This window comes from Chenopodium album, chromosome 22 (genome assembly GCF_948465745.1).
Source record: "Chenopodium album chromosome 22, dcCheAlbu1.1, whole genome shotgun sequence".
Taxonomy (NCBI): Eukaryota; Viridiplantae; Streptophyta; class Magnoliopsida; order Caryophyllales; family Amaranthaceae; genus Chenopodium; species Chenopodium album.
In genome coordinates, this window is record NC_137855.1 from 14,066,747 (window position 1) to 14,127,694 (window position 60,948).

The 60,948-nt window shown below is 39.6% G+C and overlaps 3 protein-coding genes across 4 annotated transcripts; all 3 read left to right on the plus strand.

Annotated features, from left to right (window-relative positions):
- Positions 1-34,052: 34,052 nt before the first annotated feature.
- On the plus strand, positions 34,053-38,345 carry LOC145605480 (uncharacterized). 2 transcript variants are annotated; one of them, XM_081661539.1, is made up of 7 exons: positions 34,053-34,397; positions 35,166-35,293; positions 36,153-36,292; positions 36,442-36,480; positions 37,314-37,375; positions 37,608-37,752; positions 37,842-38,345. In XM_081661539.1, exons 1-4 carry the CDS (start codon positions 34,363-34,365, stop codon positions 36,445-36,447), a joined length of 309 nt encoding a protein of 102 aa, XP_081517665.1. In that variant the 5' UTR covers positions 34,053-34,362; the 3' UTR covers positions 36,448-36,480; positions 37,314-37,375; positions 37,608-37,752; positions 37,842-38,345. The 2 variants fall into 2 exon arrangements, with proteins under 2 accessions (XP_081517665.1, XP_081517666.1); XM_081661540.1 differs by lacking the exon at positions 37,314-37,375.
- A 2,309-nt stretch (positions 38,346-40,654) lies between these two features.
- Positions 40,655-42,072, plus strand: LOC145603524 (glutamate receptor 2.4-like). Its single transcript, XM_081659444.1, has 2 exons — positions 40,655-41,056; positions 41,703-42,072. The coding sequence occupies exons 1-2, from the start codon at positions 40,898-40,900 to the stop codon at positions 42,006-42,008; spliced, it is 465 nt and encodes a 154-aa protein (XP_081515570.1). The 5' UTR covers positions 40,655-40,897; the 3' UTR covers positions 42,009-42,072.
- A 1,506-nt stretch (positions 42,073-43,578) lies between these two features.
- On the plus strand, positions 43,579-46,461 carry LOC145603994 (putative LRR receptor-like serine/threonine-protein kinase At2g28960). The gene is made up of 8 exons (XM_081659954.1): positions 43,579-44,209; positions 44,343-44,435; positions 44,824-44,885; positions 45,003-45,077; positions 45,178-45,307; positions 45,418-45,474; positions 45,730-45,880; positions 46,047-46,461. Exons 1-8 carry the CDS (start codon positions 43,579-43,581, stop codon positions 46,459-46,461), a joined length of 1,614 nt encoding a protein of 537 aa, XP_081516080.1.
- Positions 46,462-60,948: the final 14,487 nt, after the last annotated feature.

Sequence of the window (60,948 nt, forward strand, 5' to 3'; positions counted from 1 at the left end):
CTGGACGTCTTGGTACTCTAGGTTGGGTTTGCTTCCCATATGCCCTGGACGTCCATATACTTTTGGCTCAAGGCTCTTTTTGCTACGTGGACGTCCATATATTTTGCCCTGGACGTTCTCGTAGTCTGGAGTGAGCTTGGCTTTTTGCTTATCTGGACGTCCATACTTTGTACTGGACGCTCTCGTACTCTGAGAGGCTTAACCTCTGAATTCATGTGGTCGTCCACTTGTTTCAAGCTGGACGTCCTCATACCCTGGGAGGAGTTGATCTCCTAACTGCCCAGAACGGCCACATCAATGAGACTGGACGTTCTGATACTCTGGGAGGATTTGATCTCCTAATTGTCCAGAATGGCCACATCAATGAGACTGGACGTTCTGATACTCTGGGAGGAGCTTATCTCCTAACCACCCAGAACGGCCACAACAATGAGACTGGACGTTCTGATACTCTGGGAGGAGCTTATCTCCTAACCACCCAGAACGGCCACCTATCTTCTTTGGGGTAATCTGGGCTTCCATGATTTCAGACGTACTTCCTGGCTTCCTAATCATGCTTCGTACGTCTGAATTCCTGTTTTAGACTAAACGTCTGAGAACTGGGCGGACGTTTTTTCCTCTTAGATTTTCTCAAGTTTTGGAGACTAAGTGTTGAAGGTGTAAAATTCTTGAATTTTCCACTTATTTCAATTCACTTTAACGTGCCGTTAATTGTCCGTCCGATCTTTTCACAAGTTAACAGAACCCTAACGTCGTTCTGTCCCTTTCTTCGAGTAATTTCTTCAAGAAATTACCGTTTGAATGTTTAGGCGGGAAAGACGGTTTTACCATTTTGCCCTCATGAATTCACTCTATAAATATGGGAGGTGAATTCTCATTTTCACACTTTACCCAATTGTGAATTCTAGAGAGAAGTCAGAGCGTTCTAGTGAGAGAAAGTTATTTTTTCCTTAATCTTCAAGAGCGCCGCCGTGAGTTTGAGTTTTCCGGGCATTTTTGAGTTTTCCGGTCAATCTTCAAGAACTTCACCACCACCTTCAGAGCTTTCAGAACGTACAGAGGTAGGCCGTCTACATTTTCTCTTTTACTTTTACTTGTTTTCTTTTTCTTTTACTTCAATTCTGGATCCATACTCGGCTTCGTCCGACTCTTCTCATGAGGCCGGTCGTTCGCCTGGGACTGAGGAATCTAGAGTGGACGGAGAAGAGTTGTCTCCTCCTTGGAGTGAGTCTATGTCTGATGCGTACATACTCACCCCCACTTATTCTTCTCTGTCCCAACAGGCAATGGCAAGAACCATGCGTACGCGTGAGCTTCACGCGGCCAGGAACCCAGACGGAAGTCTGGTTCATCCTAGGGTCCCTTATGACCCTAGTGACCCAAGTACAATGGTGGAGACTGACTCCACCACCCAAACAACGACCGCCTCCACTGGCTCTCATCACTTGGCCGTGGAGGTCACTTCTTCCTTCGAGGAACGCCTGCGAGCTGAAGGCGCCTCGTCCGCACCTACTCCGGAACTTAGGTTCCCTCAATTTGCCAGTTCAGTCATGGATGGGGCCGAACTGGTAGCCTGCAAAGACAACCCTTCTAATCCTGGGGCGGACGCTTCTGGTTCGTCCGTCCCCTCTTCTTCTCAACCTCGGCCTCAACTGGGTGGGGCGGACAGACCCTTAACAGGAATCTCAATCCGCGAACCGTCCGCCCTTCCTATTCGCTATTCCCCTCCTTCGGGAAATGAGGTGGACGCTGCCAAGGATAAAGGCAAGCGTCCAATGTTCGTGGAGGACGTTCCTTCTTCAATGGGCGTTCCAAGCTCAAGGGGCCGAAGCTCGGCCGAGGCAGCAGATTTGGACAGAGTGCTGTCTTCGGAGTTTGGGAGTGCCCCTTCTCACCAAGTGGAAGAAGAAGAAGTTGAGAAAGAGGCCGTGGGTGAGACGGCCGAAGGCGAGGCGGCGGCCGAAGAAACTGTCTCCAACATAGATAACTTCAGGGACCCGTACGCCTGTACAGTTGGGGAGACAGCCCTGAAGTTTTTAAAGAAGGATTTTGAGAAGTATAAGGAGTCCCTCCATTTGGGGGAGGGATTCGAAATTCAAGTCCCCAGGAAGGCCATTGCTGTGGCTACCTGGGATGAGGAGAAGCCGCGCAAACGAGCGTTTTGCGTCTACAGGGCCGCCTTGGATGTGGGGCTCCGCTTCCCTCTTCACCCATTCGTCCGGACTGTCCTGGACGAGTACGACATCGGCCTCTTCCAACTAACGCCAAACAGTTGGTTAAACATTTTTGGGTACTTAGTGACGTACATCGCTAAGAAATTTACGCCAGACTTTGCGGTGTTTTGTGAGATGCACTCACTCACCCGGCTGGAAAAGGAGGTGGATGGTTGGCTCATCTTAAGTGCAACCAGGGATTACATGGTCGTGGTCGACCGTGTCAGTAAGTGGAGGGACTGGAAGCACCGCTTCTACCGTGTCAAAACTCAGGACGCGGAGTTCAACCTCCGCATGAACAGGTGCCGTCCAGAGCCTATTCAACTCGGACGTGGAGACCACAAGCCTGACAAGCCGCCCATCCACCCAAGCCACGAACACCAGCTCGAGTACTTCAAGTTAATCGAGTCAGGCGGGGCAACAAAACTGAACGGGTCCCTAGCCATTGGGTTCCTCTTGCCAATTGGCTTAGAGACCCTATCTTCATGTCTGCGTACGGCCTGTACCAGAACATGCCCCAAGGTGGACACTTAGATATATAAACTTTTTGTACGCACATAGAGTTTTTTAGAAAAATATTCTAACACTTTTGCTTTTTGTTTTTGCAGAGGAGGCGTACGCTATGCTTGACTCGGCCCAAAAAGCAGAGGTTGAGATGTCCGAGGTGGACTTGGCCAGATACAAGGCTCGTTTCAAGATGTACGAGCAACTCAAAGAGGTAAACACTTAGTTTATTTTTTGAATTTCTCATTCCTTAATGTGTCCGTTCTGCTATATTGGGAGGAACCTACTTCCTGAGTTTGCACGGACGCTTTATGTCCGTTCACGCACGCTGGAAGGGAGCTCCTTTACCAAATCGCACGGACGCCATCAAATTTTTCTAACTTGGTATTTTTGCAGACCTCCTCCTCCACCCCGAAGGCCAGGCGGAAGCAGCCGGCCACGTCCACTCCTGATGCGAACGCATCCAAGAGGAGAAAGACGGTTGCTTCCAAGTCGTCTTCTCAAGCAGCGGCAACGGCAAAGTCGCAGACTGCTACAACGCAGTCTAAAGGAGAACAACCCCGGCTGACACAAAGCGGGGCCTCCAAGCCCATGGAACCTGTTACTGATCAGGTCCATGAAGAGTCCGTCCCTTCGGACGGTGGGGATAAGTTAACCCCAGAAAAAATGACCGGTCGCTGGATCGGGACGATGCTGGTCAACCCGCCGTCCAGCGATACTGATGAGGGTCGTCCGGATGAGGGGGAGGCTCCTTTGCCGCCTCCTCCCACCAATCTTTCTCCTCCATGCTTCTCCACTGGTTAGCCTTCTTCTTTCTTACTTTTTTACATCTTTATTTGCTTGTGAATTTTAGCTAACTCTTCTTACACGGTCGTCCGCAGATATCTCAGAGGAGTTGCAAATGCGGCTGCCCGGCCAGTCACTGACTGGCGCGGACAGGAAGGCCATGCGCGAGGTCATGGTTCGCGCGGTTCCCCAAGCGCAGCGTGATAAGCTGCGGGGAATCAATAAGGGCTTCCTCGGCCCTATGCTCAACTGTACTGCTGAGGTACGTCTCCTTTTCTCTATACCTTTTCTTTCCAACACTTAGCAAATTCTTCTATATTTGACTAAGTTTCCTTCTTCTGTCCGCAGCTGTTCCTCCGCCTGAACGCCTTCCTTGAGTGGAAGGATAAAGAGAACGAGCGGCTGAAGCAGGCTTGGATCGAAATCAGGAAGGCCGAGGATGCTGTAACTGGGACGGCCGCCGTCCAAAGGGTACACTTTGAGACCCAAATAACCGCGCTGTCCGACAAAGCGGCGCGGCAAACAGAGGACCTGGTCAAACTGGGCAAGGCACTCGAACAGGAGTCCTTGGCCAGGGAGGCCATGAGGGTTGAAAGGGACGAGGCCGTCCTGGAAAAGGAGAAGTGGAAGCTGGGCTTCGAGACGTCCGAAGCCTTGAAAAGTGAGCTGAAGTTGGCCCAAGCCAACCTTAAGTCTGCTCTAGATGAAGCGGACGCGCTGAAGGTCGAGGTGGAGACCTTAAAGAAGTCCATTGCGGACTATGAGGAGCAACTTAAAACTCCTCGGCCGATCAGCGTTGAAGAAGTCATCCGCATCGAGCAAAATGCTGAAGACAGGCTTAAGGCATACTTCTTTGATGCCTTCAACTTGATGGTGGACGAAGGTGAAGCCGCCTATTACGAGGAACGCTTCAAGAAGTGGCTTCAGTACGTCTGCCTTAAAGAAGAGGCAAGGAAGGCCGGCATGCCTCCTCCAGAACTAGTAGTTACTTCCCCCGAGTCCGGAGAGGACGGGGATGAGGAGGAGGAGGAGGCGGACAAAAAGGATGCCCCGGCCAAGGACGCCAAGACAGCGGAGGAGCCTGCCACAGATAATACGGCTAAGTAGAGCTCAGGTCCTCCAGCAGCCGTCTGCTCAGCTTTCCTTTTCTTTTCAGCTTACTGTGTACTTAGCTTATTTTGTACTTCTCTTTTTTTTGTTCTTCTTCTGAGGCCGCGTGTTCGAGCGGTTTTGTAAACAGTTCGGCCGCCTTTGTGTGGTCTTATTAATGAAAATTTTGTCCGCCTTTTGAGCGGCTTTTACTTCTGTTTCATACTTAGCAGTTTTTTGCAAATTTTCTGCTTTTTGCAAGTTTTCCGTACGTCTCAATATCATGCCTTTTCGTACGCTCCTAGGGGTATGCCCCTTTATTCGGTGTTCGCCTAGTCCATTCTCTAAGTGGTTTGATTAACTTGGTAGTTTTTATGCCTTAAAAGGGTATGACGACTAGCAAGTTAATCAAATCATAGTAATGATTACCCTTGGACTAGGTGAAGCACCGAATCAATTTAATTGGTCGTTTGGCTATCATTGTACGAGTAGTCCGTTGAATCTATCGCTCGGACGTACCCTAGAAATCCTAAGTATTATCTCAACTCAGAGATTCCTTGATTAGCCGGGCTAAATGCCTAGGTATGCCCTTGCCCTATTTGTAAAGGACACTTGTTTTCTACACAAGTTCGGAATACCTTGCCTCAATCGTCCGCCTAGAATTGGGCGGACGCATTGATCTCTGAATTAAATCAGTTTTTTTTTTTTTTCTTTTTTTTTTTTTTTTTTTTTTGTGTGTGTGGCCGAGTTGCTATATTGGGAGCAACCTTGCTTCCTTTTTAACTCGGCCATTCAAAAAGAATGATAAGCCGTGTTACTATACTGGAAGCAACTCAGTAAATCATTTCATTCGGCCTTTAATCATAAAAACAACAAATAATTCAACAATGCCTGACTTTTCATTAATTTTTGTCAAAAGTACATTGTTGTGGTCGTACGGCTTTAATTACAAGGCTCGGTCAGTAGACCTAGCTGTATAAACAGCTTTTTGGCTAAGTACTTAAAGAAACAAAACTCAAACATGATACTTCTTCAAGTTATCAGTGTTCCATGTCCGTGGGATCTGACGGCCATCAATTGCCTCAAGGCGATATGTGTCGTCTCGGACTTCTTCCCTGATTCTGTACGGTCCCTCCCAGTTTGGAGTCAACTTGCCGTCCTCATTGGCACGGCCAACAGCTTCCATTTTTCTCAACACTAGATCCCCCATTTTGAGCGGCCGCTTAGACACTCGGCGGTTATATGCCCTTGTCATCCTTAAGCGATAAATTTCATGCCTAAGCGCCGCATTGCCCCTAGCTTCTGGAAGGAAATCTAGGGCGGTCTTCATGGCCTCCCAATTGGCCGATTCATCATAAAGCATTACCCGCAAAGTGGGCTCGTACATTTCAATTGGGAGTACAGCCTCAGCTCCATAGACCAAAAAGAATGGAGTCTCCCCTGTAGAACTCTTTGCTGTTGTCCGTATGGACCATAGCACATTGACCAGCTCGTCTGCCCATAGGCCGCCTGCCTTTTCAAGCTTGCGCTTGATCCCATTTGAAATCAACTTGTTATAGGCCTCAACTTGACCATTGGCTTGTGGTCGGCCGACTGAGGCAAAGCAATGGGTAATGCCTTGGTCTCCCAACCATTCTTTGAGTTGACGCGTCTCAAACTGGGGTCCATTGTCGAACACCATTGACTGAGGCACCCCATACCGAGTGATTATGCTTTTCCAAATGAAGGCTGACACATCCGTCCATTTAATGCCCCGGACGGCCTCAGCTTCAACCCATTTAGTGAAGTAGTCTACTGCCACTAGTACATATCGTCTCTGGCCGGATGCAGGAGTATACGGCCCCAAAATGTCCATGCCCCATTTGGCAAAGGGAAGCGGACTACTGATGGCTGATAGACTATTTGCTGGACGATGAATAAGGGTTGAAAATCTCTGGCACTTGTCACACTTTTTCACCATTTTCATGGCGTCCGAATTCAAGCTCGGCCAGTAATATCCAAAATGTGTCGCCTTTTCAGCTAAGGCTCGTCCTCCAATATGCGAACCACAATGCCCCTGATGAAGGTCATCCAACACATCATGCCCTCTTTCAGGAGTTATACATTTAAGGTAAGGCTTCACAAAGGCTCTTTTGAATAGCTCCCCATCCTTCATCTCAAACCAGGCCGCCTTCCTCTTTAATAGCCAACTCTCTTTTGGATCGTCCGGAAGTATTCCATCCCTTAAGTAGGAAATAATTCCATCCATCCAGGTTGAACTTCTATCTATTATCTGAACGGGCTCGGCATCAATGCTCCTTTTTTCTTTTACTTCCCAAAACACTGATCTTGGAGTATCACATGACGCCGAGGAAGCCAATTTGGAGAGGGCGTCCGCTTGATGATTCTCTGAACGGGGAACTTGCTTGAGAGAAAAAAGCTCTAGGCCTTCGGCCTCATTTTTAACTAGCTGCATGTATTTCATCATGGCCGGCTCCCTGGCCTCAAAGCCACCATTGACTTGGTGGACTATTAGCCGGGAGTCCGAGCATACTTCAATTTTGGTTGCCCTGGCCGCTTTGCACATCCTTAGGCCGGCCAACAATGCTTCGTACTCAGCTTCATTGTTTGACGCTTGGAACTGAAACCTCAACGCGTACTCATACTTGTCTCCCTCAGGAGATTCACATATAATACCAGCGCCACACCCAGTCGCTGTTGCACTACCATCCACAAACACTTTCCAGACTTGGTCCCCGGCCGGCTGAAGATCAGGCCGTGTCATTTCAGCCAAAAAATCCGCAAAGGCTTGCCCCTTGATTGCCTTCCTTGGTTCAAACACAAGATCAAAACCTCTGAGCTCTAAGGCCCACTTGAGCATGCGGCCACTTGCCTCTAAAGTTGAGAACGGCTTCTTCAAGGGTTGGTCTGTGTAGACCACAATTGAATGTGCTAAAAAGTATGGCCTCAACTTCTTCGATGCCATGTACAAGGCCAGGCCAAATTTTTCAATTGGGGGGTACTTCAGCTCAGCATTGTGAAGTACATGACTGATAAAATACACCGGGACCTGATGGCCGTCCCTTTCAGCAAGAAGGACGGCACTTAGAGAGTGTTCGGAGATGGCAAGATAGATATATAACTTCTCATTCTTGAGCGGACTGACGAGGCAAGGCAATGTATGCAAGTGATTTTTCAACTGTACGAATGCTTCCTCGGCCTCCTTTGTCCACTCGAACATGGCTTTCTTTTTAATGGTTTGAAAAAAATAACGGCACTTATCCCCTGATCTTGACAAAAATCTTCCAAGGGCTGCTAAACAGCCGGTCAGTCTTTGCACTTCCTTGATTGTTCTTGGAGACTTCATGTAAAGGACGGCTTGAATTTTTTCAGGGTTGGCCTCGATTCCACGTTGATCAATCAAAAATCCGAGAAACTTGCCGGACTCAACACCAAATACACACTTCTTTGGATTTAACATCATCTTATGCTGCCTGAGTTCGGCGAACGTTTCTCGTAGATCCTTGAGATGGTCGGCCGGCTCTTTTGACTTGACAATCATGTCATCAATATATGCCTCCATGTTCCGGCCGAGCTGGTCTCTAAAGACTGTATTAACAAGCCTCTGAAATGTAGCAGGAGCATTCTTGAGGCCGAATGGCATAACCTTGTAACAGTACAACCCCTGCTCGGTCACAAACGCTGTTTTCTCTTGATCTTCTTCCCACAAAGGAATTTGATGGAATCCGGAGTATGCGTCCATGAAGCTCATAAGGGCGTGTCCGGCCGTAGAGTCAACCAAACGGTCAATCTTAGGCAAGGGGAAGCTATCTTTAGGACACGCCTTGTTCAAGTCCGTGTAATCCACGCACATCCTCCAAGTCCCATTCGGCTTTTTCACAAGAACTACATTGGCCACCCAATCTGGGTAAAAGCATTGCCGAATGAAACCGGCGTCCAACAACTTTTTTACCTCTGCTGCGGCCGCCTGATTCCTCTCTTCTCCGTGATTTCTCTTCTTCTGGCGGACAGGCTTATCAAAGGATTCACGGCCAACTTGTGCACGGCCAGGTCAGGACTTATTCCTAGCATTTCACCAACTTCAAATGCAAACACATCTTTGAATTCTCTTAACAGCTGGACTAACTCATCCCCAAGCAATTCCAAGGCTATAGTGCCGACACTAACTGTCCGTTCTGGGTGGTTGGAGTCAAGCACTATATCCTGGTGGCTGCCGGCCGGCTGGGGCCTCAACTCATCTGGCCGGCCGACAGTCATTAGTTGCTAGGCTTCCTCTGCCCTGGTCGCCTTACGCTTCTGGCCGACCTGGTAGGCTGGGAGTGAGGTTCCTTCTTCCTTAATCTCGGACAACTTTGGGCCGCGTGCTGTTGGCTTCATGGCCAGCTGGTTACATTCCTTGGCCATTTTTTGACTTCCTTGAATTGTTCCAATTTTTCCGTCCGACCTTTCAAACTTCAGCAACATCAAATGGGGCACTATGACCGCCTTGGCTGCATTGAGAGTAGGGCGGCCAAGGATTACATTGTACCCAGTCAACTCTTTTACCACAAGGAAACGGACGACCATGTCTCTTCCTTCCCCCTTCTGCCCGAAACGGATGGGAAGGTCAATCCGCCCGACTTGATGAATGATATTCCCCCCAAATCCTACTAAGGGATGAGTTATATCTTGGAGAGCATCTTCTGGGAAGCTTAAATTCCTCAAGGCAGAGAGACTTATGATATCGGCCGAACTGCCCGTATCAATCAATATCCGTCCCACCTTCAAATTTGCTATTTTCATTACAAAGACCATGGGATCATTGTGCAAAGCTCTGACCTCTCCACGGTCAGCCTCACTTATGATCACTTCAGGAAATGGCTCGGCCTTAACAACGTCCGTTTGCATCACATTTGACAGGTTTCGAGCGTCCTGCTTGATTCCTTTCATGGTAGGGCCGCCTGAAGCAAAGCCTCCTGATATGACGGCCACAAAACCTGAATCAGTGCTATTCCCATCATCTTCCTTGTCATTCTTCTTTTCACTTTGTTGCTTTTTCTCGGACGTGTTGTCTGTCCGCTTGAAAGTGAATTTGGACTTGGTCACATAGGGTTTCAGCAGACCCTTGTCGGCCAACTTATCCAACAGTCTCTTCAAGTTGATACACTCGTTCGTGTCATGACCCACATCCTTGTGGTAATGACAATACTTGTTTTTGTTTCTGTACTGGGCCGAGCCTCTCAAAGGCTGAGGCTTCTCAAACTCAAACTTGTCTTTTATCTCCATCAAAATGGAGTAACCATCCTTGTTGAACTCATACTGAGGCTCGTATGTCTTGCTTTTCTTTGACTTGGGTTGCTTGTCATCAGCTACCCAGATTTCTTTTCTTTTGTTCCCTTCTTTCTTTCGACCGGCCGAGTCTTGCTGAGAAGATTGTTTCTTCTCAGCCCCCTTGGCCGGCTGTTCTGATTTGGTGAGCGAACAAAAATCTGCGGCCTCAATATAGGCTTCGGCTTCCCGCAATACACCTGCGTATGACCGAATCTTTTTTCTTACCAAATCAAACTTAAAACCATTATGCCTTAATCCCCGGAGAAATTCTGAGTAAGCCATTTCGTCCGGAAGATTATGAATTTGGGCTTTTTCTTGGTTAAACCTTTGGACGTACGAGCGTAGTCCTTCATTCTTTCCTTGGACAATTGTAGCCAAGTTGAGACTTGTCTTTCTTGGTGGGATGTTGTTTGAGAAGTTTCCCACAAACAACAAACTGAGGGTGGTAAAGCAATTGATGCATCCGGCTGGGAGGCTGTTAAACCAGTCCTGGGCCACCCCTTTGAGAGTGGCCGGGAAGCATCTACACCATGTAGCATCATCTACACTTTGCAAGTACATCAAGTTCCTGTACGAGGTAACATGCTCTTCTGGGTTGCCCGTACCATCATAGGCACCCACTAGTACACTCTTCACTTTTGCTGGTTGAGGGGATGCTAGTATATCTTGCGAAAACGGAGGCGGCTTATCTCCCAAATTCAACAAACGCATTTGCCAATCAATAGGCTGAGGCTGAGCGGACGTTCCAGCCAGGTAAGGAGTCTGGCCGAACATCTGACCATACGGCCCATATTGCCTAAAAACTTGGGGAGTTGGTTTTATCAACCCATTGAGTACTTGAGGGGGCTGATATGGCAATGGCTGAATTGGACGGGGAGTAATAGTATGACTCTTGCTGGAAGCAGCCGTGTTGGTGTATTGGGAGAAAGATTGGTTGGAGACTTCCTCCGGCATGGTTGGGGTAGAGGCCGTGTCAGAGTATGCGGCCCTCTCCCTTTGCCTGTGCCGAATGTAATCCCTTGCGTCTTTGAAACGCTGTGACGGCTCAGTCTCAACTCTTTTTGGCTGTCTGCCCCTCCCCCCAGCCGACTGTGTTTTCGCCAGCAGGCTAGAGAAGTTGGTCCGTGGGACTCGGGGAGACCTTCCATGCGGACGGCGGAATGGGGTGTTACCAGCATCAGTTACGTTGGTCTTGTTGTTGGCTTTCTTGGAAGTGCCTCCTCTCCCCTTTTGCTGGGTAGCCGCCAACTCCTTGCGGAGCTTAGTCAGCTCGGCCATTAGGGTAGCTGGGGTGACAGGAAGTTGTTCGGCCTCTTCAAATGAGGCAGTCAAAGGATTGCTTGAGTGTATGGTAGTACGTATGTCCTCTACATATCCATCCTCGCCTGGACGAGGTCCAGAATTAGGTGTCTGACCATCTATTGCCATAACGGACGAGTATCCCCACAGACGGCGCCAAATGTTTCGGGGTTTTTTGTGATTCCCTCGGATACTGGTCACGCTCTGCTGACAAAGACTCGGACACCTGCAAAATAACGAATATTCCGGTGTTCGGAATATTCGCCTCCGACGCTCAAGTTAGTGAACGGAAACGGAAAAGGCTAGAGAGAGAAAGTAGAGAGAAGTTGGAGCTCTTTAATGCTCTATATTTATGTTATGTCACAATCCACCACTCCCATCATAAATGATTGGGGTATTTATAGGGGTGGGAACATGTACCCCTCTAGGGTTTATGCCCTAGAATTTCGTGACATGATTGGCTGCGCAATCAGAGGTCGCCACGTGTCGTGGGGGGCGCCGTTTTACGGCTTTCAAGGTTTTCTCGGGATTTGGGCCTGAGGTCATCAGGGCCCTTTTCTCATTCTGATTGCAGCATTGGGGCATTTAGAGATGGCTGACAGGTGTCACCATGACAAGTGGACACGTGTCTCATTCTCATAGGGCCACGTGTCGCCTGTTTATTGGGCCACGTGTCACCATGAGATCGGGCCACGTACCTGGGGTATTTTTACCCTAAACAACCATCATAACCGGGTGGAAACCCGTAATGCCCCCTTAGGGGAGGATCAAGTACCTCCGTAGATGAACTATCACTACCAACCTCGGGGACGTAGTAATAGCTAGGGTCACCCCTATAATCACTACCCCCAGGTTGTGTGCAGTCATAAGGGGGATAGGAGCGAAGCTCCCCAATCAAGCTACGCGGGCCTTGCCAAAAAGGGTAGGTGGGCTGGCCATTGGACCAACCCGGAACCGGCCCTTATTGAACGGGACGGTTGGGATAGTTGAGGTAAGGGAGAAAGTCTCCCCTCTCAACTTGATGTTGATAGTTTCTTTCCGCTACAAAACTTTGATATTCATTGTGTCTAAAATTCTTTGGTTGGTTAAATTTAATTGGTTGAAAGCATTTTCGACATCAAAGAGGGAAGAGGAGGAGGAGGAACCATCTACCCTAGATCGCGGAATGGAGGATGTACTCATACGACGAGGTATAGGTACATCCTCGTCATTGTCGGCCATAGCTCGTGGGGGTGGATCACGTGGCACTTGTCACGTGTCCCCCACGGAGTTAGTGTTTGCCGCATTTGGGAGCGTGCAATAATGCCTCCCATTGACCTTCCAACTAAAGCGACGAACCCGGCCCGGAATTTCAACAAGGAACTTCATATCATAAAGTCCCTTGATATCAAGCAAGTTAGAACCATGGACCGGGGTCATTTGGTCTAGAAAAGCACCAAACCCCAATTTCCTCGCTATAAGTGAAATCATCCCCCCACATCTAATCTCACCACTCATCACTCCATTTACCCTCATTTCCATGCATCTCTTAATGAACATGTATCCCATGTTCACGTTCCCTTCCACATTTCCTTCAAATCTTGTAGGTATGAAGAGGCATTTGATCTCCTCTTTTGTTAGTTTCCCTAAGTCTTGCTTAGAGAAACAAGCATAGCTCATGAGTCTCATGAATATACGAAGGATGGGGTGGATAATGTGGCTAGCATGGCTAGACCGGGTCGTGAATTGGGATAACCCGCAATGGTGTTCCACCAAACTTGCTCCTCATAGCTTGAGAAGTAAGTACCATTGGGGTCGAAGATTTGGTTGAAGGTGGGCCATTCGAAAATTTCGTTCAATCTTGTTAAAGTTAGGACCGTCTCGACATTGAACATCCTAAACTTTATCTCACACTCTAATGGCTCACCCTCTAGGTTTATGTGTTTCAAAGTGACCGATGAGAGAAATTCGAGAGTTAGGGAAGCATAAGTTTCTTCCCTATTCTTTAAGAAGTTTAGCCAACCAAAATTGTCGGCTACTCTCCTTATTCCTTCATCGACCCCTAATAGCACCATTGATTCTTGATGATAGAAATGGGTTGGGATAATTTTTCGTTTGGAAAGGTCATTGAATGCTTTCTTACATCGGTCATGGACTTATAGTGTTGGTGGGGGGTTAGGATTTTCTTGTTGTGAAGGAGTTGGGGATGGTTGAGGTTCACTTGTCTTTCTCTTCTTACTTCCTCCAAATAATTTCTTCATTTTTAATTAAGGGAAGGATTATTCAAGAAAGTCACTCAACAACAAACAACAACACCACACACACCCTTAACTTCGAACCCCCTTAAAAATCCAAGTACTTGTTTCACAAGATATATAACAACACAACCAAACAATATATCTCAACACACAATTTCTCAAATACAATCAATTTCTCACAACTCAAATTCACAAATTCACCAAATATATGAAATTTTCAACCACCTACTCCAAATATCATTCATAATTTTTCACAAACAATTCTCATTAAGCAACAATATTTGTTAAAATTTCAACTAATCATGCAACTAACTACACAATTTATATGAAATTAACAAAATTAAGAAATTTGAAGAAGAACCCTAAGGTTCAAGAGGGAAAGTGAAGTAGAGAAGAAGATTATACCAACTAGAGTATGAAAATACTCTAAATTCTTCCAAGACTACTCAAATTTTGCTCCTCCTCCTTCAAGCTTTCACCATTTGCCCCTTGTTCTTCAACGGAGAATTTGTGGGCTTTTGAATTTTTGCTCAATTATATGAAGATTTGTGATTTTTAGAGAGAGGATTGGATGGAGATTATGAATTTGTGAATTTTGAGTGAAAAATTTGGAGGATTGATCCTGATATGGTAGAGGGATAAATCGGTCGTTGGACAATCACCCTAAGCCAAACAATATTTCTACCTAAACCAACCTAAGACAAGTCTAGGGTAAGTAGAGGATCGTATCCACAGGGAATGGGTATGAGTACACCGAGATTATGAAACGGTTGTAATCTAGTTCGGTCACAAATTGGGGGTTTTGATTAATTAACTACAATGAGGACAAACACTAGGGGGAAATGGGAATCGACACCAACCAAACCAATGGATCAAAACAATAGGCAAGCATGAACACAAATTGGGTGATAGAAAGGGAACTCAACATTGCCTTCTTTCGAAGCCACAACACTAAGCATTCCTAAACCAAACTCAACTAACAAGATAGGCCAACCAAGTCTTAACGATGGGAAGTAGACTACTAACTCAGGTTTGTCTTTCGATCGGTCCAAGATAGCATTAAGGCACAAGTAATTGGGATTTCTCACCTAATTATCGCAACTAAGACTACTACATCATCCAAACAAGGAACCGTAATCAAGATAGAAATTCGGTTTAATCATACAAGAAAAGGTTCACAACCAAACTTCATCTTTCAATGCAAGCCTAGAAGTGAAGACATGAGCAATAAGTGGCCATCCAATTACACATGAAATTAACCAATTCTTTAACAATCAATTATCAACCCAAAATGAACATGCAAGCACAAACACCAATCAACCCATGGCTTGGTTGGGTCTTCATCCAACCCCTAGCTAATTAACTACTCACTAAACATGGTGTTCAACATCCTAACAACAATATCTAAATTCAACATTAATCTAACAAGTTGAGAAAAATAATAAGAACAAAATAGATTGAACATGCAACAACAAATAATCAAGATTAAGAGAGAAATTAGCACTTCAAAGTAAATAAAAACAGATATTAAGGGAGGTAGAGGAAAGAGATTACTTAAGATGCTTCAAAGTTGAGAAATACTTGAAATCAAGAGAATAATCTTCAATTAAAGTAGTAAAAATGATTGAGTTTGAGAAGATCTAAGCTAATTAATGAGAGTTCTAAGAAACTAAGGGCCTAAGAAGACTAAAAAAGGAAGAAGTTCGTAAAATAGAGACCAAGGGTCGCTTTTATACTCCCCAAAGTTACATAGAAAAATCCGTCAATAAAACCGAGTCTACACGTACGAGCGCCCGCTCCTACATATAGGAGCGCCCGCTCCTAGGCCTGGAGCACCCGCTCCGGCTAATCTCGCGCGCCTGCTTCTAGCTGCAGCAAAAGAGGCAGAATGTTGGAGCTCAGGGAGGAGTGTAACACCCCCAAGTCTCCCTCTACGGAAATACTAGTATAATACGTATAATTATACCGTAGAGATAGACTTAGGCGTATTACCGCCGCGTGATTACACAAGGCTACTCAAACTTACTAACCAAAACCAATACTTTGCAGCGGAAACTTTAATACTCTTTTATTAATAAAATCATAAATGGTAACCATTGTCATGAGTACTCATAATTAAAGACAAAGACCAACATTCCTAATCTAGATGAAGACATTCCCGGGACTCCATATGCTCACATATTGACTTCACCTGAAATTAGTTAACACTGCTTACCATTAAGGTAAACAGGGCGAACCAAAACAAAGAAGAAATACGGATTAGCAAAATATGCTAAGTACGATAAGTGCAAGATAATTAAACTCAATTTATTTGCAAACATGCTTTTAAAACCAATTCCAATAATTCAATAATTTCAATTCACAATTCCAAAACCAATTCCAATAATTCAATATTTCAATAATCAATTCAATAAAACCAATTCCTCTTTTTAAATCCAATTCCTCGCCCAAGTGTGTACACCCCCCAAGCTAGTCTCCTTATATTGCAAGGTTATTCTTGAGGAAAGACTCGGTCATGCAAAGTCCAAAGTCTTATCAAACCAAATCCGCATAGTGGAATTACTAACATGCTTATAAAGCTTTAATAATAATTATTCAATAATTCAATAAATCCTTTTTAATCCAATAATTCCAAAACTCATGATTTGAAACCAATACCAATAATTCAATATAATTAAAACTCCTTTCTATTTAATTCCACATGCTTTCAAAATCAAACCTTTTAAACATGAGTAATAATTTTAATTATTCAAAACATGATATAAAAATCAATCCTTCAATTTATTTATCAAAACCAATTATTTAAACATGCTTTTATTTTATAAACCATAATTCAATTCAATTCAATTTAAATTCAATCATCATAAAAATCACTCAAACATGCTTATTCAATCCAATCAATTTCAAAGGTATCTAGCCACCTAAACGTACCTTTGATCCTTGCTAGCAATCACACAAATAGACTTCAAGAACCTTGATTGAACACACCCTACAAATAAATATAACCTTAATTATTATAAGGTTAACAAATAATCACAACAATTAAATTAAAAACCCCCAACTATATGTACATGAACCTTTTAAATTATTTTCTCATAAACATCATTAAAAATCTTATTTTATTTAATTAAAACTAGTCATAATAATTTTTATAAATCTCCCATAATAATAATAATTAAATAAGAGAAGAAAAGAAGAAAAGGTAGAAAACCAAGGAAAAGAGAAGAATTGGATTTGCGTTGGAAAGAATAGGCAGAACTTGTAGAGGTTGTATCTCCTTTGATATAACTCCGAATTGGGTGATTCTTGAGCCTAACCTCAAGAATTTTTTGAGAGGAACAATTTTTTGTGAAATAGCAAAACCCCAAAACTGACCATAAGTGTCCGAAAATTGGCTCCAAAGATGTACGGGCTGATTTTCCTTAGAAAAGAGGAGAAGAAGAGTAAGAGAAGAAGAGTAAGAGAAGAAGAGTAAGAGAAGAAGAGAATTGGTGTGAAAAATGTGAGAGGTATGAAGGGGTATTTATAGGCTAGCTCATGCAAGAATTATGGCAAGAGAATGTGGGAAGAATTATGGCAAAAAGAATTAAGGAATTACTTGGAGAAGAGAATGAAAGAAATATGGAAAGTTTTGATATTAAGGTGATTGTACATAATAAAAATATGGGAGGTGTGTTGTCATAAAAAATAATATGGTAAGGGAGATTACTTGGGGAATAATCAAGGGAGATATAAGGTAGGAAAATAAGATGATCAAATATTAAGGAGATGAAAAAATAGAATTAAGGAAAATAAGAGATTTTAAGGAGATAATTAAAAATACAAATTACCAAAATAATTCCCCCAAAAATCACCCAAGAGGGCCGAAAATATTGAGCTTCCATAGCTCAAATTTTCGGACCTCCTTAGTGTATTTTAGGAAGTTATTTTGCTAGTTTTTAGGAATTAAAAATAATTGTGTAAATAATATTTATTGTATAAAATAATTAATTAATAAAATACCAATTATTCACCAATTAAATTAACCTAGAAAATCAGATTTTCCATGCTAGGAAAATCCGAAATTCTTGGCCAATTAATTAGGAATTTTTTCGGCCCTTTATAATAAATAATAAAATATAATTTTATTTAATTAAAATATCCGAAATATATGTAAATAATCCGGTTTTTAAAATAAAATAAATGGATAATAAATCTTATCCAAAATCTAAAAATAATAATTAGGTTTCAAAATATTTTTGACGCCAAAATTCAAATATCATTTTGGCTCCGAAATTCAAATAGTAAGTTAATTTACTAAAATACCCTTTTTATGAAATGATAATTAATTTAATTAATTAGGAAAATACGTATGAAAATACGGGGTATTACAAGGAGCGCCCGCTCTTCCATAGGTGCGCGCCTGCTCCTTGTAATGTAAAGGAGAGGCAGATTATGGTGCTGGGATTAGGAGCGCCCTCTCCTCGAGGGTTGCACGCCCGCTCCTGCCTGGTGCATGCTTCCTCAAGAGAGTCTTCATGTTCTTGCTATATGAATCAATTCTCATTGCATCTACAAACACGAACACACACATAAAAAGGAACGGGAATACCAAAGGCTACAATCTTGCACAAAAAGGAGTTAGAGAAGCGGTTAAAGAGGGGAAAATGACTACAAAATCGTGTTAAAAATACCATGATAACTGGACAAATAAAACACTTATCAATTATATAATAAATCTAGCAATTGTAATGATGGGAAGGAGAACGGTAGGTCGTTGGGCTACCACCCCACCCAATCAAAAAAAATTTGTAACTTAACTAACCCCTATTTAGCGTAGTGGTAAGTCAAGGTCGAACCCAAGGGAATGGATATCAAATGCACGATGCCTAAATCAAGCTATTTCGGAGTCAAGAAGGGGTTGAGGTAGAACTTAGGCTAAACTAGGTAATGCAAAACTTATATGAAATCAATTTAAGACACTAGGGCAATGGATCCACATGCAATCATAATGGAAACGGTAATTTGGGAGGTTAAACCGACTAAGTCAAGCGATATGAAGGAAAATCATCATGTATCCAAAAGAGCATACTAAGATGGTTCACCTAGAGGTCTAACTAGCGTCAACTACGCTAAACACTACCTAGGGAACGTCACAAAGCACCTCAATCGTGAAATTGCAAGTTTACTAATCAATGGTCCGTATCATAGCAAGCTTACAATGCAATCTAGTGTGAATAACAAGGGTGATCAAGCCTAATCAAGCACACACATGCACAAAATCAATCAACCAATTTAATCACATCATCAACTCAATCAATGTCCCCCAAATTAACCTCAATTCATCATCAATACATGCTTCACCACTACCTTAGCAAATAAACTACTCACAATCCATAAAGAACAACAAAATCAAAGCTAAACTAATCATCATTCCTAAATTCATCAATTGAAATCAAATTGAAACCAACAAAATCAATCAACTATCAATTAATCAAATCAAACAACAATACTAATGAAATCAAACTTTGAATTGCATTAAAGAGTAAAGAATCCTTACAAACTTGATAGAAATCAAATCAAATGAAGCAATCTTCAATCATCAATCATCAAACCCACACTTTCTCTCTCTAAAAATGCTAAGAACTAATGTTTTCTCTCTCTAAAATCTAATCTAATCTAATCTAAATCTCTATAAAGATCCAAACTTCTCTCTATAAAAGGAATGAAATAACTAACAATCCCAAGAGGAAATTGGGAAAGACGTCCAAAAATAGACCCACGTTGGTGCGGGCGCTCGAAGGAGTGTACCCAGGAATGTGCGCCCGCACACACCTGATGTGCGGCCGCACACGACAGATGTGCGGCCGCACACTCCTCAAGTGCGCCCGCACATAGCTGCAGCTTCCTCCTTTCTTCTTTGCCCTTGCTCACGAGGTGCACGCATCCTAGATGATGATGATGGAGGACAAGGTAGGCAGCAACTTCCTTGAATTTCTTGAAGAAAATGAGCCATGAGGAAGGCATAAACAAGACTTTGAAGCATGCTCCTTGAACCTCTCATTGACTTGAAACTTCTTGCACAAGCTTTAGGCATGAAAATCAATGGAAAACTATAGAAAGGAAGCCCGGGAATCCTTGGACAATCAATCACAACCTACAATCAAAGGATAAAAAGCAAGTAAAAGGGAAAAATAGCAAGTAAACAAGAAAAAGCACGAAATAGAGAAACTAACTACAAAAAGCACGAAATGAAGAAAACAAGAATAAAACTAAGGGAAACTAAAGAAAAGAAAGATAAAAAGAAATAAAAATCATCCAAAAAGGAACCAAATGAGTGCCAAAAATGTCACTCATCATGTAATTATTCATGGGAATCTATACTATATATTAAAAGGCGATCCTTTTAAAGGAAAGGTGCCATGTGGCACTTTTCAAAGTATATGTGCCATGTCACAATGCCACGCGCCACGTAAGCTTGCCACTTCATTTAACAAAATAAATTATGCTTTGAGCAAGATTCGAACCCATAACCTCCAATACATAAAGTAATGCATTTACCATCTCACCCAACTTTTACTAATGTTTCAAATTTCACATAATATTATATATTCCCCTTTCATTTATTAAGTAAATTAGAGGTAATATAATTCATTTATTTTTAACAAATTAGAATATAAATACATATGAGGTAAAAACAATGAAATCCGAGGCAACGCCCGAATCACACACTAACTATACAAACAGTTAAATATAATTATCAAACGAAAGAAGAAAATTAAAGAAGTACACAAACTAGCAACCCAGGGCATCACCCGGGACACGCACTAGTTGGTGATTAATTTGTGAACTTGTTGGTCTATATACTTTGACTCATCTCTGTTGGAATATTTGCTTCAAATTGTTAGTGGTTAATTAACTCCTAATGTTAGTGGAGTCATAATAATAGTGGGTTAGTTTAGTGGGTTAATGTTAGCATGATAAATGATCATAGGATCATGTTCCCTAATTATAGCTTAGTTATTTTGCACTATATATATGTTGTTATGTAGTATGTTTTTCAATGGATTGAATACAACTTTTATTATTCTCTCCCTTCTTTCATCTCTATTTATTATTTCAACAATCTCACCTATTGTCATGCCAAGTTGTGAGTCTATTATGTAGCCTAGTCCCAATTGCTAGCCACGTATAACTAATTATGAAGCAAACCATTTTAGTTGAATGCATGAAACATACTCCCTTTAATTTTGTCATACCCCTTGAAACTAGGTAAGTAATGAACTGAAATGTTGCTGCCATTCGTATGATTTGTTTTCTAGTGGAACCTTTTATAATTATGGATGTTAGGAAGAGAATCTTTCTTGTATGATTAATAGTGTGATAATAACTAGTTAAATTTTAGTATTGGAGATTATTATGCGTGCGTAATAGTTGATTGGACTACATTGATATGATCTTGTTAGTGATTTTATGTCAGATGGCCGAAGGAATTGAATTAATTTAGCTCTTCATGTTAAATATTAGTGGATATATTTCTCATGTACTGTGAAGTATTGATGTAGGATGATTAGCTAAACTAAACGCATGATTCTGTGATTTTATAAACTTGTATGTTGTTGAGTGATATATACTGATCAAATATGTAATCATCTTGTTTACATCGTTAGCATGTTAAGATATGTGTATGGGTTGACTTGGTGTGGTTGCGTTTTAGATTAGTATCATCACTTATAAATGGTTGTTACTGTTTTGGTTGATGAGTATGAGTGTAAGGCCGTTTTGGGCTTCTCTATTACTTTTGGATGATTCTTGAATGAAGTATTTTATTATTAATATTCTTAAATAATTGAGTGTAAGAAGCCATTGGGCTGCGGGATTCAATGATTAGAACATGCCAACTACTTGGGCTACGGGATTCAAGCAGCATCACCTAGGTTAATTGTTGTCGTCCGAAACTACCCGGGCTGCGGTATTCGAGTAGGAAAATCGGGAGTTTGGCCATTCTTAGACACAGACGGCTGTGGGATCGTCTGGAGGTTTGATAATAGGTAGGGAAATAGGTCGCGAACTATCTCCTCCTAATCAAACAATATTTATAAACACTTTATTACCCTAATACAAGTATAGGGGCAAGCAAAGGATCGAACCACAAGGACTAAGTGTCAATGATTTAAGTCGATTAAACAACTAGGCCGGATATGAAGTTTGGAAAGAAGATAAAGTAACACAAATAAGACAAATAAAATCAAGCGATAAAAGCACTAGGGGTAGGGGAATCGAGGCATATTGGTGAGTTCAAACAACCAAAAGTGCATTAATTATCAAGAGCTTAATAGGGAGAAATTAACATATTTAACTCACTTTCGCACAATCAAACATGCTAATTAACACGACTAAATTAATTCACTCCCGCGCAACTAAATTAGCCTAAACATGGATGAATTTATACCCTCAATTAACCTACTCCCGCACAATTAATTAAGAGCATGATATACATCAAAGGGACAATTAGCTAGATTGACCCTAAGCAATAAAGTCATCATCCATATCCACAAATTAAGCATCAATAACAATCTAAACACAATTAATCAATTAAAAACATCAATATCCCATTCATCCCCTTTCCCTAGATTAAAAACCTAGCCTAATAACATATCAAAATAAAACATGAAATTCCAAAAGAAACTAGCAAAAAAGAAATTAAACTAAGCATTAAGGACAAATAAACAAGAACTAAACAAAGATTAACAACTAATTAACAAGCTAAAAACAAAGATTAAACTAATAAAAGCAAAAGCAATAAATGAAGCAATAAATAAAAAGAGAGAGAGTAAGAAATGCTCAATGTTGGATGAATCTTTCTTCAATTAATTATATCACAAACAATCTTTCAAAAGTTTCAATCTTTTTTTGATTTTCTTCACTTTCTCTCTCTAAAAACTAAGAACCCTAAAACTACTCCTAAAACTAAGAGAGAGAAGATAAAAGAGAAAATCCTAATCTAATTTAGGGTGAATAAAAAATGGTTTTTGTATTAACCCCAAAAGAGAGTATATATACTACAAGCTAATTAAAAGAAATAAAAATAAAAATAAAAATAAAATAAGAAAGTAATAAATAAAGAAAGAAAAGGAAAGTAAAATAAAAGAAAAACAAAAACAAAAGCCTAGAAAATCCCCTCCTCAAACCGACTCATTAATCCTTTTGGCTGCTCACATTCACCAAATCACCATCATCAACCTCGCATCATCACAATCAAACGGCTCAAACTTCACTCTAGCAGGCCTCAAATCACAGCCATTGATTGAAGATTGCTTAAGTACTCACGAGCAGGTCACGTGATTTTTAATGGAAATGAGGAGCGACCGCGTATCCCAATCTGAGCGACCGCTCTGAGCTATCTGCCTCAATCATATAAATTGGACAAATTGAGAGAGCGCCTGCTTTGAAGAACAGAGAGCCCGCTCCAAAATTAATTGAATTGGGCTGAAATTATGGTTATTGTGGGCTTCTCTGTCTAATTGAAGTGGGCTGGTCTCTTTTGCAATTGGTGCTGCCGTGAGGAGCTTCTGTTGGTGGAGAGTGGTGGCGAGCTGCTGGTTGCGGTGATAGGGGCGGCGCTGCTAAAGGTGTTGGCGGCTGCAGTTGATGTTTGGAGATGGAGCAGGGGAGGTTAGAGATGCGTGAGAAGGTGGTCGAATTTGGGAGTGCGAATTCGGGGTTGTGAGATGCGGTGGTTGTGGAGAATTGGGCTGCTGCTAGTGGCGAGTTGTTTGCGATGTTGGGTGGCTCGGTGCAGTAGGACTGTTGTGAGGTGGAGATGACGGTGGTGGCAGCAGGCTGTGTGGGGGTTTTTGGTTGCAGGTTGGTGGTGTTTGCGTGGGTTTTAGCTGGGGGCAGAGGAGGTTGTGATGTTGGTGTGGAGAAGGAGGAGCAGGGGAGATGTGTTGTGGGTTTGGTGTGTGGTGGAGGTTAAGGAAAGGTGTGGTGTAGGATAATGGCAGCAAAGAGGTTAGGGGCAGCAGCTTGTAAGAATTTTGCTGAACTTGATTGACTCGGGTCCCGAACTTCCAATGCAAACCATTTGACTTTGAAATCCGTGCTTCAACCCGAACACATACCTACACACCAACAAAACCGAGGAGAGAAGTAGGGACAAAAACTAAAATAATAAAATAACACGAAGTAAAATAAAATAAAATAAAATACAAAACTAAAATAAAATAAATAAGAAAACAAGAGAAAAGAGAAATTATTAACAAAAACTATGAAAATAAATTAAAAACACTAAAAATTACCAAAATACTCAAATTAAAAGACAAAAGAAGAGAATAAGAAAATAATAGAAATAAAGGATAAAATGAGCTAAATTATTGGAAAATAAGCCGGAAAACGACTCTTAAAACACCCCTAAAAGTGACATAAAAGTCACTTATCAAGGTTCACCCTAACAAACCTTAGGAAGTGGGCTGCGGGATCCACTAGCGTTCATTTCTACCTCAATTTATTTTATTTGAATAATCACTTTAAATTTTATTTCTATGATTTGAGCTATTTTAAATTATGAGGTGAAAGAGTGGAGTCTTAAATATTTATTCATGTTATTTCTCTTAGAAGGTTAAACTTGATCTGTTGTGAATTGCCATGTTTCTTGGTTGCATTCTAATGACGTAGTCTTTCATGTATACTATGTGATTTTATGTTTTTGGGAGGACTGTTAGTTACTCCCCACTGATTGTGGAATTTTTGTTGTTGTTACAGATGCTGAGTGACTGTAGAATTATCATCACCATCTTGGCTGGGTCAGTAAGGATTGGCTTTAGGACCTATCCCCTTATGTTGGCTATCATAGACTCCTATGAGGATAGTGTTAGACAGACCTTCTATGTTATAGTGTATCTCAAAACTACTTTTGTTACTTTGGTTTGGTTTGATGGAGGTGGTTTACTACTAAGACTTTTGATGTATTTCGGATGATGTTTTGAGTATAATAAGCCTTTATAGGCCATGTTTGAACCTAGTATTGTCTACTTTGTTATGAAACACTCAACTTAGGTCTTTCCTTTGTAAAGCTCTTTTCGTTTCTTCAGTGACATTTCCGTCCGGATGTTATTTCCGCTAGCATCTCTTCATTGATAAGGACGGGGTGTTACAGTCGTGGCCGTAAATCTCAAAAGTGATGGTTTTTATAATTCCGTTTGACCGATGTGGGGGGTCGTCGGGTCGTGTAATTGGAGCGATTGGCGAATGCGATGCTAGTGGTTGTGCAGTTGGCATGAATTTTGGTTTGGTGGTATGGGTGGTTGTCTATTTTGGTGATGGTGGTGGAGTATTGGAGTAGCTATAGGAGAGAGAGAGAGGGGTTGGTTGGCTAAAGGTAGAAGAAGAAGTGAGTTTACTGGTTAGATTCTAGAAGAGAGAGAAAAAGACTAAAAGATCTCAAACAAAGAAGTTTTAACAGCAGTTAGTGTAAAATATTGGAAAAAGCCATATAACTCCCTACTGTTCATGAGTAAAAAGTCAAAAATACCCCTAGATAAACATAAAACGTTTATCTAGGTTATAAACTTGTATTTTCTCAAAATAATCAGTTTCGTAAAAATAATTTCAGTTCTTTAAAAATAATTTAAATTTAGCAAAAATAATTTCAATTCAATAAAAAAGGTGAAGAGAACAAAGCCTAACAAAAACTTATTTTTACTGATTTTAACTTATTTTGTTGAACTTAGCTTGTTTGGCTGAATTGAAATTATTATGAAATTAAACTATTTTTACTATATATTGAAACGTGAATTTGGATGTATTATTGATTCAATGTATTTTTAGAAAAGAAAACCGTTCAACTTCCTAAACGATATGGAGTAAATGCTCTTGACTTGCTACTCTTATAAATACCAAGAGTTATATCGTTTGGGTTATCATATATCAACTCTCTTTTAAAAAAAAACTCTCGCTTTCTCTCTCATCTACTCATACAAAATCTATCTTTAATCTTCAAATACATTCCAATGTAAAAATGGCAGAAGAAGAGATTCTCCACCAAGCCACTTCCAAGGCATGAATTTAGAAGACTTTGAAGAATTTGGCCTCCACGTAATCAACGAGGATTTGATCATTTAAATCCCAAAATCATCATTGGAGGATCCTACAGTTGTTCCACTAGGTATAAATTTTTAATGGAAAAAAAATAATCTTTTATAGTGTTTTGAACTCATGATCAACAATAATTAAGTTGAAAGTCTAATCATTTTAGCTAACTTTTAGTTATACTTTTATATTTAATTATATATACTTTTTTCCATTAGTCTATTGTTTAATAATATATATGATTGTATTGTGTGCCGCATCATCCATCAAGTATTATAAACATGTTTTAATGACAACAAAAATGTTTTGTCACAAGGTTTGAACACAAGACCAATAAGACATAGATTAATGTTCTCACCATCTCTACTATCTTTTGATTATGTTTCATATTAAATTATAATATAATAAATACTTTGTTTAAAACATCAAATTTTTTTAGGGCTTTAAAACATCAATTTCAGAGCACTTATAACTTTCATAGTTATTATTGCTCACTTTTCTAAAATTATATAGTTTATTTTTTTCAAAAAAAAAAATATAGTTTATATTTTATAGCTCAAATAATTTTTAATTTATTGATATTCACAGTTAAACCCGGTGCATCGCCCGGGCCACACACTAGTTTAAATACTACCTCTGGTTCGCACTACTCGCAACAAAGGGGTATTATTTGTGAGACATAAAATATTCCTTTGTTGCGAGTAATGCGAACCGGAGATAGTATTATAATATGATAATTATAATAATGACACGGAGTATCGCTTGGGCCACACACTATCACATGGAATAAAACACTTGTAGGAAGAGTGACACATGGCATATAATTAAGTCGCGCCCAAGTTTAAGCCAAAAAAACATTTGGCTATACCTGCTATTTTGGGCCAAATATAGCGGGCTTTTTCGGAACATTTTCAAACTACGCCAAAAAAATAATTAAAAATTTAATTGTAAATTGCAAAAAAAACCAAGAATATAAAAAAAAAATTAAAAAAAAATTGGGTCAGGCTAGCCCGAGCTCAGACTTAACCAAAAATCCTTCCTAAACGGCCAGCAGCTAATAGCTGGACTCGAGACCAGCCAACTCTGGCTGGTCCCTCGTTGAGAAATGAACATTTACTATAATAAAAATGGACATTTTCTAATTGAACATATTTTACAATTTTGTATTTCTCCATAATTAAATGTTCATTTTCATGAAATATGATGTTCATTCTTATAAAATAAATGTTTATTTTCATGCAGTATGATGTTCATTTTAACAAAATAAATGTTCATTTCTTTTATAATTAATACAAATTTTTGTGTTTGTTTATTTGTATAAAATGTTCATTTTATAGTAAAAGATGTTTTTTTTTGGCAATTAATAAAGATTTCATTAAAAACCAAGAAACTTGTTGTTAAAAGCAAGACATTAAAGCATAGACTCTATACAAAGAAACTATAACAACCACTTTTTTTATCTCGATCTCCATCACACCTACAAGGCTACAAGCAACATTGAACATAATACGCTTAACAATGACATCCTGCTCTTCAGTCCTCTGCCGAAAGATTCTAGCATTCCTCTAACTCCATACACGGTAAACTGTTTCAGCAAAGCATATAGAGTAGACAACAGCTTGAGTAGTAGTTTTCCTGCTCATATATATTAATAGCAAGAAGAAGATCCTCCTTAAAGACAAAAACTACTTCTCTGAACCCTGATGTAGTGCAGGACCTTCTGTCAAATATAAGTAGCATAGTCACAACTAAAGAACAGGTGGTCAACAGATTCTGGTATACCAGATTGACAAAGAGCACAATGAATGAAGCATTGAACAACCCAACTACTAATCTTATGTAATACCCCGTATTTTTTTAAACATATTTTCTAATTAATTAATTAATTAGTATTTTCTTAAAAGGATATTTTAGTAATTTATTTTACTACTTGAATTTTTAGAGCCAAAATGATATTTGAATTTTTGCGCCACAAGTATTTTAAAACTCAATTATTATTTTGGATTTTGGATAAGTTTATTATCCATTTATTTTATTTAAACACCGGATTATTTATATATATTTCGGATATTTTAATTAAACAAAATTATATTTTATTATTTATTTAAAAGGGCCGAAAATTCCTAAATTATTTACTATGATTTTCGGATTTTCTATGTATAGAAAATCTGATTTTCTTAGTTATTTTATTTAGTGAATAATTGGTATTTTCTTAATTAATTACTTTATACAATAAATATAATTTACACAATTATTTTTAATTCCTTATATCTAGCAAAAACATTCCCTAAATACTACAAAGGAAATCCGAAAATTTGGAGCATGGAAGCTCAAAATATTCGGCCACCTTGGTTGGATTTTGGGTAAATTATTTTGGTAATTTGTATTTTTAATTATCTCCTTAAAATCTCTTATTTTCCTTAATTTTATTTTTCCATCTCCTACATATTTGATTATCTTATTTTTGTACCTTATATCTTCCTCGATTATTCTCCAAGTAATCTCTTTTGCCATATTATATTTCATGACAACACACCTTCCTTAAATTAATTATTCTTAGTCACCTTAATATTAAACTTTCCATAATTCTTTAACTCTCTTCTCCAAGTAATTTCCTTAATTCTTTTTACCATAATTCTTTCTACATTCTACTACCATAATTCTTTTATTCATGAGCCTATAAATACCCCCTTCATACCTCTCATATTCTTCACACCAAAACCCAATTCTCTTATTCTTCTTTTCCCTAAACCTTTTCATACTTTTCTTCTCCTCTTTTTACACAAATCAGCCCGTATACCTTTGAATCCACTTTTCGGGCACTTCTGGTCAGTTTTTGGGGTAATGATGTTTCATGTAAGATTGTTTCTCTCGAAAAATCCTTGAGGTTAGGCTCAGGAATCACCCAATTCGGAGTTATATTGAAGGAGTTATGGCCTCTGCAAATTCTGCCTATTCTTTCCAACGAAAATTCAATTCTCTTTAATCCTATTCCTTTATCTTCTTCATGGTTAGTTTTCTAAAATACAAATACCTATTTCAAAGCTATAATTTTAGATTAAAGTATTATTTTAAAAGAGTTTTATAGTCCATGCACATTAGATTTGAGTTTATGTTGTGATAACCTTATGGTTATGTTATTTGCAAGGTGTATTCGTGATTGAACTTTGAAAGTGCGAAGTGTTGATTGATATTTGGAAGCAAGGTACGTTTAGGTGGCTAGATACCTTCGAAAGTGATTGGTTTGAATAGCATGTTTTATATGATTTTATTGGTGATTGAATTAAATTGATTTGAATCATGATTTATGAAATAAAGTATGTTTGGAGGTATTGATTTTAATATTTGTTTTAATAAAAGGATTGATTTTAATATCATGTTTTGAATGGCTTGAAATTATTTATTATGTTTAAAGGAATTTGGTTTTTTTTAAAAAAAGTATGTTGGATTGTTTTAAAGAGTTTTTAAAAGATTTTTCAAAGGAAGAGTTATTGATTTTGAAAAGTTATTTATATGAGATTTAATTCTCAAGTATTTATTAAAAGGTTGATTTTGAAAGCACGTTGAACTAAATAAAAAGTAGTTTTGAGTTAACCTATTATAAAGGTTGATTTTATTCAAAGAGGAATTTTATTGAATTATTTATTAAAGCTTTACAAGCATGTTATTAGTAATCCCACTATGCGGATTTGGTTGATAAGACTTTGGACTTTGTAAAACCGAGTCTTTCCTCAAGAATAGTCTTGCAATATAAGGAGACTAGCTTGGGGGTGTGCACACTTGGGTGAGCAATTGGATTTAAAGGAATTGGCTTTTTAAAGGAATTGGTTTTATAAATCATATTTATTGAATTATTGAATTGGTGGAATTGTTTTGAGAGTATTGAGAACTGGTTTTGAATCATGAGTTTGGAATTTATTGGATTAATTATTGGAATTGGTTTTAAAAGCATGTTTGCAAATAAATTGAGTTTACATTATCTTGCACTTATCGTACTTAGCATATTTTGCTAATCCGTATTTCTTCTTTGTTTTGGTTCGCCCTGTTTACCGTAATGGTAAGCAGTGTTGACTACTTTCAGGTGAAGTCATGAATGAGGATATGGGAGTCCCGGAATTTGCTTCACCTAGTTTAGGAATGTTGGTCTTGTCTTTATTTTAAGTACTCGTAACAATGTTACTATTTTTATAAGTATTAATAAAAGAAAGTTGAGTTTACGCTGCAAGTTTTATATTGAGTTAAGTATTTTTAAGTAGCCTTGCGTAATCACGCGACGGTAATACGCCCAAGTCTATCTCTACGGTATAATTATACGTATTATACTGGTATTTCCGTAGAGGGAGATTTGGGGGTGTTACATCTTATCTGCTGTAGCAAGCCAATTTTGAGCAGCTAACTTTTTAGGCTAGCTTTGGAGTTACAAATCAGCCTTCTCCAAGGCACTTTCTCAAAAGTTCCCTGCAGCTGCTTATACAATTTGCCAATTGAGAATCTACCTTTAGTCATGACAAAGTCCCAATTAGCATTACTCTGAATGATATCTCTACTCTGCAGAATCTTCTTCAAAGCCCAAGAACAAGCTAGGAATAGGGAGAGTAAATAGATCCCTACCCTTAGTATAATGGCTATCAACCCATCTCACCCAAAGCTTCTCCTTTTTATGAGTAAGAGCCCATAAAAGTTTTGCAATAGCAGCTTTATTCCAAAGTCGTTGAACATTCTTAACATTCCAGCCACCAACAACTTTGGGGAGCATCACTTTTTCCCAGGCCACGAGAGCTCTTCTAGACATATCAACACCACCGGTCCACAAGAAAATTCTGCAATAAGATTGAACTTCCTTGATAATTTTTTTTGGCATGACAAAAATTTGACACCAAAAAGTTTGCATTCCAAAAAGAATGGACTTAATAAGCTGCAATCTGCATTCATAACTCAAAAATTTGCTAGTCCAAGATTAAGCTCTAGATATAATCTTTTCAACAACTGGCTTACATTGAGAGTAACTGAGGTTTTTCAAAGATAAGGGGACTCCCAAGTATCTAAATGGCAGCTCACCAATAGAAACATTAATGATTCCCAGAATATCATCTTTAATAGGTTCAGAAATACCAGCAAAATAGATATTACTCTTATCTAAATTTGCCTCCGATCCAGACCTGAAGCTTGAGAAAATTTCATGAAAGTCATCATTAAAACAATGGCGAATCTAGCATTTAATATAATTGGGTTCAAATTAAGTAAAAATTAAATGCATTGTATTATAATTAATTATGAATTAAAAAATTACATGAAACTACGTATATATTATTGACACATATAATTACTAGTTTTGTGCCCGGGCGATGCTCGGATTGTCCTAAACTTTTTAGCTTGAATGTTAAATATGATCATATAACCCCTTTTGATAATGTAAAATATTTAGACATACGATATCATATTGGTTATTTATATAATAGTATAGTTTTTGTAGTTTTATTTGTAAATGGATATCTATATTATTATTAACTTGATATTTTTTTATTGCACTTAAATTATTTTTAATGAACTAAAAGTATTTTTACCAAACTAAAATTATTTTTTCTGATTAAAACTTATCTTTACTAATTTTCTATTTTTTTATTAAAATATATTATAAATGAATCTCATTTTACAGAACTTTTTAAAACGAATTTTATGATGGAAATAGTAATGAGTTATAAGATATTTATTAAAAGTTATAATTAATTTTGTATATATGAAATATTAGAAGTATATCTATAATAAAACACTATACAACATTTTTATCCTAAAAAAATCTATCCAAAATTCGCTTACCTAGCATCCTATGTGTCACAATAATACCTATTTGTCGCCTACGTGGCTCGACACTTGACTGAAATGCCAAGTGTCGATGTCTCGTGGCCTGGCTATGAGACCAACTTTATATATTAGTGATATGATTTATATATTAGTGATATGATGGGTATTAATAGATTAATCATAAATTTATATCACTGGTGAAATTGTCGTGATTTTTAATCTGACTTTGTATGTAATTAGAATATTAAACAAAATATTTTTTTTTCAGCAAAAAGCTCCTTACATCTAGCATGCACGTGCATTGCAAATTGAATATGAACGGAAGTTGAATAACCGAAAATATATATATATATATATATATATATATATATATATATATATATATATATATATATATATATATATATATATATATATATATATATATATATATATATAGAGAGAGAGAGAGAGAGAGAGAGAGAGAGAGAGAGAGAGAGAGAGAGAGAGAGAGAGAGAGAGAGAGAGAGAGAGAGAGAGGCTCATATAAGAACCCTCCTCTATATAAGAACTCAATCTTATATAAAAACAAATCTCAGTCGTTTATTAGTTTTGATCTAACCATCTAAAATGATCATTTAGTAATGACATTTCTGTAATACTGAAACTTGTTTACAATTTTTTTTTTAATATTGAACCTACGTGGGATTCGAACATAAGCAAAAATTTTTTATAAAATAAGAATAATTTAGAACATAGGAAAAAATTTAGAACATAAGATGAATATTAAATTTAGAACATAGGCTGAAAATTAAATTTAGAACATAGGAAAAAATTTAGAACATAAGTTGAAAAAATTTAGAGCATAGGAAAAAAATTTAGGACATAAGAATAATCTAGAACATAGGAAAGAATTTAGAACATAAGCTGAAAATTAAATTTAGAACATAGGCTGAAAAAAATTAGAACATAAGAAATAATTTAGAACATAAGCAGAAAAAATTTAGAACATAGGAAAAAAATTTAGAACATAAGCAGAAAAAAGTTTAGAACATAGGGTGTTCTTGTATAAGGAAGTGTTCTTATATAAGGAGGGGTTCTTACTGGATCCCTCCCCTATATATATATATATATATATATATATATATATATATATATATATATATATATATATATATATATATATATATATATATATATATATATATATATATGAGGACGAGGGACGAGGATGAGAATTGATCACAATTCAAGAACGCTCGGAATCGGGAGGGAATAAGCTCTAACCGTTGGAGCTATCCCTCACTCTCTGTAATCTTCTACAATATAGATGGGAGCAATCCTACATAGAGATTTAGAAGATATGGTATTGGCTTACATTGTTAGATGACCCAATCTAGGGGTGTAAATTGGATGGACTGGATTGGACTTTGTCAAATTCAAATCCAATCCGAAAATTATTGGACTTGAAATATTGAGTCCGAGTTCGATCCGATTTTTACTAAGTCAAGTCCGATCCCATGCATCCAAACAAATTTGGACTTTGAACTCCATGAGGTTGATTCCAAATCCAATTTAAAAATGGATTTTGATTTTTAAGTCCGAGTTTAATCCAGTCCGATAATTTGGACTGGATTGAATTGGACGTTTGAATGTTCTAAATCCATTTACATTTTTTTTTTCCTTCTTCGGCCGGGAATCCATTTGCACTCCTAACTCAATCCATGCACTCACAATAAGACAAACAACCAAACTTGTGGAAAGAAAATTGAGATCTTAAATTATTTAAGATTTTATGCTTCGTTTGGTAGTAGGGATTTGGGTGGAAAGGAAAGGAAGTGGAAAGAATTGTTACTTGTTTCCATGTTTGGTTAATAAAAAAAAATAGGAGGGATTTGAGTGGAAAGGAAAGGAAAGGAATTGGGAGGAAAGATCATTAAGAAAATTTAACATTTCCTTTCCTCCCAAAATTTGGGGAATTTGGAAGGAAAGAGAAAATTAATGATATTTTTTTAATATCTATACTATATGTTAAAAGACGTTCCTAATAAGGATACACGCCACGTAGCACCCCTCTCTTACACCAAAAAAAATGCCACGTCACCAAGGAGAATTGGAACATGTCAACTAAAAAATGTTTATGTCAAGAATTAAATTTGGGTCCATTAGAAAATAAATAAGAAGTCATACCATCTTTGCTATCTAATACTTTTGTTTATTTATTGTTCTTAAATATAGTTAATGTATGACACGAGATTTTTTTTTTTTTTTTTTTTGTTGTACAAATTATTTTTTTCAACTAAATCAATAATAAAAGTATTTAAGATTGTTATAATACAATAATACTATTATTCAAAATAAAGAATATTTAACGTATAAACTCGGGACATCGCTCGGGCTAAACACTACTCCGTAGTTATAAACTAAATGTTGTCTTTCTTTCCTTTAAGGGCTTGTTCTCTTCAGCTTAATTTCAGTTCAGCTCCAATCAGTTCAGTTCAGTTCCTAATTTCCTTCTCTCATAAAAATTCATTTTAGCTCAGTTCAGTTCAGTTCAGTTCAGTTCAATTCAGCTCCAATCAGTTCAGTTCAGTTCAGCTCAATTCAGTAAATCAGAACAGACCCTAAGATCCTTAACCTATATTAAAAGTGAGAACTTGTAAAATTACTATTCCTTAAAAACAGTAATTTTACCTTTTTACCCTTAAGATTCAATGCTTAACACGTCATTTCTTTTTCCGCATTTGCCTCCCTACCATTCCTTTTACCCTGCTTTTTCAGATTTTCTATTCTATCTACTCCCTCTCTCTCTCTCTCCTCCATCACCAATCACACTATTCACAGCCGCCTTCTTCTTCTTACTTCTCTAGCAACAATGGAGTCTGCTGCTCCTTCCTTACAGCAGCAACAACAACGTCGTATTGAATTCCACTTAGCTAGAAAACCCATTTCTTCAGATTTTACCTTGCTTTAATGGAGGACTCTCTCTAATTATCTTTGTTCTCCATTAAAGCAGCTTCTGGGCTTTCTCTATTCCATTGAAGTGTACTTCAAGCTTTACATTTAACTGGCTTATGAGCTTTCAATCCTCCATGGAAGCACTTCTTAGGTAAGATGTTTTTCCCCCATTTTAATAATCGAATATCAATTTCACAATCTAGGGTTTAGTTTCATACTATCGTTGCTTTAATTGTCATTATATTCAAATTAGGGTTCTTTATTGAACTTATTGGTTATAATCCTTTTTAAAAAAAAAAAAAAAACTTATTGGTTATAATTGCTGAAATTATGAAAGATTGTAGTGAGCAATTTTGTTGCTAGGATTTTACTTTGTGCAATTTACGTTGATGATCATAAGAGAGTAGAAATTATGTGAATTTTCGAGCCTAATTTGATAATTGAGTCCAATTTGGTTGCTAATGTGTTAGAAATTTGCAAACCTAATTGAGTCACTGAGCAAAGCTTTTTTGAGAATGTAGGAGCCCGAGCTGAGCTTGGGTTTTGAGGCTTGTCGAGCTTCGAGCTTAAGCCTGGGCGTTACCATTTTGATCTGAACTGAGTTGCAAAATCTTTCCTTCAAATTTTGCATAGAATTGATTTGGAATGAATTGTACTACTTTTGGATTATAGGTTACTTCAATTATTGATCTAGTAGTTCCTGTTTCCGTTGTTGATGAAGTTGTAAGAGTAATTTAGGTTCTTATTTTGCTGTTTGTCCTTGTTCCATATTTATTGTGCCTTATTCCTAGCACTATAGCAATCACGCCGAATAATTAGTCTGTATGTTTCAAGCCTTTTGTTTTAAGCATGTTGTGTGTACTTTGGAGGTTGCTTAAAGTGATAGATCAAAAGTGTATAGTGCTTTGTGGTGGTGTAGGGGTGGTGAAATCGCCGGCTGCAGTGGCTTTGATCATCGGCGACGAGTTGCTGAAAAAAATGGGTTTTCCAGCGAAATTTCGAAGGTTTTTCCATCTGGGCTTCATTTTCTTCTCTGTTTTCAACTGGGTATGTTTTACATTTCCCATTCTTCGATATTTTAACTAGGAAACTATTAGGAATATTATATATTGATGCCATTTGCATTCAAAAAGTGAAACTTACGTTGCTGCAATTTTTTCTTGAAATTAATATGCTTATTTTCTTATTTAATACCATTTTCTTGGTAAATTGGAATTAAATTCTCTTTTTTGTAAATTTTTCCTCAATTTCTAGAGTTATATTCTTCATCTGTAATTGCAGCAATGTAAGTTTCAAATTTGTTCTTGTCCTTCTTGATTTATGTTTACTGTCTACATACATATATGCCTTATGCAATGCAATAAAACATACCTATAATACCATTGTTTGAGGAAATTATTCCTTTATGCATAGGGGACCATATAGTTCAATATTTTGCTCGGCGGCGTTGGCCTATAAATTGTCAGGAACGGCACTATGAGCCCAAATGTTTTTCTTAATAAAGTACATATTATGTTGATACAGCGTGATTTGATTACAATTTAAAGCTGATTACTATCTCCTAATATGCAAACATGCAAGTACTATACTGTATTTGTTCACCTGATAAAATGTTGATTCAGAGCGATTACAAATGTTAATTTAACGCGATCAGAGGAGTATTGAACTGTCTCCTGAAATGCAAGTTGTCACTATTTACGAATGGAATTGAAATGTTTACGATTCTGTAGTTGGTTGCTCTAAAATTAATCAGCTTTGTTCTTGCTTTGTTTATAAAAATGTTTAAACCTAAGGGCTACGTGGTTACCATTCTATTGCCATTATTGGATAACTACAGTGATCTTTGTCATCTATCCTCACCTAGAATCCACTTTTTTGTATCATAATTTGATTTTTTTGGTTCCAGAATCTGGATGTCTTCTGCAGAGCTTGCCTTCTGATGTTACATTTGATAAGACATCAGGGATAACCTTCCTCTGTGATCTGAATGATAACATTCCAGCTCCTTGCCCTCCGCACTTCAGTTGCCAGCTTCTTGCAATAAAAGTATGATTTTGCTACTATATGCTCTTTTGTTTAATGCTGAATTGCTGATTATTCGGCTACTTTTTATAAACAAGATGTGTTTATATCGATTTGCATTGCTTATCATCAACTAGCTTCTCATCATGTTCATAATTTGGTTTTCTCTTCAGCTTTAAATATTCCTGCAGCAGCAGCTTCTGGCGAAACTGGTGAGTCTGGCATCTCGTTATTTTATATTGTAGTTTGTTGGGTTTTAAAGGTTAAGACGAGTGTAAAATTACCTCTTATGATTGACAGTTAAAGGAGCACATACTATGACATTTTTTATAAAATTTATGAGAAGTTTCCTATAGGAAGCTTTATGCTGACAGTTCTGTCAGTGTCAAGGGTTTCATGACAATGTACATAGAGAGGACCTATTCCTTACATCAACTATAGTCGATATTACTAGGTTACAATTGTTGGAGAAGGTTCACTGATCACACCAATAAACTCTTTGATTGTTAATTAGTGGATTTGAAAGTCATTATCAACTATATTTCCTGCTTTTGATGAATAATAAGATTAAGAGGGGTGATGGGTCTGATTTAGTTTCAGCTGAAAATTTAGGGGTTTTGATTTGACAATATGCTCGTTAGGTAGCATATAAAATGCTATTCATTTGAGTTTGCTAATACTTTGGAAATTGATGTGTTTGAATTGTTGTTAAATGCTTTGTGTAGACATGGGCATGTTAGGGTGGCTTCCAGTCACATATATCAATTCATCTTTATAATGTTTGATGGGTATGCAATTAAGTTAGGTGTGTTCTGTTCGAATTTCTGCACGAAGTTGGGTTGAGTGTGTGATCAAAGTCAATTTCCATGTAGTTTTCACTTTAATTCCCAAAGTCAATCTGAACCCATATATCCTGAAGCAATAAATCTAAAAGATTAATAGATGTCCGTAGTAACTTTGAAATACTGCATGTTAATTTGTTTGGAAAAGCTTTATATTCTATGTTGGAGATTGATAGATGTCAATACATGGCAAACAAATGCAGGGGATGACAGTGTACTTAAGGAAAAACCAGTATCTTTTAAAAGACGATTTGAAGAGCACGATGTGAGTACATCTTGATCTGCTTGTATTTTCTTTTAGACAACTGATCACGAGTTGGTAACTTTGTATAGAGGACATACGATCGATCTGTTGACCAGATTCACAGCTATGGAGAAACTATAAGACTTTACATAACAAGCTCTTTGATAAATTCTGGCACTGTAGTCAATACATTTGAGTGTTTCTTGAGTTTAATAGTAAAATTACATTTGTTTTTCTGTGATTGATGTTTCAGGATGACACTCCTAAAAAGCCTGATGGAAGTGCTCGAAGATTGAAAGTAATGCAAGATCTTGGCCTCACGGCTCCTTCCGGTTCACCTTTTCTAAAAATGGTCAGGTTTTATCTATTGTGAAGTGAACTAAGTAATTGCAATCAAGGTACATTTGCTCCAAAACCGTTTAATATGCAGTATCATGATTCATAAACAGTGATTTATTCTTATATGCTATGCCTCTTGAAATTGCAGGTATCGTTTTGTAATCATTGTGGAAATCCCGGACTTTTTTCTCATCTTCTATGCTTTTGGCTAGCAATTTTGCCTCTTTGGTCTTTGCCCTTCTTATTGATGATAGTATTGAACTAAATAGTAGAAGAAATTTAGAGAAATTCTCAGGAACTTTTGATGGAACTTCTGAATTTTGATGAACCTGGAATTGATTGGTCATGGCAATTTTGATATTAGTCTTTGGCTTCATTATCCTTTCCTTCTTCCTCATAATTCTTATAGTGATTGAGTTTCTTATTTGGTAGTGTTGTTCAAATCTCAAGCAGTTATTGCCAATCTCTCTTAAATTTGCAGTGTTTGATGATAATTATCAGGAGAGCAAAGGATTGTAGTTAACTTTGATGGGGGCATTTGATCCGTATAATTCTATTCATTTAGCAGCCTTTTGTTGTAGAACAACTGAAAAGAGTGAAATGCTTCCATTGATGAAGGTTTAGTTAATGTCATACAGATTTATTATTGTGATTTTTTTCTTTCCTTTGCTGTTCAATTTCGTTTAATTACACAGCGTTTTTGCCTCGTCTCGATTGTTCTTCTGCAAAATGTAAAAATATTAAATTAATTTGGAGTTTTTTTTTTTTTTTTTTTTTTTTTTTGGAATTATTGAAATTTCATCTGGGTTTATTTCATTTGATGTTTTTTGGGTATTCATTTTTGGCTTTTTTGTTCATATGATTATCTATTGTTTTACAAATTGTTGTTTCTTTTTTATATTATTGAAAGTTTAGTTATACTTTTTTTTTTGACACGTGAAAGTTTTTACTCTTGCTTTTTGGGGAAAAGTTAGCTTACATTGGTTAATCATCCATTATTTGAACCCATCTGAACCCAAATCTTAATGGATGATAAAACGTCAAAAAAATAATTCAAGAAACAACATCGATAACAAAATCAGTTGAGAAAAATACATTGATAACTTGGGGAACCGTGCACATCGCGTGCGGGTCCACAACTAGTCTAACCAAACAACGGATTCCCTTCAATTCTTTTCTTTTAACCAAAGTACCAAACATGGGAAACATGAACTTATTTTCTCTTCCTTTCTTTTCCCTTCCCTTTCCTCGTTTTACTAAAAATGAACCTAACTAAGTGTTAAAGAAACCAAATATATCTATAAAAAAATATATATGAAAATAAAAAGAAAAAAGAGGATGTGAGTCTACATATGTAATTTTATGAGGATAATGATTAGAGTAGATAAACATTGTTCAATTAGTGGTAACCTACTAACCTAGTAGAGAAACCCACAAGGCCACAAATTACTGCTAGGTGATGTACTGTATTAAAAATTAGGGAGTACTAAGTACGTTATTGTTGACATGTCAAAGTCAACTAGCAATAATAAGCAGTGTAATGTATATGTATTCAAATGGATTTCGTCCTTGATTTTTAACACTATAAACTAGTTGTACAGATCAAACATGAATTGATTGGGAAAACCTTTGAAAACCAAAGACGAAAGAAAATGGTGAGCAAGCAGAATGGATTATGTGTTGTGCTTGTGCACCTAGTATTTCTTATGGTGATGGCCATGAAACTTATGATTGTATCCGGTCAGAACAGTACAATCGAGTCGAGAAACGGGACATCATCGAAACTAAGGCTTTTGATTCCTGTTAGACCAGGGCTCAATAAGTTTGTATCGATTGAACGTCACCCCGTTACAGGGGTGCAAAACTTCAGTGGATTTGCGATTGCAGTGTTTGAAGACATTGTAAATTTAGGCCTTCCTTCGTCAGTGCCTTACGAGTTCGTCCCATTTGCCAAACCTGATGGCACCATGAATGGCAGTTTCGATGACATGCTTCAAACCATTGTTGCTCAGGTACGGTATATCTATACCCATCGTTAATCAGATTTGTTGTCACCTTTTCTAGTCTCTATTCTTTATTGCACCATTCTTGTTGATAGAAGTATATGGTAGTGGATTTATATATGATCTTGTAAAGAGAGTTTATATATATGTCAAGTTCATAAAAGTAGTGGTAATCTATATGACTATATGCAATACTCTGTATATATATATTTTCCCTAAAGTTTCATTACCCCTCAGTATCACACTATCACCTTAATTACATGAGATTGGATCGTAGATAGTAAGTACAAGTTCCCAAGTCCCAACCCAAGACTTAACGAAGCTAGTCCGCTTTTACAATGTCGCCTTTAATTTGGTGATGAATGGTAATGAATATTAATTGAAGTCGTGTAAAAACTAAAATGGCAATGTTTCAAATCAGAGGACGACCTAGGATCAATTTGAGATATTTCTTAAAACACAATCTATTCTTGATCTTCTAGTAATGAATTATCTAATTAGAAGTCATTGCATGCTAACCTTCTAATTAATTATCTGTAGAACTATGATGGCGCGGTAGGGGAGATATCAATATTGAGTTACAGGACGCCGTGGGTGGACTTTACCTTACCGTACTTAAACAGTCAAATATCAATGCTACTTCGCATCAATCAGCAGCCAATTGGAAGGGGAGCTATAACAATTTCTCTGGCATCAGCCACTTAATATATAGTGGCCGCCACACTTGCGTTTAGCTTCGTGGTTGCAATCTCTTTCTGGTTTTTGGAATACAGAACTGACAAGCATGCTTCACATCTGAAAGAAACAAGCTCTTCTTACAACGATTTGCGAAGTGAGCACCGTACCTTAATCCACTGGAAAAAGTTCTATTACACTAACAACTTATGTAAGTCGTCGTAGTAACTAATTTGTCATATGATCTACATGTTGTAGGTGACATCTTGAGGTCAATAACACAAACAAGGCTAGTAATAATAATATTTTTTTTATGGTGATGCTGATCTTGCTAGCTTGTTACTCAGCAAGCCAGACATCATCACTTACAGCGCAACGTCAGGGTGCTAGTAGTATCAGAAACATAGATCAACTAATCAGGAACAAGCTAAATGTGGGTCATTGACAAGGATCCTTTATTAAAAACTTGCTAATCCAAAAAGGCATCTCCGAATCAAAGCTAATAATCCTTGAATCAGAAGAAGAAATGACGGAGATGTTGTCCAAAGGAACTAAAAGAGGTGGCGTTGATGCCATTTTCGGGGATTCTCCTAATCTCCAACTTTTCCTTGCTAACCACACCAACTATTGTGATCGATTCACTGCAGTCCCTGCCTATGGTATCGACACTGTCGGATTTGGATTTGTACGTACATGCTCCCTCCTCTTTTTCTATGTTTTGTTTAATTTATATATAAGACGTACATGATTATATCATATAGATTTTCCTTTATAAGGGAACAACCATATTCGAAATAATTTTCTACATTAACATGAGCTTCATAAACTTAGTAAATAATTTCTGTCTTCTCGACATAAGATAGTAATTCCTAAGAAACTCCTCTGTTTTCTTATGGTACCCGAATCTTACGTGTTAGTATGAATAATCCTTACATTTATCGTTACATGTATGGTACCTGAGTCTTGCATACATTGTTTGCATTAAAAGCCAGTTTTTCAATTCATAATGAATTAATTAGCTAATAACCGATTGACATACCGTGCCATAGCGTTGGCTATATGCTAATTTGAAAGCTAAATCAAACATTGAAGTGGTAGACTAGGAGTATGACAATACTATGACATTAATAGATTATCAATTAGTGGTCAAAATCAAACATAAACAAGACTTGATCAAAGAAAGTTATAACATGTTACCGAGTACATATATCTTACTAGAAAGTACTACTGACCAGCTGGTATATTTGCATACGGAGTATATTTTTGAATAGATTATGATTTAGGAAGGTGTGTTTTGCACGAACATGATTTTATTTATTTTTTTCATGTAGGCCTTCCACAAAGAAACCTCCCTAGCAAAGGAATTTTCGGAAGGATTGTTGAAGTTGATAGACACTGGAAGATTGACAACAATCCAACAAAGAACAATTGGTAGCTTGGACACATGCGAGAGTGATGACAATGTTGGAGGTTCTGATCAGCTTCTAGATTCTGATAGTTTTTGGATCTTTGTAGCGGGAGCCATTGCTGTGTTAATTCTCATGATCATCATTATATTATTGTACTGTGGACTAAGACGCAATGGTAGGAAGAAGAAAGCCGTTGCCTACCCTTGTTATCTGCTTCCATGTTGTTAGCCTACTATTTTTGACATTAACTAATGATATCACTTATAACTTATCTCTGTCTGTACCTGTTGTTTAGTGTGAATCGTATCTAAAGAGTAACTTTAATGTAAAATAATTTTAATGCAAATTGTTTGGGGACTAGAAAGACATGTATATGGCCAACAATGTTTTCATTTTATTTCTACGTTCAATGCCGTCATTTATCATGGGCCTTGTGCTACATTTTAGCAGCAAACATCTGGAAATTAAATCTATCGTATTTTTCGAATATATGAGCCACCGCGGTGGTGTCACTGCACTTACCGCTGTCATTTCCTTTCTATTATTCAATCAACAAGAAATCTCATGCATGCCATTATTGCATATAAAGGTGACCTATTAAACTTAATGATGTAAGGAGTAAAAAAATCTAAAATGAATTGACCTAACATTATGAGCTAAGTACTAGCTGTTCCTATACAAGAGGGAAATAAATACTAATAAAACATTATGACTATTCTGACTTATTAAACAACTAGGAAATGAGGATCATAAGACCTGTTCAAGTTGATCAAGGCTAAGCACCAATGTAGTACTGCATTGTTTCAATGAGAATCTATCAATATCAATTCAGGAGCGACTTTGTCGAAGATCCAAGATTGAAGGTTTTCTATGGAAAAAAAATGTAAGCCACTGCTAATAGTTTTATCCTGAAGTCACATTCAGTTGGCCGGACAACATCATAATATATTCGGGAGCACCTTTAATTTTTGCATCCCACTTCTTGGGATTTAGCATTACTTTACACTTAGTTCACCATAATCAGTACTCCTTATCATTTTATGTACTGTGAACTAGCAACCCTTTTAAGACAAGATTACAGATTGATGACTCTAGTATCTAGAGTAATTATCGAAACTTGTTTATCGCCTTCCTGTATTAAGATACTTAATCATAGGCCTCAACTATTACTAAGGAAGCAATTACCTTCTTTTGTACTTATCCTATAAGAAGTATACAATATGTATTAATTGGTCAACTACACGTCTAATCTATAGATTTGTCTAATTAATCTATGATGTTCATTATTTAAATTTTAGTCTTTAATCTTTTGGTTCCCTACTGAGAGCTGAGTTGGAGGTAGAAATGGTCTGCTTCATTAGCACTTCTCCCATTCATTCTTTTGTTTCGGGGTCGAGAGTTGACATATCTTCCAGACTGTTTTTGTTTAATGAGTTTTGTTTTATTAATCTTTGAGAACTTAGTTGATCAAATGTCATCTGACCTACTCATCTTCACTTAGTCAACCACACCTGAAAAAGTTAATCATGTAGAGATCATATTGTCAAAGCATTTACAAGTGATCAATATCCATGTATGTCAATCATGATGATATGGATACAGTATGTTTTTACCTTCATGTCAACCAAACCATATTGCAAATTGTTGAGCCAAATATCCTTAACCATGATATTGATTCTACTATCATATAAACATGGTTTTGTTGCTTCTATAACCGACTATCATCCTCATTTGAAGCACGAGCGACTGTCCGAAAAATGGCTTCTCGTATAGCTTAAACAGCACATTCCAAGGAAATATGAATCATACCCTTTTCACTGAATTCTCAGCTATCGCCGCTGAAAAATCATCCTCGAATTTCACCATAGGCACGAGCATTGACCGAGTATATGCATATTACTATTGTAGAGGTGATGTTGATGCCAATACATGTCATCGGTGCATCCAATCAGCGGCAACCAAAATAGTTGAGGTATGTAAATTTCTAAGACAAGGGATTATTTGGTACGAAGAATGCACCTTGCGTTATGCCAATCACACTCTCTTGAACCTTGATGAGGTTAGTCCTTTTTATCTGCACTATAATCGTACCAGTTTTGTGAGCGAATACCATCTGGATCCATACAAGCAACTCTTTGACAGCACAATGAAGGGTCTCATCAATCAAGCCGCTCATAACGAAAGCCTCAATGGTTTTGCCATAAGGGAAATTAACCTATCCTCGTCTGAGACTCTACGCGGCCTAGCACAATGCACTCCTTTTGTTAGCCGCACCCTTTGTGAGAAATGCCTAAAGGCTGCTCTCAAGCACATGTATGAATGGTATGTTACTGTGGCTCTTCTGCCATGTTGCCTATTGAGGTATGATTTATACGGATCGCCACCTCCAACACCTCCATCATCGGTTGATGGTTCAGTAGCCCTGCCAGGTAAAAAAATTCAACTTGACGAAAGCACACTTTATACTTCTATATGCAGCGTAGAGGCCGAGGTGGGCCGCGGAAGAGGTGGATTCTAATAAAAAATTAACCACTAACTCCCCTATTTTCTTTTTCATTTCAGTGCGTTATAAGATTCTTATTGCCGTGGTTTCAGTTGTCGTATTTGCATCACTTCTTGGTGGCTTTTGGTTTTGGAAGTTTCGTAGCTCAAAAGGTAAATTCATCTGACTGACAACAATTGTACAAACTGTTAGTGAGCCTTAAACTTCCTTTATTTTCTTCATAGTACTATATAGTGAAAATGTGAAATCATATACGAGTATCATATAAGGTATAACAAGGAGATATTCAACAACAATCCTCTAGATTTAACTCACATAAAAACAGCCACTAGGCTCACTACAACTAATTAAATTGAAGCTGACTAAAACCGAATACTACTATGAAAATCTTTACTCAAACCTAAACTAAACAGCTTATTCAAATCCATCTTAGCAAATAAATCAATAGATGCAATTCACACACGCCTGAGGTCTCAAATATATGCATACAACATCACAGCTCCGAAGGCAGTCAATACTAATGTCATATACATGTCACAGGATCTACAGAAAGGGAAAGTAGTACTGAAACAAAACCTACCGATTCCGATACAGAAGTCTCCGTTGGAGGCAAGCTCCAACAATTCACCAACTTCACCTATTCCGAGGTGGAGCACATGACGAATAAGTTACAGAAGAGGCTGGGTTAGGGTGCCTTTGGAGTCCTCTATTATGGTCAGTTGGCTAAGGGGAATATTGAAGTTGCAGTCAAGGTGCTGTCACAAAGTGATGCTCCTAAGCAATTCACTAATGAGGTTTGTAAGATATGATGCTCCTAAGCAAATTATAAATTGTGTTTACTTATGATATGAAAATGAATGAGGTGAAGCAAATGTTTATATATTTGTCTTATAGATTCAAGTGCTTGGAAGAATTTCTCACAAGAATTTGGTTTCTCTATATGGATACTGCGAACAAGGAGCCGTCTTGGCATTAGTTTACGAGTACATGTCCGGTGGCGACTTGAAAGCTCTTCTTTCATCAGGTGTGCTATTTCAGTTATGATATGATCACTTTAACTGAATCAAATTTATGTGCTTGCTGCATTTCTTAAGTCCAACACTTGTGAACAGTGTTGTCCTGCTGATTTTGTAGCAGAAGCAAATTTGAGCTGGAAAAAGAGACTTGAGATTGCATTTGACACAGCTCAAGGTAATATATATATTATTCTTACCCACTTTCACAAAACATAATTTATAAAAGTTGTATCATAGAATTAGATGATATAATACTAAGTTATTAAATTTCTCAAAAACCAAAAGTAGCACTTGTTGAATATAATTTCCAGATGTAATAAGCCTTTCTTCACACATACTTGTTCATGACTAGAATTATTGACTGCTTGATCAATATACCTGGATTACAATTGGTATTATCAGGATTACAATACTTGCAATCCGCCAATAGTCCATAGAGATGTAAAGCCAGCTAATATACTACTTGATCAACATCTTCAAGCAAAGGTTGCTGATTTTGGTCACTCTAGGATCTTCCCTGAAGAATTTGTCTCAAGACTAAGCGCTACAGTCGTCGGTACACCAGGTTATGTTGATCCTCAGTAAGTCCCTATCTCCCAGTAATAACTCGTCCACGAATATTATTTTTCAAACAAATCAAAGGTACCTATCAAATAATAAAGGGTATTTCAAGATTGATTGGTGTAATCACACTAATAAATAATATCTATGTAACACTACTGAGGATGATTTTATTCATGAACATAGGTACTTTTCAACAGGACAGGTGAACGAAAGAAGCAATGTTTATAGCTTTGGGGTTGTTCTGCTAGAGCTGATCACAGGACAAAAGGCTATACTGAGCACAGGACCTAACTTGGTTCAATGGGTAAAGCCCCTCATTGACAGAGGTGACATAGGCAGCATACTAGACCCGAAGCTCCGAGTGGAAGTAGGAGAAAACTACAACTCGGTCTGGAGAGCAACAGAGCTGGCTAATAGATGTGTTGAATTAAATGGGAATAATCGGCCAACAATGACTGATATCATATCGGAACTGAATGATTGCTTGGTTTTGGAAAATATGGATGTAGGAAGCTCAAGTTCTGCTCCTACCACAACCACAACTGAGATGATGTCTGCTTTCATTTCATTTAATTCAATGCATCCGCGAGCTAGGTAGTACCATAGACATTTTGTTTATGATCATGACATGAGCCGGTGAGTTTATACTGAGTTTGTATTCAGAGTTCTGATCTAACTTACAAACGAGTCGGTTCATCAAAGAATGTATGCAATGATTGGATTATATACAATCTTAAGGTTTATATAAAAAATGATTGGCTCGTGATAATTTTGCAAAGCATATGCTCTTCATATCTTTTCAAAGAGCCACCAAGGACAATGTTGTAGAGTGGGAACAAATGTGTTGGCACCACTCGCTCTATACTATTAACAATTTCTCATCCATATTTGTGCTTCATTCATGATTTTGTCACCCAACAATATCTTAGAGCATTAGATATCTAATAGGTTAAAATGAGACAAAACTGTCAAGAGAACGAATTGAAAGATGTATGGTCACAAGCAAGCTTAATGAACTATGAGACATTAGCAATGTTACTGACAAACAATATTACTGTCAAAATATACAACCAACAAGTGACAAATATCTTATTCCTATGTGATTAGCTTGAGTTTATGAGCATTGGCGCATTGCCATAAATCATCTTTAACAGGCATCCAATGTAAGTTGATTTTTAATCTTCCCCATTAAAAAAGACGAAAAGCTTTAGATAGCTATATTCAATGTGCCTTAGATCTTCATCCTATAATCATAAAATGTACTCCACATTGTCCCACGAATAGAATTGTAATGTATACTAGTAGATTAGACTACACTATAGGACTGAGTTTAGATAATTAAGCCGAATATAGACTACACAAAAGAATAGTAATGAAGTAAAATCCATATGAATTTATGATTGAAGTTTTGACAGCAAGCAAAGTATAGCTAGCAGTCATACAAGTGCGATCCATAGAAGATGGTGACTAGCTTATTTTCTCATAAGTGTTCCGCAATAAGCTAGAAGTATGGCAATGACAAGTACAACCACGAATATGGCACTCGCAACTGGTAGCCAAAGAGAGATACCATCTTGGTATGTGGTAGAACCAACAATGGTTTCATTATCGTCTACACAGATATTATCTAAGTCACCAATTGTCCTTGCTTGAATTTCTTCCATCTCTCCATTGTCAATCAGTCTCACAATTGCTTCTGAAAATGCTTTTACTAGAGGAGGATCTTGGTTATGTGGAAATGCCTATGTTAAAACCAGAGGCGGGGCTATAAATATTAATACTAAAAATGTTTTGTAAAATTGGGCCCTAAAATCATTTTTTGAAGGATATAAAAACTTCGTTTGATTTTTATCAACATCAATATTTTACTATATTATAAATTTTTATGATAAAATTCAAGATAAGATTATTGATTAAGAAGTTTTCTTTTATTTTGTATAAGTAAATTTAAAAAATTGAGGCCCTTTTATAGTAGTTTCACTTAGGGGTCATGTGTGATCGACCACCCTACACATGCTCAGATGCACCACTGGTTAAAACAGAGGTCTTAATGTGAAAAGTGAGAATTTGTCTAAAAGAGAGGTACAATGTCAAGCTATATATAATTTCTAATAATGATTTAATTTAAGACCACTTTCAACATATTTCCTATAATCGTACTATATTATATGAGTACTAATGTATCTACAAGTATCTATTTTGAAAGGTACAACACATTGGCCTCACACCCTTGGATTCTATCTCAGAAATGCAAAGGTGGTTGAATACTCTCTTATCCCTATCTCTCGTGTCAAATGCTATATGAAACTTACAAATTAGCGACAGTACGTACTTGTTTGCTATTAAACAAGGGTACCTTGTGATTATAACCTAAGAGAAAGAAGGGTGAAAGAGATTTAGTTAGTTACAACTTACAAAACCGAGTCCTGTTCCGTAGTGGGAAATTTCGAGGTTTGTATGTGTTTTCGTTAAGGAGTGGAAATTGGACTAGAATTGTTGGTAAATATAATAGGCATAACCTTCCAATTGCAGTGACATTGGAAAAGGAAGCATTGCTGATTGATGACACTTTATACTGGCCTCCTAGAAGTGCTGAGCGTTTTGACCAATACTATAAGGCCGAACATATTATTGGGTTTGTTGGGGAAATTGGTTACCGGGTCACAAAAATGGAACGAAATCGGACAAATTAAACACTTTGAGGGCTGAACAAAATCACTTTCCCAAAGTAATATTTCGACCCTAATATACACACCAGATATCACGAAATTACTAGGAGATACAACGAAGACATTCACAACAGTGTGTAGTATGTTTGTGATCTAATGTAATCAAAACTATGATAATTATGATGATGATAATTGGGGTTTGCAATTGATTTCAAGAAAAAGAAAATAAACTGACTATCTTTCTTGAATCCATCTCATCATATGTTTTATAAACATATATATAGAAGCAATATCTTCTAGCAAATAACCCTCGAAGAAATACGAAGTAACTGCCGCAAAAACTGACAGCATGGCCTTCGCATTTCTTCTCCGTTCTCGCGCCTGGTAGGGCGGCGGCTGCCCGGCCGGGCGGCAATACAACGTCTCAGAACCACCCTCGCACCCGGTCGGGCGAGTGCAGCCTGACCGGGCGGCTGACCAGGCGTCTAGAGTGCAGCTTTCTTTGCCGTCTCTAACTTGAGATTTCCCTTTATACCAAGGTCATTAGCTTCTAATTTCTTTGCTATACTTAATCAAAACACCTCACCTATATTAGCACCTTCACCTATATTAACATTGATTAAGCAAAGCAAACATGAATATTGTGGTGTTTTTGTCCCTCGGGAGAGTTACAGCTCAAAGAATGATCCGACTGCGCCTGTACCTGCAAAACAACGGATACCCCGGGTTGTTGGAGCTCCGCCTCCGACGATCAAGTTAGTACTTGAGTAAGAACCGGAAAAAGTGCGGAAAGTAAAGTGGATCTTCCCGGATTCCGAGATCAGGTGTTTTCTCTGATGTAAGAGAATGTAGGGTAGGTGTAATAAATGATTGAATGTGTCCAAAAAATGGGGGATATCTCCCTATTTATAGGGTCATTGGGAAATGTGCCCTTTCTTAGGTCATTTGACCTAGATTTGGTGGGCTGCGCCGTTTTGCGGCGTTTCTTGGGAATTGGGCCTTGAAGGCCGCAATTCCAGGAGGTATGTGAGGCTGACACGTGTCAGCTGGCTATTGGCCCAAATGGACCTGCCTGAGCTGGACACGTGGCCCTCTCTGATTGGTCCACATGAATAGGGTATTTTTACCCAAAATATTTGCCCCTCACAGGTAGCACGTGGCGAGCCACGTGGTGTCTGTGACACGCGACCTTCTGGGGGTGGTGAACAGTAAAAAACCGTTCACCTTCTGGGGTATGACGGGGATGCCCCCGTTTTACCCCTCTATAAATAAAGCTTTTACCCTCTCTCTTCTCACTTTCAACAGAGCTTTTGACTTTTTAGAGAGAGAAAGAGAGAATTTCTAGAAAGAGAGACTCTGCATCCGTCTGCTGCGAATTTTTAAACTTCCGTCTGGGTTTCGAGGAGCACATCTGGTCACCGCGTGTAGCAGTTTTCAGATTTTCCAGAGCTAAGTTTAAGGTAACCGCCTCTACTCCCCTCAAGCTTTTTATACTTTTAGTTAAGCTTCCAAAATAAAAATGGACTCTCCATCGACACACACGGCACTGCCTAGGTCTTTCAGCCGGTCTCCTGGTACGGCTGAATCTAGAACTGGGGTGCCTTTTCTGGACATTCGGACCTGCTTTGCTCATCCCCGAACTCCTCCGTCTCTGTGTCTATGCAGGACACAATGGCTAAAGTCAAACAGACGGCTGTCAAGCCTAGGAAGCGGCGCGCTCAGAGAGTGCCCGCTGATGAAATTATTCCTGACGAGGAATACGAGGGTTCGGAGGAGCAGGCGAGATCTTCTCCGGGTGGCACCCCTTCAACCCCAAGTGATACAATTCTGGAAGAGGCAGACGACGAGAATGATGCCTCTACCCTAGACTCTGATGAAGGGGAGTCAGGCGGTGAGGAAGCCGCCGAGAGATCCGGATCAGAGGCATCGGGCTCTGATCAAGAGAACTTTGAGGCTGACTACCAGCAGCCGCTTAAGGGGCCAGTTCAGCTTAATCCCTTGAAAACTACGATGCTTTCTAGAGACTTGGCGGTTATGAGAAGCAGCTTCCGAGCTTTTGCGGAGGCACATCCGGTTGAGGAAGGCTGGAGAATAGAGGTACCGCCTGCCGAGGCAACAATTGCCTGGGAGGATAACATAGAAAATGCCGACAACTGTTTCGGCTGCTATGAAGCCGTGATTAAAGCCGGCCTCCGCTTTCCCCTCCACAAGGGGATTAAGAAAATTCTGAAGGGGTATGACTTAGGAGTCTGGCAACTTACCCCCAACTCATGGATAAACATATTGAGTTACATCGCCGCCTGCGAGTTTCAAAACATAGAGCCAAGTTTTGCGGCGTTTGCTCATATGCATTACATGAGCCGGGCCCCAGGCGGGTATGGAGCGTGGTACACTCTAACCACACACCCGCAATATCTGATGTCTTTGGACAAGCCGTCCAAATGGTCCGGCTGGAAGGAGAAGTTTTACTTGATCTCCTCTCCAACGTTGGGACACAATTGGTTTCTACGCCGGTACAATCAGGACCCGGCGTTACACGAGAAGATATGCGCCCTTCCCCGAATTTCGTCTAGGGCCTACGAACAAATAATGGGGCCTGGCTTCTTTGAGACCAAGACCGAGCCCTTGGAGGATGGGACCCAAATAATAGTCCCTAAGAACTGGATACCCCATCCGGACTTTTTGAAGGATGAGGCATTCCTTTCCGCCTGTGGGCTTAGCACCATGTTCCCACAGGGTAGACTTACTACACATCCGGCAATTTGCCGCCTATATTAATGCCTTTATTGCTTTTGTTGATCTTTTTTAACCAACTGTTTCCTTTCCTTCTGCAGAAGACGCAAAGAACATAGTGGTTCCAGAGAAGACGCCTGCTAAGTCGGCTGCTCAGTTGCGAAAAGAGCAGCTGCTAGAGAGGAGAGCCGCCTTGGAGGCCAAGGAGGCTAAGAAAGGAGGGGTAAGTCCGTCAACCATGCTTTCCAGCGTTTTAGTATCAACTTAATTATTTACCGGCTGTACCCCTTTCACTTAATCTGAAAATTGACTGACTGCAACTTGATTCTCATTTGCAGGGTAATAGCAAGCCAATTCCCCGCTCCATTACGAAGCTATTCAAGAGGCCGGGGGATGAACTGGCCAAGACCCCATCTAAGACAACAAGGAAGGACCCTCCTCGCTCAACTTCTTCAGCCAACCCTGACAGACCCACAACCGGGGGCAAAAACCCGGCTGTGATGAAAGCTCTGAGCGAAAGCTCAGAGCAAGGGAAAAAGCCGGATGCTTCTACAACATCGAAGAGTGGCGAGCCACTCACCGCTGCAGTCGGCTCTGCAACGGCTGAAGCGGAGTCTTCCCAGCTTCGCGTCCAAGGTTAGACACGAGTCGAACTCCCCTGGTCGATTGACTATATGCGACTCAAGACTCGGGTCAACCCGTCTGAAGGTTCGATGAGCAGCCGGCATGAGTCGGGTGCCGACTATGCTGCTTTCTCACCAAGTACTTCTTTTGGTGCAGATACCCCCTCAGTGTCGCCTAACATGCAGGTGTTTGCCAAGAGGATGGTGCGGACACTGACCAGGACATAGAAGCATTCTGTGCCTGATGTGCAGACGGTGGATTTTGACAGAATCCAGGGCCTGCTGGCTGAGGTAAATTAGTACTTGGTACTTCACTTTTTGTAAATCTTTCAAGCGTTTAGCTAACCGTCTGACCCCACCTTTTCAGGCGATGCTGAGGGTAGACGGGCTGAGGGTCCCCTTCAGGCGGAAGCAAGAAGAGGTAAATGATGCTAAACAGAGGGCCACCCAAGCTCTCAACTCTACTGAATACAATAAAATAAAGTGTGATGTTGAAATTAAAGCAGTAGAGTTGAAACAGGAGGAGCTCATAAAGAACTTGACGGCTGCTAATGACGCCGCCAACGACCGGGTTGCCGAGCTTGAGCTGGATCTAAAGAATGCCCAATCAGACCTCAAGGCCTTGGAGGGAGCTGATAAAGAGAATGCCCAACTAAGGAGAGACGTCAGCCGCCTAGGTGTCAAGCTCGTTCAGCAAAGGAACCAGCACTAAGACGAGATTGCTAAGGAGCAAAACCGCATGGTTGCTGAAAATGAGCGGGACACTGAAGCTCGCCTGCGGATTGCATGGGGTCTGCTCCACCCATACATTGAGTTTGAGGTTTTCAAGCTGAGATATGATTACGCCACTGCGGTGTATGATGCTCAGGCGCTGAATGAGCAGGCTCCGCCTCCTTTTAAGGCATGGGCCTTAGAGCAAGGCTTCGAGGTTTCTGATGATGAGGAAGAGCCGGCTACTGATCAGGCGGATCAAGTCCAGACTAATGAAGTCCAGGCTGATCAAGTCTAAGATGATCAAGTCCCGGCTGGGCAAAATGGAGCAAACCTCCCAGTGGGCCAGGACCAGCCGGAGCAGACCCAGCAGCCTTAGCTCAGCTTCTCTTATGTTTTTCTGCGGTAATATGCCAGTTTAGTCTTTCCGGCCTGCGAGCCGAGTATCTTTGTCTTTTTACCGACTAAGGAGTCGGGTAACAATTTTTATTTTTTTTCTTCCGGATGTATATCCGGTTAACAATATTGTCCGGCCTTGACCGGTTTTGAATGAAATTTGCCGATTGAGTCGGCTTGATGAATTTGTTTCAATTTTTGCACTTAAATTTTGCAATTTATTTTTGCCTATCTTAAATTTTGCAATTTATTTTGGCCTATCTTTTTATAGCATGCGGCAGTTGGTATACCGGCTACTCTTGCCCCTGGCGGCTGTGTGGTTGGTTTCAGTACTTCTTTGATTGATTGACTTGGGAATTTTTGATACTTTAAGTAGTATGAAATGTTCCTAAGTCAATCAATCACAGTAGTGATTGCCCCAAACCAAGTACACAGCCGTCCACAAAACCAATAAGTAGTCGTTTTACCCAGTCGGGGAATAAGCTGGATCATAGCCTTATTCCTCCTTCTGGGGTATTCGTAGTCCAGTAAAACTGTCTTTAAGTGAATCAGGCGGCAACTTTCCGTCTGGCAGTTGATGAAGAAGGGGACAAATGGTCCGCCTGTCTAATGGTCCCCAGACCACTTTAAGGCCGTCTGGGGTACCTGCAATCCATCGCACTTGGTTCGTCTGCCCCATTGGGGAGACTTGTACAATTTCGTCGAATAATCTAACTCAGAACTTCAGTTATCAACCGGCTGATGTCATTTGACATCCGGTTTTAAGCTTAATCATTCTTTTAGACTATTTTGGTCAGGCAACTATGAGTTAACCAATTAGGTCGTTCAATCTTTGCCGTCTGCATATGCTTGTAGAGAAAACGATAGAATGCCCTCTGCGACGATAACACCCGGAGGGGCGTCGCCGGACGCCATACTCATGTTGGAGCAGACGAATTTATAAAATAAATTTGTATCCGGCCATTGGCCTCTTAATTTAAATATCGATTTAGCCACTAAGTTTTAACTTAGCTTAATTCATTCAATGGACCGTCTGTGCATTGCATAGATGGTCTTCTATTATTACGCATGTATATGCGAGGTAACTAAAAGGATTGAAAATAAAAAGCAACTTTTTCATTGATAGGCTTTTTATTTACAAAAATTTACAAGTCTTAGAAGTAGTACTTTTTCAAGTTGTCTACATTCCAAGTTCTGGGCAGCCGCCTGCCGTCTGGAGTTTCCAGGCGGTAGGTGTCGTTTCTTACTTCCTCATAGATCCGGTAGGGGCCTTCCCAATTAGGAGTTAGCTTTCCCTGCTCATTGGCCCTACCGGTTGCCTCCATCTTACGTAACACAAAGTCCCCAACTTTCAAGGGTCGTTTGTGCACTCTCTTGTTATAGGCACGAGTCATTCTCAAACGGTAAATCTCATGACGCAAGGCAGCATTACCCCTGCGCTCCGGGAGTGAGTCCAATGCTAGCCGCATGGCCTCCCAGTTTGCCTCTTCATCGTATAGCATGACTCGTAGAGTCGACTCATAATGTCCGATGGGCAAGACGGCTTCAACACCATAAACCATGAGAAATGGGGTTTCACCAGTTGCCCCTTTTTCAGTTGTTCGGATGGCCCATAGGACATGAATTAACTCTTCAGCCCATTAACCACCGGCTCTTTCAATTTTCTTTTTGATACCGTCTGAGATGAGCTTGTTGAAGGCTTCAACTTGGCCGTTTGCTTGGGGTCGGCCGACTGATGCAAAACAATGTGAGATCCCTTGATCTCCCAACCAAGTCTTAAGATGTGGCGTCTCAAACTGAGGACCATTATCAAACACCATAGACATAGGTACCCCAAACCGGGTGGTAATGTTCTTCCAGATAAAGGAGATGACATCCTTTGTCTTAATGCCCTTGACCGCCTCTGCTTCCACCCACTTGGTGAAATAATCCACAGCCACAAGAATATAGCGCTTTCCGCCTGGTGTAGGCGTGTAAGGGCCTAAAATGTCCATGCCCCATTTAGAAAATGGGACTGGGCTGTGGATTGCCGTCAGGTCAGTAGCCGGTCGATGGATTAGCTTGCCAATTCTTTGACACTTATCATATTTTTTAACAAACTCCATCGCGTCTGACTCAAGAGTGGGCTAAAAATAGTGCCGCCTGGCTCTGACGGCTAGAGATCTGCCGCCTACATGAGAGGCGTAGTATCCAGCATGCAATTCTTCGAGAACTTCTTTCCCCTTTTCTGGGGTAACACACTTCAATAGAGGTTTCAAAAACCCCGCTTTGAAGAATTCTCCTTTTCTCATCTCGAAGTTTGCAGCCCGCTTCTTCATGACGGCTGCCTCCTGAGGTGAATCAGGGAGCGTGCCGTCTGTCAAATATGCCCGGATGTCGTCCATCCAGGTAGAGCTTCGGTCAAGTACTCCAATGGGCTCTTCATCAGATATACTCCTTTTTTCCATAACTTCCCAGAAGACTGACCGAGGCGTATCATAGGAGGCGGAGGATGCCAATTTTGACAGAGCATCCGCCTGGTTGTTTTCAGACCTAGGCACTTGACTTAGATGAAATTCTTCAAGTGTCCCAGCTTCAGCTTTGACCGCCTGCAGATATTTGATCATAGCCGGATGGGTGGCTTTATACTCACCATGGTATTAGCTAACAACCAACTGAGAGTCTGAGCATGCGTCAATTTTTGTTGCCCCTTCCGCCTTACACATGCGGATGCCGGCTAGCAGGGCTTCATATTCCGCCTCATTGTTTGAGGCCTGAAACTTGAACCGTAGTGCATATTCATATTTATCTCCTTCCGGAGACTGACAGATTATACCTGCACCACAGCCGTTCATAGTAGAGCTCCCGTCTACATGGACCTTCCAAACCTGATCAAGGTTGTCCGGAGCAACCGGCCTTGTCATTTCGACGATGAAGTTGGCAAACGCCTGACCCTTCACTGCCTTTCTTCGTTCGTAGGTGATTTCAAGACTTTGCATTTCAATAGCCCATTTGAGCATTCTGCCGGATGACTCCAAGGTTGTCATTGGCCGCTTGAGGGGTTGATCTGTATAGATCACCACCGGATGTGCCAAGAAGTATGGTTTCAACTTCTTAACAGCCATGTACAGAGCGAGGCCAAATTTTTCAACCATGGGGTACCGGAGTTCAGCATTTCTGAGAACATGGCTAATGAAATAGACCGGGAGCTGAATGCCGTCTCTTTCAACAAGGAGAACGGCGCTGAGAGCATGATCTGAGACGGCTAGGTACATGTAAAGCGTCTCCTTTGACAGAGGGCTAACAAGCCTTGGCAAGGAGTGTAAATGTTCTTTCAATTTCTGAAAGGCCGCCTCAGCATCATCTCCCCATTCAAATCTAGTCTTCTTCCTGATTGCCTGAAAGAATTAAAGGCATTTGTCACCTGACTGGTTAAGGAATCTCCCAAGCGCAGCCAGGCAACCGGTAAGCCTCTGAGCTTCCTTGACAGTGCGAGGTGACTTCATGTCAATCACCGCCTGTATCTTCTCGGGGTTAGCCTCTATCCCCCTTTGATCAATCAGGAATCTGAGAAACTTCCCAGACTCAACACCAAAAACACACTTTTTGGGATTTAACATGACCTTATGCCGCCTAGTGTGGTAAAGGTTTCTCGGAGATCAGCAAGGTGATCCGTTTGTAGCTTGGATTTGACTATCATGTCATCAATATACGCCTCTACATTCCTCCCAATTTGATTAATGAAGATTGTATTAATCATCCGTTGGAAGGTAGCCGGCGCATTCTTCAAGCCAAACGGCATCACCGTATAACAGAATAACCCCTGATCAGTGACGAAGGCCGTCTTTTCTTGATCTTTTTTCCACAGGGGTATCTGGTGGAAGTCGGAGTAGGCATCCATAAAACTCATCAGGGCATGCCCGGCTGTAGAATCGACTAGACTGTCGATCTTTGGAAGCGGGTAACTGTCCTTTGGACATGCCCTGTTCAAGTCAGTGTAGTCAACACACATGCGCCAAGTACCATTCGGCTTCTTTACAAGCACCACGTTAGCAACCTAATCAGGGAAGTTACATGGCCGAATGAACCCAGCGTCTAACAGCTTTTTGACCTCGGCGGCTGCCGCCTGACTTCTCTCCTCGCCGTGATTTCTCTTCTTTTGCCGGATGGGCTTCTTTTTAGGGTCCACGGCGAGTTTGTGGACAGCAAGATCCGGGCTAATGCCTGACATCTTTTCCACTTCAAAGGCAAAGAGGTCTTTGAATTCTTTTAGCAGGAGGTGCAAGTCTGCACCCAACCTTTCAAAAGCAGTCGTCCCCACCTTAATAGTTCGCTCTGGACGCTGTCGTCCAAAGGAATATATGTATGCTCACCAGCCGGCTGGGGACGGAGGTCATCTGACCGTTCCCCGGTCAGTGATTGTTATTTCTTCTCCTTCTTCACCTCCACCAGCTGATCAACTTTTCTTTTCTTTGCGGCTGCTGGAGGGGGTGAATCAGGGTCCTTGACATCGTCAAGGTCTATTGGCTCCTTCGGCTGACCGGCTGCAGCAGCCGTTGGTTTGACGTCTGAGAGATAACACTCCCTTGTCGTCTTCTGATCCCCGTGAAGGGAGCCAACAGAGCCATCATCCTTTTCATACTTGAGAAACATGAGAGCTGGGATGACGACGGCCTTGCACTCGTTCAGAGTGGGTCGGCCAAGAATGATATTGTAGGCGGTCAGCTCTTTAACCACCAGGAACCGGACGATCATATGTCGCCCTTTTCCCTTCTGCCCCAGCCAGATGGGTAGATCAATTTGTCCGACTGGGTGCACGACCCCTCCACCAAAGCCGACTAGTGGATGGGAGACGTCGCGCAGATTGTCTAGCTTGTAGCTAATCTTGGACAGACACTTGTAGCTGATGAGATTAGAGGACCTACCCGTGTCTATAAGGATCCGACCAACCAGCTGGTTGGCGACCTTACACTCAATGACGATTGGGTCGTCATGCGGCCGGCGGACCTTGCCCCGGTCCTTCTCAGTGATGAGGACGTCTGGGAATGTTCCACTGGTGGACGCCTGTCCATCATCAACTGAGTGGATCATCTTCTTCAGATGATCCTTGGTGCCCCAAATGGTCGGGCCACCGCTTGCGAATCCGTCTGCTATAGTGTAGACCGGATCCTTGTCGGTGTCCGAGCTACTAGTAGGCTGGACAGTCTTAGACAACTGCCTGGATTCGTCTTGGAAGTTGCTTTGGACTTCAAGACATAGGACTTCAGCAAGCCCTTGTTAGCCAGAAGGTCCAACGTCCGCTTGAGGCTATAACAGTCGTTGGTGTCATGGCCTACTTCCTCATGGAAGTGACAATATTTATTCTTGTTCCGCGACTGAACGGAACTCTTCATTGGATTCGGCTTGTCAATGGTCAGTCGGTCCTTTACCTCCATGAAGATGGAGTGACAATCTTTATTGAATTCATACCGTGAGACATATGGTTTGAATTCCTTCTTTTTCTTTTTGGACGGCTGATCAGGCTCATCAACCGCCCAAACTTCTTTTCTCTTTTTGCTCTCTTTAGCTTTCTGAGACGGCTGAGCAGACCAACTCTCTTTATGTTTGTCGGACTTCTTGGAGTCCGACTGATGGCTGGACGAGCAGAGGTCGGTAGCTTGGATAAAGCTCTCCGCCTCTATCAACGCCTCTTAAAGGGTGAAAACCCTCTTTCGGACAAGGTCGAACTTAAAGGTCGACCCATCCTTCAGACCCTTAAAGAAGTCTGTATAGGCTACCTCGTCAGACAGCCCCTAGATCTGGATTCTCACCAGGTTGAACCACCTGACATAGGAACGAAGTCCTTCTCTCTCTCTCCCTGCCGTATGGTGCTCAAGTCAAGACTTGTTTTCTTGGCAGGGATGTTCATTGAGAACTTGGAGGCAAACAGGAAGACAAGCTTCCTGAAGCTGTCAATGCATCCGGCTGGCAGATTGCCAAACCATTGTTGGGCTATGCCCTTCAATGTAGCCGGGAAGCATCGACACCATATAGCGTCCTCCAACCCCTGCATGTGCATAAGGTTGGAGTAGGCCATCAGGTGGTCCTCCGGATTGGTGGTACCATCATAGGCACCTACCAACACATTCTTAACCTTGGCCGGCTGTGCCGCCTCGGTTATCTCCTTGGTGAACGCAGAAGTTTGTTCACCAAGTTTGAGCAGACGGAGCTGCCAGTCCAAAGGTTGGACATTGTATGCCGCCTGACCCCCAAAGAGGGCCGGCTGCATAAAATGAGGAGAATACTGACCGTAGACCATAGGGGGTACGTACGGCGCATTCCCAATCATCTGAGGGCCAGAATGGACGGTATTACCGCCTGTATGGCTCTCATGCAAGGATTGAGTATTCCTTGCAGATGTATTTCTGTAAAAGCAAAGAAATGGTTAAATCTATATCTAGCTTTTGAACTTATTGGTCCACACACATCCATATGTATGAGTTCCGAAATATCATTAGCTCTTTCACCCTTTCAACTAAAAGGCGACTTGGTCATCTTACCTTACAAGAATGACTTTTAATTTTCAAATGATTCATAATCAAATGAGAATAAGAGTCCATCCATTTGAAATCTTTGGATGCGCAATTGGTTTATGTGACCCAATCCTACTTTGTTATAAGTAAGTTGTATTAAATCATCTAATTTTGCTTTCGTGATCTACTTACCAATGTCACAAATCAAAATTAACTCATATCTAGCATAAATGAAAACAATTTATTACCTTGGTCATGGATCAACATTTGTCCAAACCAAGTAAACCAAATCAGTATTCAAACAAAACTGAAATATTGTTTCATCAAAACCGGAAATTTTCTAAAATCATCATAAAAATTCTGAAATTAAAACTATGAAGCTTTTCCTGGCCACTCGAACACTTCTAGTGCACCTTCAAGCTCCATTTTCATGCTAGCTTCACTTCTTTGCAGTTTCTGCACAACATTAGTAATGTTAGGCACTGCAACTTGGTATCACATACCTAAGTGAAAGTTAATATGTTTATAACATAATACCTGAGGTTGATGCTCCATTCTTCTTGAGGAAATCAAGGTATTTCTGGCAATTGCGCTTCCAATGCCCCTTTTTCTTGCAGTAAAAGCATTCACTTTCATCTGCAGCCTTGGGCTTTGGAGTCGCCTTAGGCTTTTCAGGAGCCTTGGTAACTTTGACCTTGCTCTTGGCATTAGCATTTTGCCCCTTTTTCTTCTTGAACCCCTTTCCCTTTTGGATCATAAGAACCTCTTTCTTAGTTTCCTTAGGGATTTGTTTTTCAGCACTAACCAGCATAGCATGCAACTCATTCATAGTCTTTGTAGCATCAGACATATTAAAGTTCATGATAAACTGATTAAAAGTTTCTGGAAGTGAGTGGAGAATGATGTCTGTTGCCATCTCATCACTGTATGGGTGCCCCAGTTTTTCCATATTTTGAATAAGGCCGATCATTTTGAAAACTTGATCATGAACTGTGGTACCCTTCTCCATCTTACTATCCAGAATCTCTCAATGGAGCTCGTACCTTTCAACTCGTGCCTGTTTCTTAAACAAGGCTTTGAGTTCTTGCATTATGCTATATGCATCTTGATCCTCAAAACGCTTTTGAAGACCAGGCTCCATAGTAGCAATCATCAAGTAAGTGATAGGCACAGCCCTGTCAAGAGTTTCCTTGTGCTTACGGATCTCTACCGCAGTAGCATTTTCTGGCAAAGGTCCTGGCAATGGGGTGTCAATGACATCCTCTCTACCTTCAGATTTCAGAACAAGCCTTAGCATTCTTTCCCAATTGGAAAAGTTATCCCCTGTCAACCTATCCTTCTCAAGGAATGGTCGAAGATTGTAAATGTTGTTGTCATTGTGATTACGGCTACCCATCTATGTCAAAATAAGGCAAAGTTTAATAATTATGTTTAAATACAATTAAAGTACCATAAACGAATT

Coding starts and splice junctions, on each gene's coding strand:
- LOC145605480 (XM_081661539.1), top strand. CDS start 34,363: ATGAGCTTTCAATCCTCCATGGAAGCACTTCTTAG. Junction 34,398..35,165: donor TCCATGGAAGCACTTCTTAG/GTAAGATGTTTT, acceptor GTGGTGGTGTAG/GGGTGGTGAAATCGCCGGCT. Junction 35,294..36,152: donor TCTTCTCTGTTTTCAACTGG/GTATGTTTTACA, acceptor TTTTGGTTCCAG/AATCTGGATGTCTTCTGCAG.
- LOC145603524 (XM_081659444.1), top strand. CDS start 40,898: ATGACGGAGATGTTGTCCAAAGGAACTAAAAGAGGTGGCGTTGATGCC. Junction 41,057..41,702: donor ACACTGTCGGATTTGGATTT/GTACGTACATGC, acceptor TTTTTCATGTAG/GCCTTCCACAAAGAAACCTC.
- LOC145603994 (XM_081659954.1), top strand. CDS start 43,579: ATGAATCATACCCTTTTCACTGAATTCTCAGCTATCGCCGCTGAAAAA. Junction 44,210..44,342: donor TGGTTCAGTAGCCCTGCCAG/GTAAAAAAATTC, acceptor TTTTCATTTCAG/TGCGTTATAAGATTCTTATT. Junction 44,436..44,823: donor GAAGTTTCGTAGCTCAAAAG/GTAAATTCATCT, acceptor TACATGTCACAG/GATCTACAGAAAGGGAAAGT.